At 44.0% G+C, this 60000-nt stretch overlaps 2 protein-coding genes and 1 long non-coding RNA gene across 7 annotated transcripts in view; all 3 read left to right on the forward strand.

Annotated features, from left to right (window-relative positions):
* tmem8b (transmembrane protein 8B) overlaps positions 1-3739 on the forward strand; it is a 22974-nt gene extending 19235 nt beyond the window's left edge. The window contains exons 12-13 of the mRNA XM_056592364.1: positions 488-604; positions 3398-3739. Coding sequence (XP_056448339.1) covers positions 488-604; positions 3398-3739 — 459 coding nt within the window. The remainder of the gene's footprint in view (positions 1-487; positions 605-3397) is intronic.
* Positions 3740-6593: 2854 nt separating this feature from the next.
* Positions 6594-9587, forward strand: LOC130384753 (uncharacterized). Its single transcript, XR_008895905.1, has 3 exons — positions 6594-6875; positions 8153-8208; positions 8356-9587. It is a non-coding gene; the product is annotated as an uncharacterized LOC130384753 (long non-coding RNA).
* Positions 9588-28338: 18751 nt separating this feature from the next.
* tars1 (threonyl-tRNA synthetase 1) lies at positions 28339-49531 on the forward strand. 5 transcript variants are annotated; one of them, XM_056591880.1, is made up of 21 exons: positions 28339-28513; positions 28844-28924; positions 29129-29319; positions 29622-29745; positions 30353-30477; positions 31926-32043; positions 32421-32485; positions 32971-33049; positions 33412-33558; positions 34336-34434; positions 34758-34924; positions 35232-35394; positions 37501-37638; positions 38168-38245; positions 38513-38613; positions 39147-39251; positions 39667-39739; positions 40440-40554; positions 40944-42637; positions 43476-43591; positions 44633-45105. In XM_056591880.1, the coding sequence occupies exons 1-19, from the start codon at positions 28454-28456 to the stop codon at positions 41090-41092; spliced, it is 2178 nt and encodes a 725-aa protein (XP_056447855.1). In that variant the 5' UTR covers positions 28339-28453; the 3' UTR covers positions 41093-42637; positions 43476-43591; positions 44633-45105. The 5 variants fall into 5 exon arrangements, with proteins under 5 accessions (XP_056447855.1, XP_056447857.1, XP_056447856.1 ...); XM_056591882.1 differs by lacking the exon at positions 44633-45105 and adding an exon at positions 49383-49531 and having other exon boundaries at positions 28357-28513; XM_056591881.1 differs by having other exon boundaries at positions 28357-28513; positions 43479-43591.
* The last annotated feature ends 10469 nt before the right edge of the window (positions 49532-60000 follow it).

A 60000-nucleotide genomic window follows, 5' to 3' on the forward strand; every position in this document is an offset into this window, starting at 1 on the left:
ATACACGCCCTGGTATTAAGAGTTCTTGAGCGAGGTTAGTACCATAAGTGCATTTGCTGGACCACTCTGTATGCATTATTCAAAATGAAAAAGTATTTTTATTTTTTATTCATAAATACATAAAGGTACAAAATGATGAATCCTTTTTACATATATTATACTGCAGTGTTTCATAAATTGTTGCATATATCGACTATAGAACATTTCCGTTCATTCTCGTTCCGTGTTCTTTCCTTCTCTCTAATACACTGGGATGCACCTGCACTCCTCACAGAGCTCCGTCCCTTCAACTCCCGCTCATCCCCCACTCAGCTCCATCCTCCCTCCGCTATGCTCACTCCTCATCTGAATAGACAGTGAGGAATCCCCCTTGCTTTTGTAATGATATTAACCTTTCTGTGAGAGCAGCCCGATCGGGATCCACCTGCCTGCGCGCTCTCCGGGGCCGCTGTCTGAGTGACCGTGTGTCTGTGTGTCGTTCCGCCAGGTGCTCTACTTGCTGGGAGCGATGTCTCTTTCCATGGCTCTTCAGCTGGACCGACACGGCCTGTGGAACCTGCTGGGACCCAGTCTGTTCGCCCTGGGGATCATGGCAGTAGCATGGGTAGGTGGAGTGGAGGATGCATTTACATACTTGCCTGGATTTTGTCCAAATGTACTCACAGCCTAGTGAGTGTGTGATATCATCGTTTTTTAATAGGTGTTTTTTTTTTTTTTTATCACAGACACAAATCAGGTATCTTTTGGGTTGTATTCAAAGGAATGTACCACTACGGGGTGTCTGGTTATCAGATAATAATGCACCAAGAAGTCCATTATTTTAATAATGTGAGACCCTGGAGAGGTACATTCCGGTTACCACGGATACCTACAATGATGAGGTATTAGTTACTTTAATCTATTATGTCATTTGGTTTTTATCGACTTAATTGGCTGAAATTGGAATCTCTTTCTGTGGCGTTTTGAGCATATTGTTTATGCATTATGGGCAGCTTAGGTTAATAGCTGCATTGGACCGTTGATTTAAATTCAGGATGTCTGTTAAAAGGCAGAGGCATCCCATTATTAAAAAATAATGCACAACCTTGGAACATTATCGACCAATCGTGGTCAAGTACTCACCAATTCTGACCACAGTTCCTTGTGATAAATCTTCTGCCAAAAAAACACTGCTCAATGGTAAACATGGATGGCTGTGTGGATACAGCTTTTAAAATACGTTGTGTAGGTTTTCCCCATATCTTCTCCTCTGAAGGGGAACAGGTTTCAAGTGATTTCCCCCTATGATTTAAAAAGGGGGGCTTCGACATGCATCCCAGAGAAGTCCAATTTGAGGGTCCACATGTGTCAGCCTCAGGCAGCCTTTGTCCTTCCAAGTGTTCCGTCTGCAGAACAGACACGAGCGGCTGGCTTAATCTGTCACTTAGGGTTACAGCGGAGTGGAACATGGAAGAAACGTCTGACTTTTCTGACCAATGGAGCCGCTCCTTATTAGCATGCAGGGAGATTTAAAAGTTTTGCGGCAGGCGGGTATTAGTCAAGGCTTGTAGTTCCATTATAAGTCAGCTTGTACTTTCACCGACTGTTCAGCGAGTCATAATGTACTCCCTGGATGGGTAAGATTAACACAATAGTCTTTATGGATGGATGTTGAGAAGAACAGAAAAAAGCAACCAGCCCAAAAAAAACCCTGGTTTAAGGACAGGGTTTTTGAGTTCTGCTAAAAGCTTTGCTTTTAGTGTAGAGTGGAGGTTACCGCCAGTCAGCTCCACTGGTCCGTCGAGGATTCTGCAGAAATTGTTGATGTTTAGATGATATTTAATTTAGCCTAGTGATTCCTTCAGCTCCCCTGACAACGCTGCCTAGGAGTACACATTTCACAGACATTGGCCACAATCCTTGACCGTCGTGACTTTCCATATTAAAATGGCCTCCCCTATCACATTATATACCCTTATCATCCCTTCCCCCTTCCCCAAACATGTGTCAATTGTTGTTGAAACAGAATTAGTTTCAGAACCAATCCAGGGAATATATTACGTCTCATATAATCAATGAAAGGCAGATTCTATTCTACAGAAATAGACAAGAAGGAACTGAGTGGACTGAAAGGGGACGTTATTAAAACGGCACAAAATAATGATTCATCACGCCGGCAAATTTAGAAACCGCTTCTTTCCCGTCATTTTTTTCCTGCCGTTATCGTGGAGATCAGTTTTCGAAGGGACACTGATGATGACTCTGTCAAGTACCCAGAAAACGTGCTGCCACCGTTTAACAGCGGCCCCGAGGACGAGCCCTGCCTGGGGCCGGTCCGGGGCCCCCCCCCGGCTGGTGGTTTCGGTGGCGCTGTAGCAGCAGGCCCCCGGTCTCCGGGAAGGCCTATTCATGTCAGGCTGTCACTGTTCTGCAGCGCTTGGCGTTCACAGTGATTGCAGACACAACCGAATTAGACCAGTGGAGCGCGGCGGTGCCGTGCCCGGGCCCGGGCCGTCTGTCTGTCTCCCCGCCCGGGGTGTCGCGTGGCCACAGTGTGACGCGGTACGCAGGGAGTTCAGCTCTTGTCAGATGGGGAGGATTGCTGGGTGCTTTCACTCTTTAAGTGGACTTGTTGCCTCGTGTGTTTCAATACTTTTTTGCAGACATACATTTATATGAATATATATATATCTATATGTTTAAAAAGTTCCACATTAGCCGGCAGGATTGTACTTACAGCGTGACCAGGGACTGAAACCGAGAATGTAAAGTATAAGAATATTTAAAAACGAGACAGACATGCAATAGTGTGCTGCTGGGTGTAGACAGGTGTATTTTTCCTTCGTGTTGCGTTTACAATACAATACAATTAATCACATTGATTAGTTATGATTATAATGGATAACGGATGTCATGTCTTTCATATGGCCTGAAGCTATTATTACATCGGCCTATGCCTCTTCTCGTTATTCTGAAAACGATACCCATCTGTGTGTTGTATGTGTGCGTGTGTCCGTGTGTTTGTGTATGTATATGTGCACATGCCTGTATGTGCATTCAATGTGTTTGTTATATATACGCACGCCTGTGATTATGCATATGCATACATGTTTGTGTGTATTTGTTTGTGCATGCGTGTGTGTTTCTCTGTGCATACGTGTGTATGTGTGCATACGCATGCGTGTGTGTACATACATGTGTTGATACATGCGTGCGTGTGTGTGTGTGTGCGTATGCATACGTGCGTGTTTATGTGTGCATACGTGTGGGTGTATGTGTGTGTTTATTTGTGCATATGCGTGTGTAGGTAAATACATGTGTGGATACATGTGTGCGTGTGTGTATACATTGGTGTTCACCGATGTGTGTGTGTGTGTGTGTGCGTGTGTGCGCGTGCGCGCGTGTGTTCCCCCCCCAGGCGGTGCGCACCGTCCGCCGCCGGCGCTGCTACCCGCCCACCTGGAAGCGCTGGGCCTTCTTCCTGTTCCCCGGCGCCATGATCGCCACGTCGGCCGTGGCGCTCTACGCCTTCGTGGAGACGGAGGAGAACTACTTCTACATCCACAGCATCTGGCACATGCTGATCGCCGGCAGCGTGGGCTTCCTGCTGCCGCCGCGCGCCAAGCCCGACGCCAGCGTCACGCCGCTGAAGCACCGCCGGCGCGGCTGCGGCTACCAGCTGTGTGTCAACGAGCACGAGGAGATGGGCCTGGTCGACCCCGCCGCCATCATCTCCATCAACAGCATCTGCACCAGCTGATGCCCTCCGCACTGGGCGCGGCCTCACCGTCTTCGTCGTCGTCGTCCTCCTCCTCTGTCACCGACCGACCGACCCCCCCCCCCCCCCCCCTCCCACACACACACAACCCCTACAACCACTTCCAAGCCTTCTACTGTACCTGAGAGACACACTTCATTGCCTTCTTTTACTTGGGGAGTTCACACAACGGGAAAACAAGCCACAGAACTTGAAACAAGCAATGTACATATTTTTCTGCGCAGATCGCGGCACACTGTATTTTTTTTTCTTTTCTTTTATTTTTATTTTTTTATTTTTTCTTTTCGGTGTTGTTGTTGCCATGGTAATTATTATTGACCCACTTGTAATTATTATATTTACTACGGGCGATGTTGAAATTGTTCTCATGAATTTTGTGGATGTACAGTGGCACACTGTGTTTGTGAATATGTATTTAAAGTCAGAGCTGGACCACTGCTGCTACTTGACGGTGACTGTACTACTGCTTATGTTGAGTATTTATTGAGGCCCACTAAAAAGGGCCGGTTACTTTAGTGTTTAGGGGGGGGGGGGGGCGTAGTGGTATGATTAATAAAGAACACAGCTTTTAACAACCTTCTTTTGGAATATATCTTTTGCACTGAGAAACAAAACAAACAAAAAAAGGATTCTGTAACTTTTCTAATATCTAGTATGTAATATTAAATATGGAACAATTGGCATCCCTGCGTTTCAAAAATGTAAAAAAATGTAGTTGTCATGTGGAATGTTAGAATGTCTTCTTTTTGGGGTTCTGTTGCCATTTCTATTTATCGCTTTGACACGAATGTGCTGATTGTTCTGTCGCGGGAACATTTCCAAAAATCCAGCTCCCGTCGGGAAGTGAGTGGGCGCCACACTGGATTCCCGCCACACTTTCTTCGAGACCTCATGCAAAAGAACTCACTGCACCCGTCCCTTTTTACCAGAACCTGTTTAACACTGGATTCATAAACAATAAAGGTGTCTTTTTTCTTTATCTTCCTCGTCAAGTCACTCCATTATATCCTTCCCCTCGCCTTCCATGTTAATGCAAAGAGTGGGAGTGAAACGTGACTCACGGCTTCAGTAGTCGATGCGTTGCCTTTCCTGTCTGGAAGCGTTATGACTGGGGCTCTCTTTGCATGAAGAGCTGCCAACCGCTCCTTTGCTCAGGAATAGCACAAGATAAAAACAAAGAGTACATGGAGTCTCTCATTGTTCGGAGATAGTACAAAGGCATCCATGAACCAGAAAAAACACATACACATTTGTGTGCATACATATATATATATATATATATATATATATAGTTAAAACTAGCCCACAGCTGCCAGTTTTCATGAAGAGTTTGGACTAAGATTATGTGTGTTGAGGGCGAAATTACCCAAAATGCATAAAATGGCAATGAATATAAATGGATATATTAACTTCAACCACAGGTTGTCTTAAAGAACAGTTGGCCTCATAAATAGAGCATGGGGTTAAGGAATTAATCAAACCCTTCACATTTTCAGCAACAGTATGTTTGTGTGTGTGTGGGTGTGTGTGCTTGCTGGCGCTTGCGAAAACCCAAGCCAGTCCGACAGCTAGAAAACCCAAGCCAGTCCAATACCTTGTAAATCCTAGGAAATACGATTGCTATAAAACCCCAGCCAATCAGATCGCTCGAAAACCCCAGCCACTCCGATCGCTCGAAAAAACCTGGCTAGTCTGATTGCGCGAAAACCCCAGCCAATCAGATCACTCGAAAACCCCAGCCAGTCCGATTGCTCGAAAACCTCAGCAAATCACATTGCTCGAATACCCCAGCTTCTTATCTCTGAAAAAACCCAGCCATTCAGATCACTTGAAAAAAACAGCTGATCAGATAATTCGAAAAACCAAGCCAAAAGGAACACTCGAAAACCCCAGCCAATCAGATCATTCTATAAAAACCGAGCCAATCAGATCGCTCGAAATATTAGCCAATGAGATTGCTCGAAAACCCCATCCAATCAGATTCTCGAAAATCCCAGTCAGTCCTACAGCTCAAAACCCCAAATCAGGCCATAATTTGTAAATCCCAGGAAATCTGATCGCTCAGAAGCCCAAAACTTCTCAGATCGCTCAAAAAATCCCAGTTAGTCCAATTGCTTGTAATCCCCCGCACCAGAAAAAAGTGTTATAATTTCATGTTAATTCTGAAAATAACTTAAAAATGTAGGCCTACTTAATGTAATCAAAAGAAATTTGATGTTGAACCATTTTTTTCCTTACAGTAGGCCTATAGGAATATATGAATGTTCAACTAACAGGTAAAAACATGTTTTATTCAGGAATGTTCTCTGTCAAGCAAGTTGGTTAGAGCTTATGGGATGTTAAAATGCTGATTAGAAAGACAGAATTAGAATTCAGCTGCGACACAAGATATAATTCCCTCCTCAAAAACATCCTTACTTCCAAAGCTCAGAAATGTCGTTCAGTATGACAACTTGAGCCAATGCAACTTAATCAGCGGTAGCTTATACTTTCCGTTCAAATAAATTATTGTGATTTATTTAAGGAGGCACACATTGATGTTGCATCATTGGGACAAATATATCAAGCCAAACTGAGAATTATAGTAAAAAAAGACTAATACAGGCTGTCAATGGCAGAAATTCAAAATAAGAACTGAATGGTAGTCGTGCAGCCACCGACTTTTGTGAAATCAGTGCCCATGTAAGGCGTGCCATCAACGGCCCACTCAAGAGCTCAGGTGCCATGCCGTAATTCCGACGCCTCATTGTTCCGACGTCTCAATGGTCCGAAATATTTCCCATTAGATCGACATGCCACTATGCCGACGGTTCAAAGTTCCGAAAACGGAACCCATTGGTCCGAAGGTCCGTTTGTCCGACTTTTCAAAAAGGAGGCGCATTAGGCCGACGGTTCAATATGCCGAATAGGCCAAGGCGCAATTCCACATGTGTGATTATGAAACCAAAAATAAAAGACGATGTAGGCAGTGCATCGTCTTTTAAGTTCCAGCAGTGCACTTCACCAAGCCAGACTGTTGCTGTGGGCTTCGGTCACAAGAGGTGAATTTATGAAGCGCACGTCATAGGCCTACAAGGACTAATAGGTACTTTTCCCGTAAAGAAGTCAAACGGCGTCGGTGAGTGAAAAACAAATAACATTTTTATCTTTAGTAGCTTTAGGGCCTATGTGTTGTTTACTGTGTTTACAGTGGGCTTTTAGCCTAAATAATTTCACTGGTTTTGATTTAGTCAAACTTATACCTCATTCCGTGTACTTAGTCAAGTGTGTGTGTGTGTGTGTGTGTGTGTGTGTGTGTGTGTGTGTGTGTGTGTGTGTGTGTGTGCCCGTGTTGAGAATTAGACCTATGCTCTCTGTCCATGGGGCTGAAACACCGTGTCGAAATTAAGTGAAGCATTGTCACTTTGCTCTCCAATAATCATCGTGAACGTGATATGCCTAGGTTGTATTTTGGAGAGAGAGTGGGAGAGAGTGAGAGAGAGCGAGAGAGAGCGCGAGCGAGGTATAAAACTCTTTATGTAGGCCTATTCGGCATATTGAACCGTCGGCCTAATGCGCCTCCTTTTTGAAAAGTCGGACAAACGGACCTTCGGACCAATGGGTTCCGTTTTCGGAACATTGAACCGTCGGTATAGTGGCACCATGTCGATCTAATGGGAAATATTTCGGACCATTGAGACGTCGGAACAACGAGGTGTCGGAATTACGGGCAGGCCCCAGAGCTCATACCAGGGGTCCATGCTACAGCTCAGTAATAAAGTCTAGGCTAGTCTTCACGGAAGCCTAGTTTTGCTTCACATTGTAGAAACCATGTTGACATGAAAGTACGTTGTGGCTGCAAATCGTTTGGCTATGCAACGCTTCGATTATGCCATGGAGCGACAGGGAAATGGCACTCGCTCGTCTTCCATAAGGAGTAACCGGCAGGGACGCCAAGTCTTCAGAAAACCTTGGAGTGAGGATTGAGCTGCACATGTTTGCCGCTAGTTCGGGTCGATACCACGCACTGAAAACATGTCTGCTTAGATCAATTTCCCAAGTTTCGTAACTTGTAGTCCAACTAAGAAATTAGGTGTGGTCAAATATCACTATTGACCACCGGGTATGGGACTTTTTGACGGTGGTCCCACAAAACCCCCGCCATTGCTTTTAAATTGGCAATAGGCCTAGTTGATCAACTTACTTTTTTTCTCTGCATGACAACTCGAAAAAAAACCTCGGTCACCTGAATGACGTGTTAAAATCATGACAATAGATTAAGAAGATCCCCTAACAGAAATATATATATTCTACCAATATATATATTTTATAATATGTAACGGACCTATTGTGTAGCTAATCACCTGTATTGTGCCCCGGAACCTTTTGTTTACGTTTCACCCGGTACCCTTTTAGAGGCGCCGAGCAGCAATCACGGCGATGCGTGTCTCGCACGTAGTTGCGTCGAAAACGTAAGTTGAATATGTCTTAAAGCCTGGCTGTAGATTATATAAATTATATAAATGTTGGGTTCATATTGAGCCATTTTGTATGTAAGTTTTATAGTTCATGTGTCTTACACCGGTCGTATTTCTATGCCGTTTTATGTCCGTGAATAGTGCAAGCTAACAGCTGACCCATGAATGTCCGGTGAAAGCAACTTTTCCCTCTCAATTTTCCCTCGTCTTGCACCCTTGGCAAGCGGAGCGAGGTATGTTGGTTTATTGTAAGCCTTTATTGTGATTATGTTTAATTTTGGTGTGCTTAACTATGATTATTGCAGTTATCCCTTGATGACCTACTTACGCCACTGTCAACTTGCCATATTTTATGACAATGAAAAGCAATTGACGTTGCCCTCGTTATTTAGGTAACTTCCAAAATTACTTTGAGCTGGCGTTAAATTAAACTTGGACAGCATAACTCAGTGTTTCAGCGGCGCTACTGCAGTCTGACTTTTGGCCAAGATCCCTGTGCTCTCCTCTGACAGTGTCCTGTTGCTGTCAGATTACAAAAAGCTCTGCAAGGTCCGAACCGAAGCTTGGGCGCGCATCGTATGATTATAGACAAAAGAGGTTTGTATAATAGCGAAATAGTGTGTAATTAAAGTGAGAAATAGGTGTGAGAACGTGTGAAGAGGGCCAGATGCGTTAATGCGTGACTGCGTGTTCACACCAAAAGTTTAGCGAATCTTATGCTCATGTACTCGAGTGTCCCGAACCGCAAAAAACATTTGCGTTTTTTACATTACCAAATATTCGAGGAGGATGAGCTTACCTCTTGTGAAAGCCATCGTTTCTTTCCACCAATTAATTCTCAACCATGGCCGAGATAACCATTGTATGGTTTATCAACCATTGTTCGTAGTAGAGTACAATTGATAGCTGGAATAAAGTATCAAAAACAAATTTTCAAAATTCAATACAATGTCTTAAAGCTCCAGGAGTCCGCAAACGTCTGCAATCAATCTGGACTTCAGGAAGTGAGCGTCAAGTGAAGTTTGTGGCAAACTTTAAATATTTAAACTTGAGCGAATGACGAATTTGAATCGTTCGTGTGAGTGGATTCACGCAAATCTGCGCTCTGCTGGCGTAAATATGCATCTATTTGTTTCCTTGCATTGTCTTGTATTTGCTCCACGCTTTTGTTTTTGTTGTGAACGCGCCATTGGCAGCTATATGAACTAGCCTGTTCTCGTTATGTGATAAAAACAGCGTTGATGTCAGTTTCACACTTCTCTATGTTATGCTCGGTTCTTGTCATCTAACGCTATACCCTATGAATATGCATTTCCATATGCCCTCTATCTTCCTTTCTTTAATATTTTTAGCCTAGAAGGGGAAAAAAAAGCCTACCTGGAAAAATACTGGCATAACACTACAATGCTGTAAAGTTGTGTGAACCAATGTCCTTTTATTTGGCCAATTCAAATGACCACACAGCTTTGTTTTTAATTACTTTTGATTCATTAGGTCATAAAGAGCATACATTGAAGTTTTTAACAGTTACCCCAAGATCTCTCTCAGTCTAACTTCAACTAGGCTACATGTTTCAATTGGTTCAAAAACACAAATACCTTTGAATCCCATGTCGTTTAATTTAACATAGCCCCTTGTAAAATAAGTTAGCAATTGTCTGAATTCCAATAGCAGCACGCAAACCTGATTTTCATCGTAATACATAATCTCGTTTGCACACTTAAAGATTTAACTGAAAGCTATAATCAGATGCTAATGTGTATAATCTCCGCCGTGCAAAGAGGGTGACGATAATCTCAGTTCTTATATTCTTCCAAAGCAGAAAACTAGACGAATACTTGTCCTCCAAATTAAGGGGGTAACTAAAAGGGATTTAATGACGCGTTAAAAGCAAAGCGCCATGCTCCAGGTTTTTTAAAATTTTAGCTATAATTCCCTGCGGTGCCGCTGAGAAGGCTGCGGGGCTCTGGAGACAAGTGCCTTCATGCTCACAACAAGGGGCAGAGTTTACTACGTGACGGGAACAAGGAGTCATTGACTGTAAGGCCCATTACAAGCTACCATCAATGACACCACGAGGTCCTGCGTGTTGAACCTTCCAAGCCACAGATACAGCTTGCCCTTCAACTGCGCATGGAGTCAAAGCGAGTACCTGTTTCCTATTCATAGATTCTGGGCTAACATATCTAACAGGATTATTACTCTGGCATAGCGTAGCCCTAGAGCACTCCAGCCCTTTCGACTTGTCTTATTTGCATGGCAATTTATCAGGGGATAATTCCTGCTTTCCGTGAGTGGCCTCCCGCTAATAGTGTAATGGGCTGAAACACGGTGCTCACATTTCACATCCACTTGCCAACTGGTGAACGGTGCCATTGTACCGCTCGCCCTGTTATGTCGACTTGGAGATACACAGCCCCGTCGCATGAAATCCAGGCGGCTTCAGAGAGTAAGCTAGCGCTAAGTCAAGGTCATGGCATCAAACAAGTATATGTTTCATAGGAGTATTATAATCCAAAACACCTGGACAGAGCATTTGATGCTAAAACTAACTTGGCCGAATACTGGTCAGACTTGCATTATTTTGAAAATAATGTGTGCGTTGCTGCGACCACGACCTGTCACAGATCACAGGAAACAGGTGTTTCAACAGCTAATGGTTTCAGACAACAGACATTTCACAGGAAATATCATGTCCTCTAATACACATTGAATAATGTGCGAATCAGAAGTAGCACTCAAATACCACAGTCATAAATGTTCTACTTTCAAAAGCATTGACAATGCTTATTTAGCAAATTCCCATATCAAATGAACACAAGGGATTCACAAATCAGCCACCAATCTAGACTTTTTTCCCAAACTCTCCCGAGACAGGCTTAAATTGAGACAAATCAAACAGGCATCAGAGAGCTTGAGTGATCATTTATTCCATTCACACAGGAAAGGAAAACAAAAGTCCAATTATGTGCTTCCTTTTTAAACACGAGTACTGGGAGAATACTGATTAGCAGACTGCCATGTCCCGCAGGGAAGTAGATTTAATAACAGTACAGAGCTGAACTAGACGCTGTGGCAGCCTGGGAGGAACTGTTGCCTCCTTTGATAGTTTCCACCACCAGGCTTGATTTGGACCATGCAGGGTCTTCCTATTAACGCTGGCCCCCTTGTTTCGGAAACCCTGCGTGTCATTTGTTATTGAAATAAAATATATAATAATACCAAAAAACTCATACCACTAAAATATGAATGAATAAACACCACTGGGTGCCTTTTTATAGCGATTGTAAAACCACAATGGTTTTATATTGTTTTTTATTATTATCACAATGAAGTATAAAGCTCAAAAATGTTTCATAAAATGAGAAAATATGTAGGCCTATTGTCTCCAGCTTGGCTCAGGCACCGGCTCTGCTGCTCTTTTACCCGCCACCCTGTCAGTGTCATCAGCCCACACCTCAGAACCCAGCCGCACTCACCCTCGTACCCGACTCCTCACCCAACTCCACGCATCAGGCAACCCGCCGTCCGCGGGCAGCATAAAGGTCACGCTGCATTCTGAGGAATTGGCTAATCCGTTTGGAGATGCTCTGCAGAGCGAGGGGCACGATGCTGCAGGGAGATTAAACACAGGCTGCGGTATCTGTTTCCCCCACCCTCTGGGCACCTGCCACGGCAGACAGGTTAATGACGGCCTAGCAAAGTCATGACGGCGATTTAGTTTAGTGAGAGTGGGAAAGACGCTGGCAAGGTTATGCTCCGTAAGTATACGGCTCAGATCCACTTAGCATCTCCAAGCATCGGCTCTGAAAGCCAACATTCATTTGGTCAATTGGAATATTTAGTGAAACCACTCTGGCGGTGGCTGTTGTATGTCGCTCCAGTGTTGAGGCATCGATGTAATGTTAACAAAGCACAGCGGTCGAGCAGTAATTTGCTGTGATGAGTTGGACGTGGTTTTCAGACCACATGGGTCAGGGCGCATGCTCGGAAGATAATACAGTAACCAATCCTTTTGCCGCTGTTTGAGATCAATATCATGCGGGCGATATTGTGTTATACAACTTTGACGACTTAGGATCAGAACTTCAAATTACCATACTATAAAAAAATATTTCCCAGCCTGACAACTAATATATCATGTGTATGAAAATATATTTTAATAAAAAGCTCACTAAGTCATTTTAATGTTGGGTAGTTTGTTGGTTAACAGATGCCCAAGAGAAGCTAATGGATCAGAAAATAAACCCATTTTGATTAAAAAAAATTCTTTTGGCATCTGGCATTTTAAATAGAGTGTCTAAATGGCATTATGCTGGGATTTCAAATTTATCAACCAAAGTTATTATATTGATTTAGAATATATTCTGAGAAGTAATTTGATTCAGAAGATGTAATTCCTTCGTTAATAATATTTTCGGAATAATGACCTGGCCCATTAACATAACTACCATAACCTATTTCTTCTATGCCTGAAAAATTGCATTTCCTCCTTCAGCACACACACTCTCAGCCTTTACTGCAATCCATGACTTCAATGGAACAGCACCAGACTGAGGTGCCATATGAATTTCTGCAATATCAGTATTGGTTTTTATTTATGAATCCCATGTTTGCTTTAAACACAACTGACATCACTTTGATCTGTAGATAGGATCACCACGGTAACAAAGCTCAAGAAAGGTGAGAGTGTTTTCATGTTAAAGCTGGGGTAGGCAAAGGAAGTCAAACCTATATTCAGTCATACTTTTTTTAATTTATCTTTGCACCCCAACAGCAATCAATAAATGCTCAAGACAAGATACAAATCTGTTATCTGTAGCTTGGACAGGCCTGGTATAAGCCTGAAGGTAATGATTGGATGGCATACCTATCAATCTACCCACCTACTCGCCCTTCTGCTGACGCTCTCCTGTGCACTCATTGCGAATGACCGGGGTCTTCTTAAGGTCAGGCCCACTGCCTTCAGAGGAAAGCCTTAAGGGAGGGGTGGGATTTCTTGGGTTCGATACTTAAAAAATCAAGCTTAATCTGCTGGTTTCTCCAAAGCGGCGTTCCCCAGCTTTAATTGCTCTTAAAGAGGAGATAATGAGGAGATAAAGGGGAGATAAACACATGGGTAGTACATCACACTCATTACAGGGTCTGCCCCATGGAGGGATTATACCTGGAATGGTAAAGTCAATGGGGAAGATAGCAGTGACACAGGCTGCAATCGCACGCATGAATATGGCATGGACCTAATGTTAATGTTATCAGTGTAGTTTACTCTGCTATGATCCCTCTGAGAAAAGAGTCCTGCATTTCACAATGAGATCAGTTCACCAGTAACAAATAATGGGTTAACTGGTACAACCATGTGTAATAAAACCATAGAGCGAAGAGGGCCATCTAGCTACAGGCTGGTACAGCAATTAGTGTAATTATTTATTTATCGCATATTCATCTGACATAAATCTAATGTATGGATTCTGTTGTTTGCCAATTGATGAAGGTTTAATTATAACATGATTTACGAATTAATGGACGATATTGTCTATAAATGTGATTTATGAAGTTTTACCGCAAACCATGCCTTGAGCATCTGCCCTTTCTCATTATGGAAGAAGGAAAACGGTTTTGCTGGTGATCTGACAAACGAACAAGATGAACAGTATCTCGGTTGAAAACCAAGTGGTTTGTGTGTGTGTGTGTGTGTGTGTGTGTGTGTGTGTGTGTGTGTGGTGTGTGTGTGTGTGTGTGTGTGTGTGTGTGTGTGTGTGTGTGTGTGTGTGTGTGTGTGTGTGTGTGTGTGTGTGTGTGTGTGTGTGTGTGTGTGTGTGTGTGTGTGTGTGTGTGTGTGTGCGTGTTTGTGACAGAGAGAGTGACAGAGAGAGGGGAAGATGCTCCCATGTTACTGCAACTTTCCATAAGTTGCTGTCTTAACAGGCTTCACAGCTGGCAAGCGGTTCCAGTCCTTTGGAGGGGAAGCATTTCTGATAGGCTCATCGCTTGCCATAAGCTCAGAGTGTTACCAATTAGGGCTTCAGGATCCAGTTCGGGGCGGTCTCAGGGCTCCGGGGACAGAGCTGGGTCACTGATCGCAACACACCATATGGGGTTCCGCTGTGGGTTTGCGCTTTCGGATAATACACTAAAAGGACGAATCGAACATCGGTGGAAATGTCTTTGGTAATGTGTCATCAAAGTTTGTCGATGTCGAGTGAAAATGTGTTTTGATCACCGTGCAATACTTTTTTTTTTTAATGTGTTTCTAGTGTCATCAAAAAAATCAGTCTGGCAAAACAACATGTTTTTTGTTAAAATACTCAATGATACGTGGTCCATGTGGATTTTTATTATAAAAATAATGTCAGTTTGAAGCCTTCCGAAGCCCTGACACTTTAGAAAGAGAAGAAAACTTTTCCTTTATATATGTGTGCCAAGATTGTTTACCATTTTAATGGAAGGTAAACAATTTTGTCACAAGGCTGTTAACAATAAATGGCATCCATTCCAAAATGTAAATATTATTTTACTGAATATATGCAACATAAGGAAGAACACATATCACACACATACACACAACACACAGAGCAACACAAATAACCTTAACAAAAGGTTATGTGTCTAGGTTATGTGTATTTCTCCTATATTTACTTCAATATTTCTCTCCAAAGCAATAACAGATTATTGTGTATAATGCATGAAAACATCACAAAAAAATTGCAGTACAAAATGTTCTAGTCATTCAAACAAGTGTATGCAGCTTTTGTTGTCATAATAAATGGATGTAGTCATATTTTCATGACCTCTTCTCCAAAGCTTTTGCTTCCAAGCTGACAAACAATATCATAGTATCAGGTTTTGCTGCATAAATCACATCCGTAATGGCCTATACACCAGCCAGTTAAAATCCATTTTGAGAACTTCTAATAGGCCAACACTATTCTTATTCATTCAATATATCCCCATTCAACATGGGAGAGATAACACATTGATCAATAAAGCTCAAATAATCAATGTAGCGTAACACTTTAAAATAGGGTACATTAAGAGTGCAGTAATAAGCAACATGTTAGTTTAAAGTGTTCATGTCAAGGTATTAATTTATACATTAGCTGTGTTCGAAATCGTTCCCTATTCACTCACTCACTATTCCCTATATAGTGTTTTTGATATAGTCCACTATATAGGGAACGAACAAACGAGAATTCAGACACTACACTGAACATTTCTAAACGTCACTAAATGCGTCGGGTATTTGTGTGACGCAGACAGATGCGCCCACATCATGTAAACAATCCGGGCACTCACGAGTAAAGCTGGAGGTTGCATTGATGTTGAATGTTATATTTCCTTGAGCAAGCTTTTTTTAAATAAATTTTGAATGTTACATTTTCTATGCTAATTCCCAAATAAATTGTTGACTCCATCATTAAATGTATTAGTTTTCGCGGTTATTCAGCCTCTTCTTCTCCTCCGGAAAAACACGGCTGCATTGTATTGTGGTACACGGGAGTAACATGTAGGGAACATTGTATGTTCACTCAAATTTTGAGTATTTTAAGTTCACTATATAGAGCATGAACTTAACCAATGAGAATAGAACACCACTCCAAAATGGCGAGCACCCTATATAGTGCGCTATATCCGTGATAGGGAACGATTTCGAGCACAGCTGTTGTTTAACTTTATTCCCTATGCTACTGCAAAATAATAACGCATATAACTGCATTAACTAATGTTAATTAAAGGTTAATCAATGTTCCAATATAGCAATAAGGCAAAACAGCTTTGCATCAGTTGAGAACTGCTTGTACCATATTGACATGTGCACCAACCACACGGCGCCATGTCGAAATCCTTGAATTCTCAGAGCTGTGAGTGACATTTCACGCCGATTTCCATCTACATCTCATACAGCTTCAAACACGCAAAAAGGTTGAGGCTTAACATTCTCGATCAATAAGGTATTACAGTTTATCACCTTGGCACTTTAAATCGCTAAATACGTACGGCTCCTGCCACGGCACAGACACCACCACGACGACGGCATGTGGAAATTCACAAATTCACTGAGTTGAGCGAGTGACATTTCATGCCGATTTCCATCTACATCTCAAACGGCTTCAAACAAGCAAAAGGTTAAGGCTCAACATGACACACCAACACCGATATTGTCCCCTCAAACATTGTCCCAGGTGGCCCAGATTGCTGTTGAGGCTGAGATACCCTTTACCATCTCAATGGCGTCTGAATTTAAGTGAGTTCATCATGGATGCCCTTCAGCAAACCATGTCGTGTTTTTGTTTTGAAATTTCGTCCAACAGATTCTCCCGCTCACCACGATAGCTATCTGTTTATGCTAATATCGTATTGGATGTCGATTTTTGGGATTGCATTCAATGCCCGAATTAGCTATCTGTGGATCCAAAACGAGTCTGTTACTGCTGTTATTGATTGGCGTGTTCATGTAATATTCTTGCCAAAGGCTTGACCTATTCCCCTCCTGCTATTTAGAATCACTGGCATTTTATTCACTAAAACCTGCTTAGCATTGAGATTTGACCACCTGCTTTTCACATTAAAACTGTTTTGAATGATGGCATTATAAAAGCTTTTTAGGAGATAGGCGACAAAAGGAACTTGAAAAATAAAATGTTACTGAAATGTTTGCATGCTTTCAACCTATGTATGTGTCAGTGTGTGTGTCAGTGTGTGTGTCAGCTGCGTGTCGTGTGTGTGTGTGTGTGTGTGTGTGTGTGTGTGTGTGTGTGTGTGTGTGTGTGTGTGTGTGTGTGTGTGTGTGTGTGTGTGTGTGTGTGTGTGTGTGTGTGTGTGTGTGTGTGTGTGCGTGCGTGCGTGCGTGCGTGCGTGCGTGCGTGCGTGCGTGCGTGCGTGCGTGCGTGCGTGCGTGCGTGCGTGCGTGCGTGCGTGCGTGCGCGCGCGCGCGCGCGCGTGTGTGTGCTGTGCGATCATGCACTTCTGTATGTGTACGACAAGAGATACTTTCTAGGTCGGAAAAAGTGAATCGCTTTCACTTACAGCAACATGATTTGCTATTCTTCTGCAGGCAAATCTCTAATCACATTTCTTCTTGACTATTTATTTTCTTCATTCCTTTCTCCACAAAACCCAACAGGGATCTCGAATGAAAAGACACCATCAACCAAAGCCATAAGCCAAACATGCACATTAACAATGTTACACTTCTTCTCAGGAAACCCATCGAGTGTTACCGTATCCACTTGCTAGAGTCCAGCAGAAGTTCCCATCGGCTTTAAAAATACTTGTCTACTTCTGGATTGAATTGGTTGAATGATGCAGCAGCCTTGAGTCTGAGTCCGAGCTTTGCATCCATCTGCATCCACCATGCTCATAATTGGCCTATACTAAACACCTGAATCTACATGCAGTGAAGGTGTTTATACTCGGGTCACCAGCGACGACTATCTTCTAGGAATCATTGACCGCGTTGGAACTATCACATTTACAATACTTGTTCCTATTTTTTCTTAACCCGTTTACTTGTGAAAATTATCTTCAGAGATTCATTAATCAGACATTTCTGAACTCATTACTGTGGTTAGATTCATAATAGCACTGTTTCTGCACAAAATAAAGCGGTCCTATTCATGGATACTGCACATATGCACTCAAGTCGAGGATATTTTCTTTTCAAATCGCAATTGAAAGGCAAGTTTGAGAGTTTTCAGTTGAAGGAAAGTTCCTCCGTTTTCTCTGTATTGGATAATCGTTAAGTCTGCTTACATAAAAATGGGAAAAAAACACCAACTACCCCAGCACAAGGTTATGTGTGTAGGTAACATGTAACCTATAAGAAGGAACCCAGATCAGATATGAGAGAGACTCATGTGTCATATGCTTTTGTGTGTGGCTTCTCTGTGCTCTGTCTCTGCGTCTCCGTCTCTGAGGCCTCCAATGACACTAATCAGAGTTTCCGTAATGGCAATTATTACTACATGCTACCACGGGAAGATGAAATCTGACAGAGGTGTCAAAACAGCCTGCAGTGTCACCTTGAGAGGAAGGAATTTGCATCGTTAGCAGGGCAATGCGGGGGAGAAAGATGCACAGTGAGTTTCAATGGCAGAAATTGAAGGCATCTCAGGAGTCGTGCCTGTTAAGATAATTGCAACCATGTGTTCACAACAAAAGCCAAAGGTGCGGCACATGTTCATACAAAGTCGATGCAAAGTCGCACATTTTTGTGGATTCGCGAAAAAGGCACGGAACCGCGTGACATGGTTTGTTCGGTATACAGGTGATTCTACCCCCGCCAACGACGCAAATTTGCGTGTTTGTTCGAACTTGGGCGCGAATTTCGATTGATATCGTGCGAGTAAAGTTTGCGGTTCACACAAGCAACCTTGCCCAAGTAACTTGAGTACAATATTCCTTTTGGTGTGAACATACCTTTGAAGAACAAGCATGGTAAGAATTTTCACTATCATGGAGCAAACGCTTTAGAGAGCAAACGCTCTCTAAAGTATTGGCCTAGAATTGTATGGAATTTCTGACTTAAGGACAGCGTTTGAGCGGCCTCCTGTCCAAACGCAATGTTTATGATTGATCATTTGTACAAAACCACAATTGTTTTTTTTAAATTAGATTTCATGAAATGCTGCAGTCAACTAAAACATGTATTTGATTTGTTTTATGTCTGTATGTTTTAACGTCTCCGGGGTGATGCCAAACATCTCCGGCCCGAGCCGGACAACAAAGTCATAATTCTATTGTAAAGTGAGAAATATGAGTACCACATTAATTATAAAATGTATTTATATAACACCACAGGATGGCTCTCTGGTGTGTGCTCTAGTCTCTGCTGGAGTGCTTTTGAACATCAGAGGCACGCTATAGAAGCCTGAGTATTCCTCTAGCTGCTCTTCTCGAGACAATGCTTGTTTATGTCTGGGGGGGGGGCAACATTGTGCTTGCGCTTGTGTTTTGGGTATTGCTGCCATGAAATAAATAGCAAACTTACACATCATAATTCACCCGACTTCAGGGTCGACGACGGCAACAATGAGGACAGTTTTATGAAAAGAGCTGCGAGTTGCCGAGCCCTTTGGTTGACCCGCGGTAAACCTGCGGTGCTGGCTCGCATGAAAATGCTCTTTGATCCGAGCAGTCCGTCTGATTCCCAGATCCGACAGCGGTGCGCCGACTACGGAAGGCTGAAAGGTAATCTTTGTTATTCTGCTAGAAGTCGTGTTGCCCCAGAGGGAGAGGGATGCCAGACTGTTTAATCAGCCATATTAACATTGCATTATTTATCACAATTACAGGAGTTGCTCTACACAACAGCAGTGGGTGAGTGTGGGAGGGCTGGATTTGACTGAGCCCAGGGCAGCTCTCAAAGAACATTATGTATCATGCAGAACCCTCTGAGAAGACATGTCTCCATCTGCCCTACATAGTGTCATTTCGGGAGGGGAAACAAAAGTGTGCTCACACTCAGAGCAGGGGGGCCCTCAAACACACATTCGACATCCAGATGATTGTCACACAGCAGCTCAGTTTTTTTCCAATCCTCACTTACTCATGTCCAAAAAAAAAATTGGGACATATAATCTAGGGAACTGGGTTTCGGTTTATCTTGTTTCCATTTCCGCGTATGCATCTCGCGCAAATTTATTATGAGCAAACAACAAACGAAACCAACGGAAAACACCCGCACGGGGAGAGCTGTGACAGATATATTGCATCTCCACAAATGAGCAACCCCCAAAAAAACGTTGTTTTCGGCTCAGAACAAACAATGTAGGGCACCCATCTCTGTATACTGGTTTTAGATTGCTGTTTATACACACCAGAAACAAATAACCCTTTTTTTTTTTTTTTTGCCCGGATGTTGTAAAGAATCTTTTGATGTCTTCTTTTTTCACCCCCCCCCCCCCCAACGCCCTCCCTCCCATATTCCATTTTCCGTGGTGGAGTCATCGTCCCGGCACAATTCTCCCGCTTGCTCTTTGAAACAAACAAGCGAGCTGCTCTCCTTTAACTCGACGTGCAGAAAGGGGAGGTGGCCATTTTACAGGTATCTCCCCGGGTCATCCATCACGCCGGCAGTACCGCGCCGGCACTGAGCCATGCTAAGGCGGGACTGATTAAAGCCAGAGAGGGCTCGCTGTGCACCACTCCCCAGGGGGACCGGAGGCCCTGGGACCCCATCCATCTCCGGGTTTGGCTGTATTCATGTGCGCTCTCTGGCTCACTGGCTTCTGTATAGTGGTCCTCCTCCATTACTCCCAGTGCTTGGGCCAGGGGACCTTGGCGAGGCAGACCCTGTCTCATTATTTGCTCTGCGATGCCTGCACCGGCCTTTGCTCTGCATGGCTCTCTCCGACCTGAATCGGGCTGATGTGGTTACGTGAGTTGTCGGCGGTGTTTGTGATGTGTGTGGTGTTTGAGGATGGTTTTATCTCAGAGAGATGCCCTTCTGTGCCGTCTGCTAGCTGAAATCAATAGGCGCTGGATTCCAGTGTCTTCTGCAATCTTCACACCATCTGTAATGCTCTTCAAAAAGCGTCTGGGGGCATTTCAAAATGTCTAATAACACAAACAATTTAGAAGTGGAAAATGGAAATTGGCTCCCAAATGTTTTCAAATTCTTAGAAATAATTCATAAACTATCTAAGATGTTGTCGCAAATAAATTCAGAAAATAAACCAGTAACTGTCATACACATATTGCATTTGAAGCAAAAGAGCTCAGTCTTGCCATTATTAATATTTTATTTGCTGTTCTATTCTATTTGTAGTTTAACTCACATATTTATGCTTTTACTTTGGAATGTGAAACATTTTTGATAGATACATCTTGGATTAGGGCCCCAAAAGTTTACTAAGCTGCTTTTTGGCCTCATTTGCTGCCCGTGCGAGTATCAAAGATCCAGTTTAAGTCTCTCTCTCTCTCTCTCTCTCTCTCTCTCTCTCTCTCTCTCTCTCTCTCTCTCTCTCTCTCTCTCTCTCTCTCTCTCTCTCTCTCTCTCTCTCTCTCTCTCTCTCTCTCTCTCTCTCTCTCTCTCTCTCTCTCTCTCTCTCTCTCTCTCTCTCTCTCTCTCTCTCTCTCTCTCTCTCTCTCTCTCTCTCTCTCTCTCTCTCTCTCTCTCTATTTCTCTCGCTGTAGAGCATGCATGACAGGATAATGTGGGATGTATATTCAATGAGAATTTGGATCAAGATGGAGACGGTTTAGTTTACCTGCATACATTTCAGAATAGAATCCATTCTAAAAGTTTCATTCATTTGGTTGTAATTACCAGAATCTTTTAATTCTCACAGCAGAGCCCCCTAGACCCGGTGGGTCTATGCGTGCTGTATAGCGGCAGTAGATCTTCTGTGTTTCAATCTCCTTTCCTGCTGAGCCAGCCGACTGAGCTCAACGATAAAAGACAAGAAAAGAGAGAGCCTAAATATTCATGGTAACTATCTCTCGCTGACAAGTACACACACACACACACACACACACACACACACACACACACACACACACACACACACACACACACACACACACACACACACACCCACACACAACCACACACACACACACACACACACAACCATACACACACACACACACACACACACACACACACACACACACACACACACACACACACAAACACACTGAAACACACACACTGACACGCACAGTCGCCTGAACCCACACGCACACACCCACAAACTCTCTCTCCCACTCTCTGCCTCTGTTGTAAATGGCCCATAAACTGTCGCCATTTACAGGGGAGATGGGATTTACAATTACATTTTGTCTTCTAGAGAGCTCATCATTTCACACAAATCTAGGCTTGAAATAACCCGGGCGCCTTCCCGGGATTTCTTGTTCCCTTCTACTCTACGCCACCATCCAAATACGAAGAAAGAGAGAAGGGAATCTAAAAAAGCCCTCCGGAAAACTATTTTATTGAACCCTGCACCTCACTGCCTTTATTATTTATTATCATTCACGTCATGTGATGAATTAACTGTCGTCTTGCCTTTTCGAACCTATATGCATTCAGCTGTCCTCCAAATCACTGATGTATAGAGATATGTTCAGTTGCATCTGCTTTTGCTTTTGAACAGGGTGCAGTGGGTGCGGATATAGTTGAGGGGGGGGGGGGGGGGGGGGGGACTCAAAGAGAAAAGGGTACATATTGAGTTCATGGTGAGGTGTGAGCTGACAGCACCCACACCAACACCACCAACACCATCGTTCCCAACCCAGCCAGACATTGCTGGTGTTCATCCAAGTATGGGGCGGAAAGTGCTGACCTCCTGAAGACATTCTATGCCCATCATCAATTTTAAATGCATATCACACAGGAAGAAAGCAAATACACCCCCAGTTAAGTAATTCAAGTTATTAATACATTTATTTTGGTTTTCAAAAAAGGTAAGGAAGTTCATTCTTCACCGGGAAATACACTTAGTTCAATGTTGGATTCCGTGATTGATATTGTAAGGATTGTGTTTCAGTACAATCGTATTTGCATTTTGAAAAACTACGAATTGTCTCCTTCACACCAAAGCATTGTCGGCACATTTTAATTGTAGCCTGTTCCTCTTGGTTTACGATTGATGCGTGATGAAACATAACTAATTGCACTAATAACACGTTTGACCCGATCCCTCCTTTTTTTCTGTTGTTTATTCTTCATCGTTAAATGCTGTTATGGATGTTTCTTCATCCTCATCATTGATGTTTTCTTTCAAGTGTTCCAACAAATCGTTTGGTTTAGCTCTGCAGTCAAGGGTCAAGGACCTGTGAATTGAGATAATTGAATCGCACAGCAGTTGTTTTTGCCTTTCACATTATCATATTTCTATAAGGAGCATTTTGCAAAAGGCTTTAGACACAGTAGTGCTTAAGGCAAAAGCACGAGCTTATGCACATAGCAAAAGAGGCCCTCTGAGAGCATATATCTGGAAGAAAAATATGCAAATATGAGCATTTGAATGGGTAAGTACTTCACTGTGGTTTTTACTACAAAACCAAAACCTCCTATAGATGTTTTTCAAATAACTTGTACGGCAAGCGACCAAAATAGAATAGAATGCATTAGCAAGAAGATTTTAAGTTATTAAAAAGACGCACAAATAAGGCAAGAATTTGCAATAATGGCAAAAATATACAAATAAAACACCATCTGCAGTTCAAGGGAAGGTATAAATGGGAAATATAGCATATGTATCCTGTTGGTCATAGACAAAAGGAGAGTATGAATGGACATATCATATATCCTCATCAACATTATTGTGTCTGGGCTTTCAGGTGGTTGGAGAGAGGCAAGGGCAAGTGAGAGCATTACAGCCATAGTCCTTTCACACCAGTTAGTGACTGGGGGTGTCTCGTTAACTAGACACTCCTGGGTTCAGTATGGCCTCTGACAGTCCCTCCCTTTCGCCCTTTTCCTTGACCGGGTTTCACCGATTTTTGGAGAGCATTAAAAAAGTCAATGCTCAGCAGTCCAGCTATAATCCAAACGTAGCATTAAACTGAACGGGCCTGCGATGGAGGTTGTGTGTTTTCGTGCGTGCATGTGTATGCGTGCATGTGTGTGTGTGTGTGTGTGTGTGGGAAGGGTTTCGTCGTTATTTACTGACCTGCGATATTGGATGGCTGGTGTGACACACATTACGCCGTCCTCATTTGCTGAGGAGAGAATGTCATCTTCAGACCATCTTGATTCGGCCACTGATAGTGGAGACAGCAATCCAAGGTTGATGAGGTCGCTCACACCTGAGGAGATCCTGTGTGTCAGGAAAAGGTTACTTTGCAGACCTCTGCTTTACTTCAACAGCCATCTACGCCACAAAACATCGATTTTTGTCAACATTCAATTCAGGGTATGTATTTGACATATATAGATAATATCCATACATCTATGCATACTTTATTTACTAAACTACTTCAACCACCACCAAATCTAACATTTAGCAATGTCTCCAAACTGTAAGCACCGCTAATGCACAAAGACTATAATTAATATATGGATAAATAGAACCAAGTGAATTTGGTATGGATGCAGAATAAAACATTGAGAAGGCATTTGGAGGGAAGATGGTTTTCTTTGCGTGCGGAGCAGGGAGTCAGTGGAGGCAGGAGTCGCTGCTATCCATATGAAAACTTCAGTGAACAAGGTGACAGTAGCCCCTGTGTTGAAGGGTGTCGGGTGTCATTGTGGGTGCGTGGGTGTGGGTGCTTGCATGTGTGTGCTCTTATAAGTGTGTGTGTGGGGGTGCTTGCATGTGTGTGTGCTTATTGGTGTGCGTGTCTGTGTGCGTTTATGTATGCGTGTGTGTGGTTCTTATGTGTGTGTGTGCGTTGATGTGTGTGTGTGTGTGTGTGTGTGTGTGTGTGTGTGTGTGTGTGTGTGTATGTGTGCTCGTGTATGTGTGTCTGTGTGTGTGTGTGTTTTTTTTTTGTGTATGTGTGGTGTGTGTGTGTGTGTGTGTGTGTGTGTCTGTGTGGGTGGGTATTGCAGACTAGCTGGGGGTCAGCTGCATAAAACCTTGCTGTATTGTAGACGCAGCCTTGGATGTACTGGTGAAGGAGATCTCTCTACTGACACCCAATGGCTGGCGGTGTAAAACATGTAAGGTATTCAAATAATGTAGGAAGTGGATGATTCAACCAGAATTCACCCATCTCTTGGCAAGGCTTCCTTTGGATCGCATAGTCAAGCACTCACAAAGCATTACTTCTCAAACACCCTGCACAGAATCTATAAGCGGAATCTGCAACCATTCAGCCCCTATTGAAGGCATAAATCTGGGAATCAGACCAATTTATCTGCATTCATTGCCTATTTAGACTCATGGAGGATCTGACTATTGTTATTTCCATCTTTGTAATCTGTATAATTTGTCAGTGCTCCATCCGTCACTCTGTTCCGCAGTCTCATTTGTCCTTTTTAATCCTTTAGATGTATTACACTGTTTACAGGATTAGAAAGGTAACTTCCTAGATGGATTTGATTATCATTTGCATACAACCTGCTTAACTAGCGTAAAGTCTAACATAATCCAATTTATAGCTTTTTTTCTAATCATAATTGATCTATTTTATCCAATTACTCGGAAATTGCTTCTGGATGCCCTTGCCACCAAGAACTAAAATGAGGGAATTAGAAGCTGATTTAGAAAAATTACCTGCATCTTACTCAATGGGGTGAAGAAATCAAATACAAACACAAACAGAAGTGACCTTTTTAGTTTGAGTTCCTTTGGCAACAGATTTAGCTTTTGTCTTTTTTTTTTGCGTTCATTAATTAAACAAACCATACTGAATCCCTAATTTTCCAAACGTTGTGCATGCCCTTCTGGCACTCCAACAATGTTCAGGTTTTTTTATGCGGTGCCAAGAAATAGAACATGGTGCCGCTGACTTTTCAAGTGCTTGGAGGTTAATTATTCATCAGCCTGCTCAGCTCACACACAGCCAATGAACAGCACGTGAGCAGGATTTGCCAGAGCCTCTGCTTTATTCCCTAGGAGAGGGTCAGAAGTTTACAAACCACATCCAGGCAGTAATTGAAATGCACATGCTTTCCGGGCAAATTGTGTCGGGAAGAAACTGGACGAAAACAATAAGAAAATCCAGACATTCTCTCCCCAGCAGTCAGGAAACAGATTGCTCCTTCATAGTTTGTCAAACTAATGGTCACCACCACTTAGATAATAAGGAAAACACTGTATGCAATTAAATGAGTGGTTTGTGAACATGATGAATGCATCATCTCCTTCGAAGGTAGGCAATCAATAAAGATGTCTCCCCTTACAATCACATAAAATACTTTGGGATAGGATTATAAGTAGGGGCTGGCAGTGGTTGCTCTATATTTATCATTTTGAGTACAAAACGTCGTACAATATTTTGAGATGCGCATGCGGATAACAATCCTTCCAGTTGCCAGAACTGCTCTGGGTAGGTGTTGAGGATGCGCAAGTCCCATGTATTTTGCTACCAGGTCCACTGAATTCCAGTGGAGCTCTGTGCCTTCATTAGCTTACTTGACTATTTTCTAGTATTCTGCAGTCTACGAACCTACCAAAACCAAAAGGCCTACATCCAGGATCACAACTCGGTTTTTACTCAATGTCATTCACATGGCTGTAATTAAAAAATATATATTTAAAAATAGTCAATTTCTTAATCAAGCTACTATCAATAACAGTGGCATAAGGGGTTTTCTTTTATTTATAACATACTTTCTTTGAAGGTTTATGGATTTAGTTTGGTGCTCCACTGTAAACCTATTCCTCAGATCTCACTGTGAATTCAATTATTCATATGCTATTACATAATATTGTGCTTATTAGTTCTGGGTGATTCACTCCACTCTCACAGAATATATAGATTATTTAACTGTAGAATCCTTATTTTTTTATAATATTCTTGCAACTTAGTAACTTAGTATAGCAATATAATTGAAGCAATAACTATAATAAATATATATAATAATAAACAAACACTGAAAGTTCTGGACAAAAAACCAAGGCAATTCCATCACTGTGCAATTTTAAGAAAATACATTCTACTGAGCTGGGAAAATATGAATTTACAATTACAATTAGGGCATTTAGCAGACGCTTTTATCCAAAGCGACTTACATCGTTTAATACACACATTGACGGCAGAGTCAACCATGCAAGGCGACAGCCAGCTCGTCAGGAGCAGTTAGGGTTAAGTGTCTTGCTCAGGGACACATCAACACTCAGCTAGGAGGAGCTGGGGATTGAACTAGCAACCTTTCGGTTACAAAAATGCTTGTCTCTTTTACAAAATCATACATGGCATGGCCCCTCCTCCACTCAGAGAATTTGTTAACATCAACATCGGATCACAAGAGGTGTCACGAGAGGGGACTGCATTATTCCATTTAGGAATAGTGCCTTCAGTCAGTCAGCCTTCTCTGTTGCAGCCTCACGTGAATGGAATAACATCCAAACATGTATCAGACACCTAAACACATATCAGTCCTTTAGTTCCAATCTGAAACAGTGGTTCATTGATAATATGACCTGCCAGCACTAAACTTGACCTGCCTGCTCTTGCCTCCTTGTGTTAGTGTGTCTGTGAATTTGTTCTGCGTCTTGCAACTTACTTTCTTTGCTTGCTTTGTTGCATGCCGACCGTTTGTTTGTTGTGTGTCAAATGTACTGTCTGCTTTGGGGGGCTATACTGCCTCGATGTCTAACACATCTGATGTTGCTATAGGTCCTAGTCTACCTTTTTTATTTTGTATTTGTCTGATGCTGACTCTTGTTTGTCCTGCATGCTTTATGTATTTTAATGCTTGAACTACTGAATACTTGTGTGTGGTTATAATTAATGTTTTATCTGTTGCTTTTATATGTTCTCTTTTTTCTTCTTCCTGTTATTTACTTGTATTTGCTTTTTAGGGAGCCTATTGTTACATCTGGCCAAGGACTGCAGATGGAAACTAGCCTTCTGTCTAAATCTGGCATATTTACAGAAATGTTTATTAATATGCACTGTCCCTGTCAAATAAACAAATGAAATAAACAACCTAACATTTCCCAATGGTATTCCACTAATTAATACAACTGATGTCTGACCTTACATGAAAATATTTTGATAGTTATTCATGGTCCATTCCTCTACTCACAGCAAATATGATTTTGATTATTAAATATAGATTATTATTATTCGATTTTACTGAAAAGTTATGAAGTAATGCAACTTAAATGTATTGTAGGCCTTAATTATCTTTTCTAATTGGTCAACCTTACAGGAATTTACCTTCATAGGTTTGCTTATGAAACACGGTCCTATGACATTAAATCTTTTTAAGTAATAGCAACTAAATTATGTATATTTTTTTAGGTTTGCTTGTGAAACCAATATAATATAGATCTATCAAATCAAATATGGGTAGATTTGATTGTAGATCAAGTTGAATAATTCCTATATTGTTTATATTCCTTGCTCTGATGCGTTGCTCTCTTTCATAAAAAGAGGATAGAAGAAAAAAGTATTTACACTGCTATCACAATAAATATGCGGAGACTTTTTGGAAGAAATATTATAAGTAATATCTATCGAATGAATAGTTATTTGGCCACGCCCCTCTAAACCAACGTTGCATCAGATTTCCGCAATTTCCGGGCACGTCACTAGCCAGCCGGCTCCTGAGAATTCACAATAGCAGACACGTTTACCTTGAAGTTATCTCTGCCGAGAATCGTTTTGGGTTGGAATGGCCGATGATAGTGTGGTGGACAAAATGAGCGAAATGCAAGTAGACGAAGGGAAAAAGGTGATTATTCAAATGGGCATTATAAAGACCTAACTTTTTTAGCAGCTAGCCTAACTATTAGCAATCTGTCAGCTTCATGCTGTCACAGCCTTGCGTTAGCTACTGTAGCTAGCTCGAATATTAAGCTAAATTCTCTATTTTACACTTCAGAAACCACAAGATAGCTTCCGATGAATCCCCATATGAAAGGACCTGTATGGACCGCTTTCGTTTCTGAAATCTAACAGATTTTGCAGCTACATAATGGCTCGAAACGTTTGCAAGTTATCGTTGCATTCACATTATGTGAATACATATTCTGTGTTAATCGATTTATTTTTACCTTGCCAGAAAGGAGCTGGTGGTGGCAAAGACGGATCGAAGAAGAAGGCTAAAGGTGGTGCAGGAGGAGACTCGGCTGCAAAGGGGGAGGTGAGTTTCATCCATAATTTCTAATCACTTTTGTCATTCATGTATGATGACAAAAGTGTAGCATACAGAAGGGCAGTATAGGAGGATATTGTCATACAATGAGACACACACACACAGCCACAATTACACGGTCATGCACACGGGCACACTGATGTTCAACCATGTCTTCCTCATCATCATGCTGCATGTGTTGTTGTGTTTCAGCTCTCCCCTCCACCAACGTACATTGAGGAGCGTCTCTCTCTCTACACAACGCTTAAAGCTGAGCACGACGCGCTGCAGGCCCAGAGGGCTGAGAGTGACAGCAAGCCCATCAAGGTGACCCTGCCCGATGGTAAAGTGGTGGATGGTGAATCCTGGAAGACCACCCCCTATCAAGTGGCCGCTGGTATTAGGTCAGTTTGGGACATGTTTTGCAAGTTTGAACCTTATTCACTGTTATTCTTTCTTCATGGCTCACTTAGTATAACTTGAGGGCTCCAATGCTATCTTTGGGATCAATGTTCTTCCCCATCAGACAATGAGCAGACACACACACACACACACACACACACACACACACACACACACACACACACACACACACACACACACACACACACAACTTTCTTTTGAGTTGGTTATTCGAAAGGAAAAGTCCTTACAAATGCATTACACTCAAGGTCATTTTTTATTTACGTTTATTTTTTTCCTTCAGTCAAGGTCTTGCTGACAACACTGTAATTGCTAAAGTGAACAACAGCGTCTGGGATCTGGATAGACCACTGGAGGAGGATTGCAGCCTACAGCTGCTAAAGTTTGATGATGACGAGGCCCAGGCGGTGAGAATCTTTGACAATATTATTCATATTATTATTAGTATTCAATAGCAGACGCAGTATGAAGATACAAAAGAAGTTAAGGCTTAAATATTGGGTTCATTTGCAGTTCATCCAATTCTCAGAAGCAATGTTGCATCAGCATCGCATTACCGGGTAACGTTGCCGGAGATAGTGTCGTAGACAGGGTCGACAGTTCATCCTTATCACTAGCACAGTTGTTCATTAATGATGGGATGCAGGTACAGCTGTGCCCTGAGACCAGAGTAGACCCCATTTAATAATAAACAACAATAATGTGCAAACGCTCACTCCTTGATGAGGGCATTCTAATCGTGGGATGTGGTCGCCAGCATTCTTGACAACCAAACCCAGAATGTGGTTTGTTTTTCTCTCTCAACAACTAGGGTGGTGTGAGATTTGAATGTGGTCTTGGGCATGAGAAAACACTTTCACACCAACTGTCTAGCTTCCGGGAATAAAAAACAGCATATAAATCATTGTTTTCTATATCAGTAAGGCCATGAAATTAAAAACGCAATGAATAAATAATGGAACAGATGCTTCTTTGCTCTTGGACATCCGTGTTTTTTTTCTCACCTTCCCGCAGGTCTACTGGCATTCCAGTGCCCACATCATGGGAGAAGCCATGGAGAGGGTTTACGGGGGCTGCCTTTGCTACGGGCCTCCCATTGAAAGTGGCTTCTACTATGACATGTTCCTTGAAAACAGCGAGTAAGTCCTAGAAGGTTGCCTTGGGATTGGCTGTTTTGCTGCTTGATCAGTTTTTTTTTTTTAAATGTGATTGTTTTAATTTTTCTGTGTATTACGCTAATGGTGCCGGTCGTCAAGGCGTGGATATTGTACGTAACACTCGCGTTGTCAAACTGGATTTTTTTTTTTTTAATTGCCATGATCATCCAGTCAAAAGGCTTGGCCATGATGCTTGAAACGAGGGGATTATTATTGCACTTTATTGAAGCATATTACTAGAATACAAATGTTCCAGAGAAAATCTAAACAATATTCACAGAAAAAAATGTAATTTGTTTGACCTTGAGGGGATGCGTTTCCACTCCGCGGCACGCTTAAGTTTGCTGTCTAATTAATTCCTAAATCCCGTTATTGGGTCATTTTATGCTAATGCAACCGGGGGCCGCTTTTAGCTAGCGATGTACAGTGTCATTTTGACTTTGCAAAAGACTTGCGCAATGTCATTTTGAAATTGCATAAGCCCTCAACTCGGAAATCAGATATTTTTTAATTAATTATTATTTCAATAAATATAACTACTGGATGGAGGCTGCTAAGAATCTGTGGCAGAAACAGATACACCCTCTGAGACGGATTTGGCCGTTTTTTCCTTCCCAGTCAGTGGATAGTCAGACTTCATAAACTCACGTTTGCAAAGTTCTTGGACGGAGTTCCAACTATTCGCACATGAAAGACTCTTTCAAACTCGTTTGAGATTGGCTTTTCTTTTCATCATTTCCCTTGAATGTAGATCACAACCTTTCACTCTTTCCATTGGTGAAGTTCTGCAAGCTTGCAGACTTTGCCTTTGTGACAAAGCTTATGACTGTATGTTATCAGTTCCTGAAACTGCTGCAGACTCAATTAATGTAGCTGGACTAGGCATGCTATTAGGACTTGTACATCAGAATGCATCATGGGATGTTTTCATGGCGATACTCCACCACTTTGGGACGACCCAAGAGTGTTGTTGTACAGTAAAATCCTAAATAAACCTAAACGTACCGTAACCTAAGCTACAGCTGTCCGATATAGACTACCTTTCTCGTTTGAGCTTTGCTTTTCTTTTCATCACTTCCATTGAACGTGGATTGCATCCTTTGACTCTTGATCCGTCTCGGACTGTTGAGGAGGGTCGATTTTCGTTTCCTGTTGTACTCCTGTGTTTGTTTTTGTAATCGTCCAGCATGTACAGTGAACGTAAAGCAAGGTCCAACTGACTTAAAATACTGCCGTGAGGTAAAACAGCGATAGGACGATAGAGGGACATATCCATTTACAGAGATTTCTCTCTCCATCAAGAGGGATTTCTCTCTTCTGCCGAGAGGTGAAAGGGAAATCTCTATCAAGAGCGATTTCTCGTTTTTTTTCTCTCGCCCTTTTGTTACTTGTTTGAATGCAGAAGCTCATCTAAACTGTTCCCCTTGCAGAGGAGTTTCAAGCAATGACTTTCCGGGGCTGGAGAACCTGTGCAAGAAGATCATCAAGGAGAAGCAGCCGTTTGAGAGACTGGAGATAAAGAAGGAGACCCTGCTGGATATGTTTAAGGTTAGTGTGCACGTTTGACGAAGCAAGAGTACGCTATTTCCGCAATCTGGGCTTGGCACAAGTAAGCACCAAGGAAAGGCAAGTTTATTTATATTATTTATTTACAACATTGATGGCTATGCAATGTGCTTTACCACAGAATATGCATACATAAGAATAAAAACCAACATAATTTACATTCCATTTGTTCAAGTATAAATTAATTATTAGTCTATAAAGATGAATGAGATGAATAAATACGTTACATATTTTTTATGTTTATTTATTGATTCTACCGGCATACAAGCACTCTTCTGCAAACATCCTCTCTGTGCACAGCGACTTTTACTTTGCTTTCTCAAACCACTTTCTGTTTCCACCACACCCTCGTTCAACAGTACAACAAGTTCAAGTGTCGTATCCTCAACGAAAAAGTCACCACTCCAACCACCACTGTTTATAGGTTAGTCCACAGCCTAGCCTTTTTGAATATGTACATGCTTCGTGAAATTGAAGTGCTTTCTCCATCGTCCTTCATTTATTCATGCTTAGGAAATAATTGGGTTTTACTTCTAGAATAGCCCTTGTTCGAAATATAGTTTTAAGTAGGATATTATTGACCTGACATGAACTCCGGTTCGCTTATTTTCTTTTTGCATTTACCAGCCCTTTTTCGCAGTTCAGGGATTATTATGTGAAGATTCGTTTTTGTAAGGTTTAATTAGTATAATAATAATTACTGACACTCACCCAACCCTGCACTCTTCAATGATCCCCCTGAACCAGTTCCATTCCAGTACACCTTGTTAAGCGGGTATCCTGTGTGTGTGTGTGTGTGTGTGTGTGTGTGTGTGTGTGTGTGTGTGTGTGTGTGTGTGTGTGTGTGTGTGTGTGTGTGTGTGTGTGTGTGTGTGTGTGTGTGTGTGTGTGTGTGTGTGTGTGTTGTAGGTGTGGTCCTCTCATCGACCTTTGCCGAGGTCCGCATGTGCGACACACTGGCAAGATTAAAGCCCTGAAAATCCACAAGGTAAACGCAACGTTTATCGCCTTCCGATGTGTTAAAGGTGTAGCACCATGCCATTGATTACACACCAGATGTAAACTAAATGTATTATACAGTTGAAGGTGCTGCAGGTAAGAGGTAAATCCATCTTGCCTGTCAATAACGGGTGAACGAAATGCGACACCTTCTCACTGGTGGAGGAACACGGGCAGAGAGGATGGGGACATATTGTTGGCGTTCCACGTTCAAAATATTAATCTTTTCCGCTCCACTCTCTCTTCCCATCTCTCAAATCGTACCTACAGTACCTTTTTTAATATGCAGGATAAAAGTTGGTATTTCTGTCCCGAGAATGGCCGCTATAAACGTGTACCCTGCTCCTCCAGAGCTCCTCCACATACTGGGAGGGGAAGGCGGACATGGAGACCCTGCAGAGGATCTACGGGATCTCCTTCCCGGACACCAAGCTGCTCAAGGAGTGGGAGCAGTTCCAGGAGGAGGCCAAGAACCGGGACCACCGCAAACTTGGCCGGGTATGAGCGCACCGTTTCTCTCGTTCCCTTTCACCGTTGTGTGTGTAGGCGCTGTACCGCGGTGCTACGGACGATATGCGATATTAATATCGATATCCATATTAATCACGATATATGATTTGATACTGCTGCAGCCTGAAGAAACTAGAGTGTTTATTAGTTAAACCATACTTTTTTGTTTATAACCATATTTGTGATAAGGGAAACATTTAATCACATTTAAATATAAACATTTAACTTCACAAACGTGTTTTATCTGCTTCCAACAGAACAATATAAGGTAGCTTGCCTTGTAACCTATTGAAAATAATGTAAATAAAAAAAATATATATATATATTTTTTTTTTACTTTATTTCTATTTATTTTTAATATCGAGCATTTATGTCTGATGCTTATCGTCGTAATCGAACGTGAGTTTACGAGAAGGTAATTTCACACTCCGATCACAGGGCGGCGTGGTGAGATTCCCGCCGGGACGTTGTAACCGCAGCAACCGTGTTTCCTAACCGCCATGTAAACATCAAACCCCAATTATACCGCCGTGCTTTTCCCCCAGAGTGCGCAACCAGGTTACAACACCTAGTGATGTACTGTTGATCCATGTTAGCGCATGTTAGTTCACTGCTTCAACCCACCCTGGTTGTGTTAACTCGTGCATGGTTATGTTCACGTGGTTACTCTGCCCAAACAGTCTCTCTGTGCCAGTCGACCTACTAATGGATGCAAGTTGCAAAAGTGGAAATGAAGGGGTCTTGTCCCGCATGCCTTCTCTTTAGGAGCAGGACCTCTTCTTCTTCCACGACCTGAGCCCGGGGAGCTGCTTCTTCCTGCCCAAAGGGGCCTTCATCTACAACACCCTGGTCCAGTTCATCCGAGTGAGTCCCAGCTCGCCGCAAGCAAGCGGAGAAACATTGGTTCTATTGACATCGGCGCTCTCCTTTGAAAACCGGTGTGACTTTTCTTATTCTTTATTCAGCAACGGGTATGATGAAAGATCATGCACTACTGTTGTCAGTTCACTTTGCATTTCACTCTGCAAGAGAGGTCTTGACAAGTTCCTTAAATGTACTCGGTTATATTTTAATGTAGTCCAAGTAAAGTCGGGACCTGGGCATGATGTCAAAAATATTTCATAGAAAACCTGAACATCTCTCCCATTTATCTTTTTGAATAACACGCCCTTTTCCACCATTGGCAGAGTGAGTACAAGAAGAGGGGATTCCAGGAAGTAGTCACGCCCAACATTTACAACAGCAAGCTGTGGCAGACCTCCGGCCACTGGCAGCACTACAGCGAGAACATGTTCTCCTTCGAGGTGGAGAAGGAAACCTACGCCCTCAAGCCCATGAATTGCCCCGGACACTGGTAAAGCACGGCAGCCAGACGAATCTCTAACAGCCACGTGGCGATCGACACATCGCCAGGGAAATGTATTTGAATCTTTTTCTCAAAATGTTATGAATGCGTTTTTTGGGGGATATGTTCTCTAGCACGTCAAGTTAATTGTAAAATAGTTATGATACATTTTATAATACATGCACAATGACAATTATACTAACGATGATGATGAGGATGTTGATAATCATTTCGAGTTATATTCGGGTCGGTTCGGTGTTGTTCTGTTTTTGAAGGATTTAATTTTAACCGCTTGTTGTCCCCCCCCCCCCCCCAGTCTGATGTTCGACCACCGGCCGCGCTCCTGGAGGGAGCTGCCCCTCCGCCTAGCCGACTTCGGGGTGCTGCACCGGAACGAGCTGTCGGGAGCGCTGACCGGCCTGACCCGTGTGCGCCGCTTCCAGCAGGACGACGCCCATATCTTCTGCACCATGGACCAGGTAAGACCTCTGCACTAGCGCTCAGCGGTTTGGGGAAATAATCCAATCGTGATTGCTTCGACCAATTGCATGATGCTGCATTGAACTAGATTGCAATTTAGTATGCACATTTTTCTTTTTGAAGTTCCTTATGTTTTGAATTATTCACTAAACACAAGCAAAAAATCATTCTGTGGTATGACCAACACGACATTGCCAGCAGTCGACATATAAACTGCTCTTTCCTTTAGGCCAGGCCTATGTGTTTAGTTGAATTGATCCATGAATTGATTATTATAACATCTTTATATATCGTAACTATTGAATTGTATTGAATATAAAAAAAAAAAAGTTAATTTGTCAATCGCGTTCTATTGCATCGTGATGTCGGTTTGAAATCGATTAATCGTTCAGGTAGACTCGGCCCGGTTCAGGGGCAAAGACAATGCTTTGTTGCCTCGTTTCCATTTGGTGCGGTTGGCGTTGATGGGGCTGTGCTTTGTCAGGCAAACCGCTTGATGTAAACTCATGTCAGGATGTCGAAGGGTTCCATCGTTTGTTGGAGCGAAACTCCAAGGGGTACTCGCGCCTCTTTGTTGTGGACAATAATAGCGCAGCAACAACAACTTTGTACTGTCTTGTTTTTTTTTTTCATTTTTGCTTTGTTTGTCCCTTCAAATAAAAATAACCCCATTTCCCCTATTCAGTCACTGAATAATTTAGAAACCTCAGTGTTATTGTGAGAGAGCACAACATTGCTTTATATAGACGTGCAACCATATTTCGATGAGTGCTTTCAACTCCTGATTGCACCACATCAGACGTCTCTCATTTGAACATGAAAGTTCCCGTATACACTGCCCCAGTTTGTAGGAAAAGTGTATATTCAACCCACAATGCATCGTTGTTTGATGCGCTTCCTATAGTTGTGTCGGATCACGTTCACACCTCAAGCCACCTCAGCCAGAGTTAAATTTATAGCATAACAAGACCCCAGTTTTCAAGTTGTGAGTAGAGTTTGTTTGACCGTACCGGAGCTCAAGTGAGAGTTCGCACCATCGTAAACAAACGGTACTATGGGGGGAAACGCTCCAGGGTTGGAATCACATGGCAGAGGTGTGAAAGCACCCTCATTTTTCAGGTCCTTTAGATTTTTCACCTCTGCTTGAAGGAAACGCTTCAAACAAATACCAACATGTTTTAATTATAAACGGCTCATAAAGATGAATCAATATCACAGGGGAGAAGTACATAACAAAAATATGGCAAGGAAATGTATTAAATAAGATTAACAAAGATATTGCAGGGTTGTTACTCTAGGTTATCTCAAAATATCCTTTCTACTGTGTGGTCTTATCTTTTTCTGGAAATGATGTCCAACAATAATTGTAATTAGGCTCGTCTGACAGTCAATGCAAAAAAAGAAATCCATTTTGGATTTGTCACCTTCGTAAATTGCTGCTGTCTTTTCACTGGCATACAAACGTGAAGAGTTGTCTTTCCAATTGGAGGCAGCGCAAATGCACAGACAATCACACCCCCACACACACACACACACACACACATGCACACACTGTGTCAGTTATGTCAGCAGTTAGACGGTACAATTACTCGTCTGTTCCGAATTAAAGTTGCGCATGCTGCCTCTAAATGACATGCAGTTCACGGTCTGCGAGGGTTTGAAAAGGTTACAGCAATGACAATTGTCTTCTTAATGATGTGTTTAGAGTCGGATGACAGACACATTATGTCCCTAGATGGAAACGTGGGTTCAGCACCGCATGTGTACGAAGAGTATGAAAAGTTGGAGCCTAATGGCTTGCAGCCCTTGAGACCGATGTAGCGGCGACATCTAGTTTAAACGCAGAAAGTTTTTCGAGTGTTTACCGTCACTTCTTCTCTTCCGAGCTTATTTAGCAGAAGCTTTTATCCAGAGAGACTAACGGTGAAAATAATGCACATTATAATGAGCAGATATGTGTAAGTGCGTCTTCCTCAAGGATGCCTACAGGTACACTGTGGACATGGCGGGAATTGAACGCAGAACCCTTTCTCGCTGGGAGTAGGAGCACCCCGCCCTCCACCGAGCCACATGAAGGGTGACGTCTCGGTGTGATTCGTCCTCAGATCGAGGAGGAGATCGTGGGCTGCCTGGACTTCTTGCGCACCGTGTACCAAGTGTTTGGCTTCACCTTCAAGCTGAAGCTCAGCACTCGGCCCGAGAAGTTCCTGGGGGAGCCCGAGGTGTGGGACAAGGCAGAGAAGGTGAGCAGGGGAACCATATGAAGGTCGTTCTCATTTTGATTCGGTTTGCGGGGTCTGTCTCTAGCTTCGCCTCGCTAGGCTTTTGCAAGGCGACGAGGCAGTTTTGAAGTCTCGTGGGTGGAATTACGACACATATTTATAGGCAAGTATTAATTTAGCTCGACTTTAATTATTCAAAGGTAAACGCAAGCCAAGCTTGACTAACTACCGCTGTGTAGCATTGTAGACATGCTCTGACTGATGCTACTAATGGAAAACATAATAATGATAGAATGCGCATTGTATTGTTAATTAGTCCCCAGGTGCTTTTTCAATCGGCTGCATGCGATTTTCCGTGCAAACATATCGATTTTCTGCAGATTTATGTCAATTATAACATTGAGAATAAACACTATTATTGCAATTTATATTTTATCTTTCCTAGAAATGCAAATGTGTACTTTGAACAGTGTTGAAGAAGTACGAAGAAATCGTAATGCATTGCAAAGAGTTTGGTCACGTGTCGATAACGATGGTTAAACCATTGCAGCAACTGGAGAACAGCCTGATCGAGTTTGGTGAGAAGTGGATCCTCAACCCAGGCGACGGTGCCTTCTACGGTCCAAAGGTACGCCCAAACAGCCACGCCACTTACGCCTCAAACACAGAAACCCCAATTATGTCTCAGAAACCACCACCCGCTGAGGCCCCAAAAACAGAAGCTCTACGAACGCCTCAAAAATCAGCAGTGCCAATTATGTCCAAAAAAAAAAAAAAAGCAACCCCACCAAAGCCTCAAAAACCGCAACCCTTTTAAAGCCTCAAAAGACGAAGCATATGGAAGGATCCAAACTGTCATTTTCCTCCTCTTTTCTCCTTTCTATTTCACTCGCAGATCGACATCGAGATCAAAGACGCGATCGGCCGCTACCACCAGTGCGCCACCATCCAGCTGGACTTCCAGCTGCCGATCCGCTTCAACCTGAGCTTCGTCAGGTACAACGCTGCATATCTTCTCTGCCCCCCCCACCCCCCCCCTCCCTCTGAGGATGCCAGCCGCCTCACACTCTGGGGGGGGGACGGTTTTTCGATAGAGATGAATAAAGATAGCCTTGATGATTCAGTGTGAGGTGTTGATGGTGTCGCAGTGGCCATGAATTAGATTGGCATGCTGCAGTGTGACACGTGACACGCACGCACACACACACACACACACACACACACACACACACACACACACACACACACCACACACACACACACACACACACACACACACACACACACACACACACACACACACACACACACACACACACACACACACACACACACACACAGCCCCCTGCGGTAAACCGTGACAGTCGGTATTACCCGGAGTAACTGTGCCTGTGATTTATTTATGGTACTTATTGTGTTACGGGTCCCGTGTGTTGTACATATTGTGCAACTCACTTGTTTGTATCCCTCTCGTATTCTGCCCCTTTTCCCCCCATTCTCCGCGGCCTCTGTTCCTGTTTGTCGTGCAGCCACGACGGCGATGACAAGAAGAGGCCGGTCATCATCCACCGAGCGATCCTGGGGTCCGTCGAGAGGATGATTGCTATTCTGACGGAGAACTACGGCGGCAAATGGTTCGCATCGCTAATCACCGCCATTGTGTTTTTTTTTTCTAGGTTTTTTTATGCAGATTTGTGTATCAGGTTGACACCAACGCTCGCTTATTATTCATGCGGGGGGGGGGGGGGGGGGGGGGGGCGCGCGCTACGGGAGGACCTCAAAGCGCTCTTGTTGACTTTATAACAAATTCCACCCTGGGAATGTACTGTTTGTTTCGTTGCAGCGGGTTAAAACCCGTTTTTGTTTTTTCCTTAAACGACAATGAAAAAACGCCTCGTTATAATCTCCATATTTAAGCGGCATAAACAAATCAGAGGGCTGCTCTATTGTTGCCGGCGTAAACACTTGAGCTCCCCGCGGACGCCATCTTGTCTGGGCCGCGGCGCCCGAGTCGCTGAATGTAAATGTGGCCTTTGTCTCCCATCACAGGCCTCTGTGGCTCTCTCCCCGCCAAGTCATGGTCGTACCGGTGGGACCCACCTGCGAGGAGTACGCCCAGAAGGTAAACCTGGCCGCCCCCAATGTCACGGCTCAACCATTAAAAACACCCCGCACGAGTTGGAATTAGTTGGGTCATTTCTCTGTACCGTTTTGTGTAACAAATGCGCTCCGGATGAATTCAAATGAATAGCACTCAAAAGGGGAAAGAACAATCAAACAAGAGCCACGACCACAAGGTTAGAATGCACACGGGGGTGGGGGTGCCGGGTGGGGGGATTGGGAAGAGGGGGTCGGGTTGGTGGGTGGGGGGGTGGGAAGAGTGTTCCGTTTGGGGGAGTTAGGTGCGTTTGGTGCGGGAGGGTATTGGGATTGAATCAAGGCTGCTGCTGCTGCGGCGGCGGCGGCGCCTGGATATAAGGTCGCGCTGCCAAACGGAACAGCCTTTCAAAGGGAGCCGACGATGAGGGCCGCGTGAAGAGCATGTCTCTTTAAGATGCAGCGCGGTCGCCGTCTCCAGTCCTCAGGGACGGCGCTCCAGACGCAAGGTGCCCCGATATTCCACGCGTCGGATCGCCTCGGCTCTCGAGACGAGGAGAAGGACGCGCTTACAAAAAAACAAGAGCGAACACGTCTGCTCTAATAGCGCCGGAGACGTCTTCCTCTACGCCTCCTTCTTTTTATAGTCATCGGTGCGTTGTTGTAGTTTAGCATGCGTGGGCTTATGTATAATGTGTGTGTGTGTGTGTGTGTGTGCGTGGCAGGTCCAGAAGGAGTTCCACGCCGCGGGGCTCATGACTGACGTGGATGTGGACCCCGGCTGCACGCTCAACAAAAAGATACGCAACGCTCAGCTGGCCCAGTACAACTTCATCCTGGGTCAGTCACGACATCACTCCGTCTCCGGTTTACCCCTCGTCTGCTTCTGTCCACGCTCGCTCACTCGCACTCTCTGTTCTACTTTCATCGTCTCCCCTCCCCTTCAATCTGTCTCTGTATCTCTCTTGCTCCCTCTCTTGTCTTTCTCTCCCCCCCTCACTCATCCCCTCGCTCTCTCCCCTCTGTGTCTCTCTCCCCCCCCCCCCCCCTATTTATCTGTCTCCGTCTACAGCTCTCGCTCTCTCTCCCTGTCTGCCACTCTCTCTCTATCTCTCACTTTTTCTGTATGGTGTGTCTGCACCATCACAACCGCTAACCAATTACCTTTTCTTTTTTTTCCCCCCCCCCCCATCCTCCCTCGCATCGCCGCCCTACTTGTGGGGCTGAAGTGGTGGGAGAGAAGGAGAGGACCAGCGACACGGTGAACGTGCGCACCCGCGACAACAAGGTCCATGGCGAACGCAGCGTGAAGGACTGCCTGGACCGCCTTCTGCAGCTCAAATCTTCCCGGAGTCGGAACGCCGAGGAGGAATTCTGAGGAGCCTTTTTTTTTTCTTTTTTTCTTTTTTTTTTTGCTTAATCCTAAACTTCAGCTTTTTGGGGTCATTTAGGTCTGTCGGGGAGCGGGGTTAAAGGAACAAACAGTTGCCTGGTCTTGAATGATTCAATCACATTTTCTATGGAAAACATCTGTGATCAAATTTCAGTTTCTTCCTGTCTGTATGCCACGTGAACGTCAATGTCACTCCAATGTCATCGCCTTCATGCAATGAAATTCCCGCTCTGCTCGCAAAGACAAACACATTTAGCAGCTTTACACAATCGTTCTGTACAATGAAGATATAATTCATCTTGTGCTCGTCTAACTGTTTCATAAAGCTCCTAGCTGTTAGGAGCTAACGGTTTCATAAAGCTCTTAACTGTTGCATAAATCAGGAATATGAATATGATGATGTGTCATGTGGACTTAATGACCGTTTATATGTCTCCTCTTCAGGGAATTGTACACGAGTTATACTTTTGATACAATTAAACCATTTCACCTTTAGTGAGTGTTGGCTGGCTCAATGCTGTCTGCACATTTTTTCTGCTGGACGAATCGAATCTATGAAATTAGTTGGAGATTGAGCCTGTAACTTAAAGAATCATATGGTGCAGGGTCTCCCCTATGTGTGTCAGCGTTGCCTTTATATCAGTGTTTCAAACCATTTGTTTTCATTAAGTCCAAATAGAACCAATGTATATCAAATTATTTGCAGTTATTAGGCCTGTGGGCCTATATAGAAGATGGATGGTCTTTGTTGGACATCTCTGGAAATGTGGCTTTGCCTTCACAGTCCATAAAAATGTATTAGGCTACACAATAGACAAATATGTATCAAACTTCATACGACGATGAATCAAAGAATATATAATGAAATATAGTTGAATAATAGGCTTCTGGGTTGACAATGATTATGGTTCTTCATTCATGGAGATAATCAGCAGACATTTACCGACAAGGAGATGGATGGAGATCACCAAATACCAATGGGGAATAATTTTTCATAATGATTAATATATGTTCATCAGTCAAAAATAAATAGGCTAACATTCAGACTGAATAGCTTAATCAAAGATGTGTATTACTTTATGCTTAGAGCGTAAAGATGCAGCCCTTCGAAACGCACATATTTGGGTTGGTTTGATTTTAAAGGTTAATCCTATAGCAAATCCGGTTATTAATTAATTAAATTAATTCATTTATTATACACGACTCGATCTTCTAGCTCACAGCCAATCATAGCGTCGTCGTTGTAATTAGCTCATTTCGACGCACACCTATGTCAGCCGCACGCACCTCTATCAAATAAGGCAAGTTGGTATTTTTTATTGTTATAAGACTGAAATATATTGTGATTTTGTTTTTTGTTGAGCGAAGCCACCGATTTATAAAAAATACCCGCCGTTGCTTGGTTCTGTTTTTGAGTAATCTTTTCAAACGTGGCCTGCAACTGGGGAGCAGCGAGCAGCCCAATTGGTTTTAGGCCTATTGTAGGAGCTGGTTGAAGTGGTTGCAATGTGTTTGGGCTGTTGGCTTCAGGTGAGCCTCGTTATGGATTAATGCACCGCACATACTACTCTCCTTATCTCCTCCCAAACAGACTCTTGCTATCGAAGTCCGGGTTTTTTCCCCTCAAACTCTACATGCGTTCCACCGGTGTTGCCAACACGGATTTACTGATGTTCACTGCACTGAAGAGTTTGCCCATGCAGTCCTTTGATGTGGTGGTTCTGGTGCTCCGGTTCCTTGCCTGTTGTCGTACAGCTCTACTCAAATGTCGGTTCCATGATACTCAGCCACACTTTGGCACGCTCTGCCTGTACCAACAGTAACACAACTCGGTCTACTAAGATGATTCCCTTTCGGTAGAACCCCCCCCCTTGTAGTTCACATCATGAACACCATGATGCTCTTATGTTCCAACAAATCACCCAGCTATCATGCAGCCCATCTAGCTAGTTCAAGAGTACTAGGAGGCTCGCTTAATCGGTCGATAACCCCCCAATGTTCTCTCAGTGATCAAGTATGTTGCCATCTTTCGAGTGAAGAGGGACGTTTAGACGAGTGGGCCATGGTGCAGAGAATGAGATGAGAACTGATAAACATTTTGTCCTTTAAAGGGAGGCCACCAATCAAACAACCACCGACTAGCACCCGTCTTCGTGGAAGGTTGGCCGACGTCAGAGTCTCTTTTGGGCATTTTGTAGTTGTAGCACTTCATTGCTTCAATAGAACTCATCCTCGCATTTAAATCTACACAATAATCTGCTAAATCTAAGTGCAATGACCTGAGTCTCGTCCCAGATGTAACGGAATTTTGGGGTATTTGAATGCCCTTCAAATTCATATTTATAAGGAAAAAGCCCTCTCTTTCCAGCAGTGGTTCAACATTGAGGTCTGTCCTGGGCTGAAGGGAGAGGTGCCATAGAGATTCCCTGACTGGCCTGGCCTGGTACGCCTGGAGCAATGGGGGCTGTAGACTTGTTACCCAAGGTAAGCAGCACGCATCGCTCCATTATAACCAGGGTGGCAGCTAATCAGCTCTAATGGCCGTATTCTGATCGATGTGTGGCCGTGGATCTGCAGCTTTATAGTCTGTCGATGGAACTGGAAATAACTAGACTTGGTACTGACAATTTAATGTATTGCCACATGCATGTTATTTAACATCGGTGTTTATAAGCAGACTGGGCCGTAATCGTGGTGTAGTCACCAGATGTCGACATTTGGTGATCAAAATGTCATCTAAATCTTCCAGCAACATTATTTATATCCAACATCCACTAGAGATGGTGGATGGTGCATGAAGACGGAACAAGTGAATCCCACTTGTGTGGCTTGGGTCGCATGTCGAACAGAAAGTGACCTACACCCCATACACTGGTTCCAACTGATGACCTTAGCTGGAAGCCTTCCTTTAAAGAGTTTCCTTTACCCCACTGGTGTTTTTGAGTTTCAAACTCTATAGGTCAATGCATCAGAGATGAGGACATTTAACATTGTTGCGCCATAAATAAACCTGCCTTTCTTTTTCAAATTGTTGTGTGTATTTATGTTTCACAAATCCTTGGGGAAACAAGCATTATTGGAAGCACAAGAAGCGTAGTGGATTGTTCTAAAAGCTAGCCAACCATGCAATCTGTATTGAATTTTGAACAATTCCAGGGGTTTTGGGGAGAACAAGTAAGCAAAGTGTAACAATTGACTGGCCAGCACAGTGTTAAACGGTTACCTTGGTCACAGGGGGACCAGTCCAGCTCCACACCTTTTGATCCTGATTCAACCTTCCTAGATAATCTTTCACTGGTCATGCATCTTGAGCATAAGCCCCTATGTTTTCGGGCTCCAGATTATGAAGTTTGATAGCAGCTCCTGGTATAACTCAACGTTTCCACATTTCTTATCCGATTTTGGGGCGCTTCGGCGCGTTGTGGCACATTTGAGAGTTTCATTTAATTAAAAGTTTGGCTTGTTCCCAGGTTCTGTGCTCAGTGTATCCCAACTAATGAGGCCTTGATTTCAATTTAATTCAAGTCGCCTGGAAGCCTCGGTAACCCCAGTGGTCCTCCCCACATCAGCCTCCAATTGAGAGCCAACCCTGCTGCTCCTGTAGCACTGGAGCTCCATGAACTTTTGGCAACAACATCGAGCCCACGTCTAAAAGGAACAAGGTCATTCTGTTTGTGGTCATGTGTTGGGGGAATTGTGCCCACGTATTTGTTGAGCATGTGTAACATGCAAGTTGTTAAATGGCGAGACAATAATTAAGGCTGATTGTTCCTTTGAGATTTTTGTTATGGTAAAAAGAAAATTGCCCCATGACTCGCCTCATCAAGCCATTAAGGAGGCATATAACTAAATTATGAAATGGTCATTTGTAAATGATTGTTATTTTTCCATGACTACTGAATACTCACTAATTACAAGAATGCCAGAATTACTGTTATCATAACCTGTCAATACAATCCAAATACAACTTGTCATGTAAATGATTCAATGATTCATAGATTTATTCTGGATTTTATCAACACATTTCCTTTTACTCAATTTGCTTTTAAACAATAGGTGTTATCGGATGAAAAGGTGCAGAATATCCCCCACAGAATTAATGCTGTTTTCTTTAGCTGCGGCAAATCAAAGTGTGATTCCTTTTATTCTTTACCAAGTACGGTAATTGTTTTAATGTGCTGGAAAATTGCTTCAGTCAATCCATTTAAAGGCTGCCTGCATACATCTGCACAAAGTTAATCATATCATGGATTCTGTTATACTTGACATGTTTGTTGGTTTCACATTTACGATCATATATTGCTTGTATACAATTTCCACGTGTTGAAATATGGTTTACTTTTAAGTAGTGAGCTGTAAGGGGTAAAACAGTAATCCAAGTTTTAGTCATTCTAAAGTGAATCCGCATTAACATGGCCAGTAGGTGGCATACCTGTGCCAAAAAACAAATGCCACGGTTCCATTTCGATGGAGAGTGTCGGAGGAAAACATTTTGATTAGGGGTTATTGAAGAAGTCAATAGAGGACGGAAAGGGTCAACATTGGTGTGAGGCTTGCAGGAAGCGGCCGCCGTTAACTCCTGCTTCCCCAGTCTCTGCCAGAGGAATCCTTAACCCCTCTCTCTCTCTCTGTATGCCTCACTGGCAGCCTGGCCATGAGGGGTCACAACGCTTCGCTGAACTGAGCAAACTTCTCGCTCGCTCTCGCTCTCTGACTCTCTCTCTCTCTCTCTCTCTCTCTCTCTCTCTGTTCACACACACGTGCACGCTCCCACACGCTCTCACAGACAGACGTGCACACAGACGTACACTGGCGCACACACGTCGCACATGGGCGCGCAGTGTTTTTGGGGGGAGACGATTCAAAACTTTAGAACACGGACCCGACTTCTATGAAGTCTCTTGTTGACTTTAGAGTTCAACTAAGAACTATTTTTGTAGACAAAAGAACTACAGCCACGGCTATTTTTAGCAGATGAACTAGTTAAGCATGTGCACATTTAAGCATGTAGAAAATATTTTTGGGGAGTGGAGAAAAAGGTAACTTCTTTTCAAACTAAAGACAAAGGAATAATTGATGACGTACATTAATATATTCTGAATCATTGTCTTTATGGTTTGTTTTATTTTTATAAGCTGGATATGTTGTTCCAGCAAGTCACGTGAAGAACGTACAATACATTGGTCATCAACAAAGTTAAATAAACTTTGTTGAGAGCATATTTAATTTGTACACATTAACAGACGTTATACACTTTTTGTGCATGTCTGAGAGAGATGTAAGTCAGAGACATGGGGAGAGAGAGAACAGTGCTTGACAAACGGGACTTTTAGAGACCCCTGTTTTTAGAAGCAGCAGACTTAACTGGCGCTCCAAGGTATGTCCCCAGACAAATGCCTGCGACTTTTTCTTTTAAAATCTGTTTTTCTATTTAATGCATTTTCCGCTTGGTTAGAGCCAAGTTCAAGTTAGAGATATTTCATTTTGTCGAGTCGTGCCGTATGATGTAGTCCACAGAGAGAGAGGCCTTTTTTTTTTCCCTGGCTCTTTCCAACACTTCCAGCCAAAACCTCCCCTATGACACACTTCCAGTATTCCTCCCCCCGAATCTCCGCCCTTTCTCCCCTGACTAATGTTGCCTGAGGTCCTGAGAAATGTATATCTGAATTCTTACCAGCCATTTTTCTTCTCTTTTTATTGTTTCTGAGCTCCCTCCCTACAAACACACAGCAACACACGCACGCACAGCAACACACACACACACACACACACACACACACACACACACACACACACACACACACACTCTTCTACCACCGCTACCCCTCTGGATAAATGCAACAGAACCCCAAATTATGGTCAGCCGCTCGTGAAGTTAGTTTTGCTTGGGAAACCAGGCTGCCATCTTTAATATCGTAATGTTCCCAAATTATATGGTTCTAATTGGGAACCGTTTGATCACACGTTCTGGCATCGGGAACGTTCACTCGGGACCCTCAAATGCTAAAGAACGACCTTTGACGCTGACCTGGTGTATATTAAAGAAACCACTTCACACCGAGTTGCAGGCTTGGCTTCCCCCAGCGCCTCCCTGACTGTGTGTTTAACCCACGCTCACATTTACATGTGAATCTCCATGATGGAGGTCTGGTCCTTCATACCCCGTTTCATCACATCCATCCTGAGGAGACATCAATATCATCCGGACAAAAAGACAGGATGATGAATGTTTGGGGAATATTTCATGCGAACTGAAAGCAAACGTGTTGGAGCTCATTAGCATAACAATCATGGGAGTTCAATAAATCACACCGGTGAAACGCACCTTCCTTCCATCTCTGGATTAGCCCTGGGAGCGCATCGGGCATGAATAGATCAACCTCATTATAACCAAGGAGCAGAAGTTCATTATGCCCTTCTTGCAAGAAGGAACACCTACTCTTTCAAGTTCCCTGATGGATTATTGAGTAGTTGTTGAACTCAAAGCATCAAAGTCAGTTGTGACACAAAGTTATCGTACACTTGGATGTGGAAACAGCTACAGTCAGGGTTAGACAAAATGATGTAGTGTGATCACAAAAGTGATACTTTTAACGGTGCATGAGCCTGACTCATGTTTTTTCAGGGCAATATGTTGTGGTGAATCGGACCAATCCAAAGCCGTTTTATTTGCAACAAAGCTGTAATGTTAATCGTACAAATTCCTTTACACTTCCCCTAATGAATGCAGTGTCTCTTGCCTTTTAGTCCCTGCCATATATGCAAGGGCCTGCAGTCTTTGTGCTGGAGAGCGATTTCACCCCTCTCTATTCCTTCCCCTTTAAAAGCTGTTGTTCTTTCCACTACCTTCGTCCATTCGGTCCACGGGGGTAGTTTACTTTAGCCGTAAAGAAAAGAGGGGGGGGGGGGGGGGGGGGGTTGTGTGTACAGAAAAGGAAAGGGTTCCACCAGAATACCCACAATGCACCGGTGGTTGACGCTGCTGATGAAGTTGAAGTTGACAGCTGCATAAATCACCGACCCATGGTGCTAATAGGTGGTGGTATAAAAATCAAACGGAGACCACCCATGCTGAGGGAACGGGAGCTTCAGGTTATATCTAGCGTGCAGCATTGTACAGCCATCTGAAACCTTTATGCCGCCAACACACGCACACACACACACACACACACGTACCGAGGTATGCACATGTACATTGCATGTGTCCAATCACACACAAACACAAAGACTCACCCATACACACACACAGACGCATGCACTCGGAGGCTTGCACACATTCATGCATGCCTAACCCCACACACACACACACACACACACACACACACACACACACAAACGTGGTCTTTTTCAATCCGAGGGGCTCTCTTAGCAACACAGGAAAGAGTCGTCTGGCATCCGTGGTGCAGTGATTCATATTTGGCACTTTCATAAAGGTTTCAAGCTGCTGGAGTTTTACGTCCATTGTTGCACGCCTCACTCCCCCCCCCCCTCCCCCCCCCCGCTCTTCTCCAGGACAAACCTATAAACATTTCAAGGGCAATATTCAAACAGAAGTGAGTCCTTTTTCCCCCCCCCCCTCGCTCATCTGGAGCACTAAACTCACTGTTGGGATACGTTTATTTTTCTCCCGCCTCCGAGTTGTTTGTTCATTTCCAGAGTGAAAGCAGCGCTTGTGTATGGTTCACTTTATCTCCCGTAGAGGATGGATCACGGAGGGAGACGGTGTGTGGAGAGTGTGTGTGGGTGAGGACGTTGGAGCTGTCCCCCACCTTTCCACTGCGTGGCTGTTTGTGAGATGGCTCTTTCTCTCTTTGTGGAGGAACGGGGAGAGGAAAACAAGAGCACCTCATGACACGTAGCAGAGCGGCCATTCAATAACAACGGGGGGAGGTTTCGCACACAGCCAGGCTCCACTATATCTTGGGAGATGGGCCCGTTGTCCGTGGGCTCGACCATGCATGTGAAGAGGAGATACAGACCCCCCCCCCAGCCTGCTCCTGGTCTCCCAGCCGGGCCCTGTTGTCACTGCTCATGGGGGAAAAACGAAACGAGTAACCATTTTAAATCGGAGCATTTATTTCACATTGAAAGCATTTTCAAGCTAAAGTCCGGCTATTTCTGTTTCTCCCTCTCGTTCTCTCTTTCTCCGGATTCCTGGAATATACCCTTCCAGTGTATGCATGTATGCATATATATATATGTGCGTATACACCCCGTGTCTGACTATTTAGCATGTTCTCGGCTCATTATTTCCTCCTGCCCCGGGTTCATTTAGGTGCCAGGAATGCAGAAGCTTTGCCAAAACACGCAGCGCAATAAAACGTGAGCGGAGCGACGGGCCATTGGAACCGAGGAGGAGGACAAAGAGGTGCCCGTAACACCTGGCCTCGGGCCCCGTGAGAGGCACCATGAGAGGCTCCAGGAGAGGCTCCTGAGCCACCCCCCCCCCCCCAACACACACACTTCCTCGGCCACTGTTGAGCCCGCTCCCCTTTGGCACCTGGTCCCCCCCTCCGAATACCCCCACGGTCCCATCCCCCCCCCCCCCCGAAATCAGCTTTTAATGACCGAACCCCTTGCGTCCCGAGCTCTGTTGCACTAAAAGCTGCTACAGGGGTGTTCTTTATTGCCTATAAATAGCTCCAGGTCATCTCTCATTAAAAGCGAGTGTGTGATGAAATGAGTGCTGGTGGCGTTGGCCGCGGCAGACGATAAAGCCCAAGTGTTTATGATGACCGCTCCACGTTCACTCGCGGGGACCAGCCGGGCTGTTTGGGAGGAAGGGGGAGAATTGCAGGGCAAACATGTGATTATTAAGATAAACAAGCTGCCTCACTTTACAGGTGGGAAAGCTGCGTTTGTCGCTGTAATGGTGTCATTAAGCGGCAGGGAGAATTTATCGGTTTGTTTGGGTGCTGAAAGTTTTAACCTGGGGAATAGTTTTGTTGTGGTTTTGACTGTTACTCTGGGGTTTGGTTGTGAGAATGATGTATCAGGTTATTTTAAGTTGTGTTTGTATGCACTGTTGTTTCTGTTCATGCGGCCGACTGTATACATCACTGGCAAGCGGGTCGCTGTTAAATATTGGATTTCTATTTAACAAGAGTCTGGTCAAGGGGGTGACATGCAATCCATCAGCGGCTTTACAATGATTGGTTTTCATTGGAAATCCATAAAAGCCAGTCATTGCAAAACTCAAACCACTCTGACAAATCATGTAAACACCTCTACCTCAGAACGAACTGTGTACCACAACAACGCTGACATATCCAGATCAAACCATACCCCAACCCAACAAAATGACGGATTACCGCTAAGGTGGTCGACGGCTGACGTACTCCAAAAGAACCCGTGAGTTCGTTCTTCTCCGACGTTATACAGCCCCCAGGGCTGTATAACGGTACGACCCACCCACCTCTGTTGTGACAGCCAGCTCACAGGGTGCGGGGGGGGCTGTGGTTCTGCAGTATTGACTTAGAGTGGTTTGTTTTAACGCTAGACATAGTAACAGTCACAGGTCCCTGCGCAGAATAACTAGCAACCTCTATCATTTACACACAAGATGACGGACGGTTGTTCCACACTTGTTGTTATTCTCTGCCACCGCGATAGCACTAACCAGACCCCTGTATCCGGGTAGGCCTAACCCTTTCCATCCATGTGTGTACAGTTGGGGGGGGCGATGCGTCTGTGGTATAGTTCCAGAGCTGGAATCCAGGTTTCTTCCTGCAAAACGAACACGCTCACGGCCTCAAGCCGCGATCTTCACGAGGCTCGTCACAAGGTTTTTAGTGTTAGCGCTGCTGCTTCAAAACAACATATCTTCTGCCCACGACACTTGACATCATGTTGGGACTTTCTCACCCGTTTCCCCTTTGACCCCCGGAGCTCAGTCCAAGGCTGACATCATCTCGCATGGGGGAAGCGAGACGTTGTTCAGCTGGCTGAGGAGTGAGACGGCCTGCCCAGCAGTGATTTAGGGACTGTTTTTCAAATGTTGTCACGGAGGAGGTGACTGCATTCCCTGCTAAGAAACAAAAGGCCCCTTTGTCGCCCCTCCCCCCCCCCCCCCCCCTCCCCCCGTCCACATCTGTCCGGAATCACCTCCCCTAATTACCCAGGTTAGTCTTTAGAATTGACAGCGTAAATATTAAACTGTCAGACTGTGTCTGTTGGCAACACGTCGTGGCTTGAGTCATTGCATTTGGAGCGTTGAACAAAACGCCCTTTCTCCGTAGCGTTGGACGAAGTGGAGGTGACTGGGGGGAAAGAGCGCGTTAGCAGCTCGTCGCAGAGCGGTTCCTTATTCAAACGTACGCCAGACCAAAGGGAATGTAGGTTTTGTTTTTTTATTACCGTTTATTCAGTTGGTTATTTTTTTTCTTCCAGTCTATTTGAATTATTGATACGTCGCTTCCTTGCATTGAGGTTGACTGTTTAATGCAGGCAGTATTTTCATCATACTATGGCTGAGCAAATAAGGATTAATGAAATATATATATATATATATATATATATATATATATATATATAAAAACATTTAAATAAAAGATTTCACCTCATGATCAAGAATTTGAATTGCTGTAATGGATCAATGTTTATTATTTTAATGGATTTTGGTTTGTTCATACAGAGTATTCAATTATATGTCAACTGAACACAAATCAAAGAGGCGTTGCAGCAGCTTGCCACCGCAACATTAGCTTATACGGAATCATCTGGAAATCCAGTCACCGCTCACAGAGGTTGCTGTTCTTTCAATAACCTAATCCAGGTGTTGAAAACCAGAGGGACACGCAGTGGCATTTCTGGGCTGCCTTTTACAGACTGTTTTAATGTAGCCATCGTGGACACACTACGCATAAAGCAAAAGGTGAAATGCAGGAATCATTTAGCTTATGGATCTCTCAGCGCGGATGTCTCATAAGCTCGGGGATGCCTGGATCTGCAGGAGTGCTTCAGTCGTATTTGACAGGCACACAACCTAAATAAACTACACTGACAAGATGGAGAGCTGTGTAAACAGGAGATTAGGGCCGAGATGAAAGAAGTAGGAAGCGACCTCAGTCATTCACTGGGGTGCGGCCGTCTGCCTCGTACAACTGTTGGGTGCTACTTCACACGGGGCCTTTTCACACTCCTCAGGACAGAACCGCCGCTGCTTTTGAAGTGAATTAACAATTCTTTGTTGAACCTTTTTTTTGTCTGTTTCTCTTTTTTTTTTTCGTGTCATTTATTCGTAACGGGCTTACTGTAAACGGACCTACCAGGTTTTAGACGAGCTACTTTTAGACTAAAAGGGACTTACGAACTCACTGTACTTGGCGGTAAACTCAACTGGTGACAATTAAACATATATAAGCTTAGTGTTATGATATTGTAGAATCGACGGGATTAGGTGTAACCCCAAAGTCAGCTCAGGGGTCAACACCAAACTGGATTCATACCCGCTTCCTCGTCAGTAATCCACCCTGATTATGTGTGTTGTATGCAGACCTTGTAGCAAAGTGCTTTGTCCACATCACAGATGATTTGTATGTTTTTGTCTAAGCTTGACTGCTGTTTCGCTACGTATACCCCTACAAATCTTGCGGTGGCAGGTGAGGTTAGAAAGACTTTATCGTGTTGTCGGGTTGGTTTTGTTTTTTAAACCCCCACGGCCAATTCAATCAAAGCTGCAGCCGCATAAACACGAACAAACGCTGACAGGAGAGTGTGGTTGCTAAACAACCAAGCGTGGCATTCCGGGAGAGGAGTAGCGCTCGGGGGTCTTTAGGACCCCTGACTGTGCTGTGGGCTGGCCGTGTCTCGCCTGCAGAGAAGTGTGACAGAGAGACCTGACAGCTCCGGTGCCTTGCCCAAGGACACGCTGTCACAGAGGCATAATGCGATAGGGCTGAGCGGGCCCCGGCGCGACAACAACAGCCAGTCCCCTGCTGGAAGATTAGAAAGGGCCTCTCACCAAAGGGAGGGCCAACAAAGGGCCCATGTTAAATTAGGCATTTGATTCAGCGGTCGGTCGAAGGGGCAAAGTAATCAGAGGGGAATTCGTGAAACATGGTGAAGGGACAGGAATAAACCCCGGCAAAGAACCGTCCCATGGATTACTGTTATGCACAGGTCACCGTTTTGTAAGCGGAAGCTTACTGGAAAATATTCCGCTCTGCTGATATTGTTGGCGGTTCGAATAGGAGCGTTAAATGGTCTATATCTCAAACTGTAATAAAATTTGACTTTTAATAATATATGTTGGGCTTCTTGTATATTGTTTACATTTAGTTTTGCACTTGTGCTTACACTTGCACAAAATATATATATATATATATATATATTTGTCAATGAAATTCAAAGCATTACAAAGCATAGTAAAGATCACTCTTAATCACTCTTTGCCTTAAAGAAAAAAAAGCTGGCGGTTGTTTTTGTTGAGGCTATAAAATCCCTCTCTGTCCACAATAGCATTAGGACCATAAACACTATCATCACTAGTCCAGCAGAAGGATTGGAGAACCAGGGCACCTAAACCTACAGCCCGGTGCACTCGCGTCATAAGAATCCTCTCGATTGGATCACGGGCCTCAAGGCTGTCCAAAAGTGTTTTTGCAGAGCTGCAAGACACCGTTAAATTTAAAGTGTCTCTTCCACTGCCAGCCGCCCAAAAAGGTTTTCTCTAAAAAAAGGATTACTGGTCTTCTACAGCATTTACAACATTACTAAACATGAGTTTCCTAGGCGTTAAGAGTGTTGGAAGTTTTAAGATAGTCTACCAAACTTCACATGGGCCCTGGCCCAAATAAATACAGGGCCAAATAGGCTGCAGCTTTACCTGAATTACCGCACATGTGTGGCTATGTGGACGTGTTTAGGAATGTAAATCCCCCCACAGCTTGGCATCAACCCGCACCACAGCGCACCACCTGCTAGGAGATCACTTTCACACATTGACCCCAGACCAATACAGAGCGTATTAGAAAGGATTTTGTGATGTTGAAGTATATATACAATATAGTCACAGTTATGATAAATGTAGAAACTCCCTCTCATCGCTCCCAGGCAAAGAAAATAATTACTACAAAACAAACCCAAAACCTGGAAAGGCATACACCATGGTTTATAGTCATGAATAGTTATGTAAAGGCATTAAAGGAAGCACAGAGGGGAAGACAGTTGACATAGCTATCTAGCTATCATGTTGGACACGGGGAATGGGTTAACCTAGCAATTGTAAATGCTTAGCACTTGTTTCTATGAATATCTTCGGGGTACCGACAGCGATATATTGTTTCTCTTTACTCTGACAAACGTGGAACTGTAAACATGGCATAAGTCCTATCGTATTGAAACGTAGGCACTCTAGCGGAGGCCCTGACCTCGTCCCGGGCGCCACGGCGCGTCTGGTTCATGTGAAGCCCTACACACCACGCACACTGAGCTATGTGTTGTTGGTTAGCATGTACAGGTGGCGCCGCGTGCGCTACGGCGAGCAGACGCCCGCTCCCCACGGTCACAGGGGCGAAGCGCCGGCACCATCCCGTCGGGCCGGGGGGGCAGATGTGGCGGGGGTGGAGGAGGGTGATGTCACTGCCTGTCTGTACCCATAATCCCCCTCCGTCGTAGTCGCTGAGTGGGCTGCTGCTGGCGGCCTCGAGACGTGGCTGATTCGCAGTTGTTTGTTGTTGTTTTATGATTTAATTACATGGGCTGCAGTGACGGGTAGAAGGCATTCCCAAGTGGAAGGAGTTGGGGGGGTTGTGTGTGTGTGTGTGTGGAGGGGAGGGGAGGGGGTTACTGGGGCCCCCCCAGCGCGGGAAGGATAATTATAGTGAGGCTGGCCCTCGGAATTCACTCTCATTTATTCAATAGTGAAAGGATTCCTTGTAAGATCTAAATAAATTTTAATTGCGGTAAGCTGTCCTTTCCTCCCACCCTTCCCCCAACACACACACACACACACACACACACACACACACACACACACACACACACACACACACACACACACACACACACACACACACACACACACACACACACACACACACACACACACACACACACCAAGACAGAACTTTTAACACACCCATCACCCCGGAACTGGGAATTTTGATTAGATTACAAAAAGGCTTGAACTGGGGGGATATGAGGGAGTCACAGGGGTCTCAGTAGTCCCACAGAACAGTGACCTGTGGTTAAATGGTTTTGTTCTACAGCAAGATAGAGAGACCACTTAAAAATCATGGCTGCGCTGCCAGGATTATATCCCATTATTACAGGCTAATTCGACCAAACAATACATGGGCAATATTTTCCCATAAGGTCACACACGTTTGATTTTCACTGCCCAAAATCACAAAAGCATAAAAAATTAATCGGTGGGCGTTTTAGATACGCAAGGTCCAAACAAGCAGTCCCGATTATAGCCCTATTGTTGAATACTCGAATAATTATATCTTCGATGCGTGCACAGGTTTTGTTAATTTGAAAGTTTGAGAACCAAAAGTTGCGTTTTTTCCTAAATGTGAATATTAACAACTGTTCCACTGAAAAAAGTTCAAATAAAAATAAAAGTGAGAATGAAATCATATGTAATTGCAATGGGTATGTTCCATATAAACTCTGGCAGCATTCTCAGCCTGCATGTCATACTTGTTCGGTCTTGTTGTGGTATTTATGGGTTTGGTACTCCACTCCATTGCTGTTTATTTCCTTCGAACCTGAGTGTGTTTTTGTGTGTGTGTGTGTGTGTGTGCGCGCATTTACAAAAATACGCCTAAAAAGGGTATGCATTTGGGTAAGCAGCTGTTGCAGTATTATGAACACAGCATGATGTTGCAGGTGGAATAGTCTCGTCTGTTCAATGAGAGCAAATGCAGGTGTCGGCAGCCTGTCATGAAGGATAGATCCATCCCTGTCAGACAACACTTTCCCTGCAGGACGGAAGGCTTGGTCGGTATGTTTGGGCGGACAGAGACGTAGATGGAGATGGATGGCCAGAGTCAGCTGCATGGTCTCCCTGTCTAATATGCTCTCTATCGCTTTCTCGCTCTCTCTCTCTCTCTTTCACTGACACACACACGCACGCATTCTCTCTCCGGCACTCTCTCTCTCTCTGTCACTCAGTCACACGCACTTTCTCTCTAACACACATACACATGATCACTCTCTGTCACACGCGCACACACCATTTCCTCGCACTCTTTTTGTCTCTCTACGGGCACAGGCACACACACAGACCACAAGGAATTACAAGAGAATATTCGTAATGAGAACGATATGAGATATAATGTGATTATATCGCTCATGAATGTAATGTGCATATAACTACACATCCTTAGGGCAGAGCTGGAACTAGGATATACGTTATCATCCTCGTTAAACAAGGACATTCATGCAAAGGTGTACTTTATAATAAAAAGGGCTGCAGAGTGGAACTTTACAACTATCGACATTCTCAGAAATTGTGGCTTGACAGGATCACAGCTGATAATCCAGTAAATCACAGTTGGTTTAGTTTAGGACGCTTCCCACCCTCTGGGAGCGTCCAGAAACCCTAGAACACTAGAGGATCAGAGTCCATGTGTTCCTGAGACGTATTTGCAGTTGCACTATGGAGCATGAGACCCTCCACGCATGTTGCAGCCTGCTCCATTGGCCCAGGGGAGGAGAAAATGGCCCAATTATTAAGACGGAATGAAGGGAGGGAAGGAGTCACATTTCTCACACAAGAGTCCAAAATACACCCTTTACCTGATCCGGTTCACTGGCTCTATCCCTGCCGTTTGGTCATCCTGGAAAAAGGGGAAGAACCTGCTTTTTAAAGAAAAACTTGGGTTCATGACGAAGCCTTCAAAGTTTCCTTTAAAAAGTTTTGAAAGAAAAATAAAAAAATATTGATAAAATCCCTTTTGACTTCTTCTTTCATAAGCCTTTTTTCTATGTCCCACAGCAGCCTAACAACGTTTTTTAATAATGCCTACGTTTTTCCTTTTACTTATTTGCCATTCATTTCAATATTTGGCTTTCTTCTGAAGTAATGCCTTCAACATGCTGATCTCCTCCCTGGCTCCCAGGCAGCCCTTTTCCTCGTGGAATATGTTGTTTTGTGTTGCCGTTAGCAGTTTGACGTTGGACTGTGTAGTTTTGTGATTTCCTGTGCATTTGTTTGTTGTGTGTAGTTTTGTGTTTCTGTGTGTCGTAATGAGTTCCTGGGTCTAGTCGTGTCTGGGTGTTTGTCTTTTGGTGCTGTCGTTTGTACTTTTTTGTGTTGTCGTGTGTACTTTTTGTGTTGTCGTGTGTTCTTTTTGTGTGGGTGCGTTTGTAGTTTTGTTTTGGAATGTGTAATTTTGTGTTGTTTTTGTGTAGTTTCGTTTTTTCTTGTGTAGTTATGTGTTCCTTGGTCCAGTCTTGTGTCGGTGTGTGTCTTTTTGTGTTGTGGATAGTTTTTGTGTGGCTGTGTGCAGTTATTTTGTTTTATCGTGCGTAGTATTGTGTTGCTGTGTGTAGTTTTATGTTGGAGTGGGTCATTCTGTGTTGTGTGTAGTTTGATAGTATTGTGTAGGAGTGTGTAGTTGTGTGTTAGAGTGTGTGGTTGTGTGTTGGAGTGTGAAGTTGTGTGCTAGAGTGTGACGTTTTGTGTCTTTTGGCTGATTGATCCGCGTCTGTCAGAAGTCCTGGGGTGGAGGTTGTGATCCTATTGGCTCAGCATTTCTCCCCCAACTCCCTCCCTCACACACCAGCTGCCTCCCCCCTCTCCCTCCCTGCAGGGTCACAACCTGCAATGGGGGAGGAGGTGGAGGAGGTGGAGGAGGAGAGACAGAACCCAACAGGTCACTGACTTAACTGTTTCAGGCCGTCTTCGTCTCAAACTGGATCTTCTTCGGCCTTGTCATTTACCTTCATCTTCATCATTCTGTCTCACTGGTCCATGACTGGTCACCAGTGACGGACTCAAGAGTGTTTGAAGGGCAGGGGCGGAAAAATAAAAAGGGCACATTCTTGCTCTAGAGGGCACATTAATCATTTATTGTATGAAGGGGCACCAGAGGGCACCCAATAATTTTTTGGGTTAGGGCAGCCGATAAGACACTTTGTCTCGTATTCACCACTCAAGGCACTTTTTCAACCATGGAGGCACTGTAAGGGCATTAAGAGGGCACTCATTGAGGCACGTTATCGAATTTTCTTATCTAGAGGGCTCATCATCATAATTTATTGTATGAAGGGCACCAGAGGGCACCCAATAATTTTTTTCACATGTAAAGGGCAGCCAATAAGGCACTTTCTCTCGTATTCGCCACTCTTGAGGGGCACTTTTTCAACCATGGAGGCACAAGGGGGGGGCGCCCCTGCCCCCCCCCCCCCCCCCCTGAGTCCGCCACTGCTGGTCCCTGTATATCAAAGGTGTGTGTGTATGCATGTGTTCTGTTTGTGTGAGCAAACGAGATTGTTGAGCATCCTGATCCAAATCTCCCATTGCAGCAGTTCAGTAGTAAGTATGTGCAGTAACGATCCGTCGTCCGCACATCCTACAGCACCTCGTCAGCGCACCGGTACTGCCGACCGTCATGAAGTTGTCAAAATAACACGGGGGGACTTGTTCTTTTTTTCTCTTCTCTTTTACCTTTCTCATCAAACCCCCCCCTGACTACCGTTGTTCAGCCGTCGTGTCGGCTTACCAAGAAAGGGGAGCAACTTCTTCTGTAGTACTGCGACAACAACAACAGAGCTCAGCACAAAGTTCACTTTAGTTTCAAAGCGAGGAACTCTGCGTACACCCTCCCTGAGGGAGACGGAGCCTCTCAGAGTGGTGGAAGGAAGAGGAGGAAGGTGGAGGAGAGGGAGGAGCAGGAGGGAGGAAAAGGAAAAACCACAGGCTTCTATTTGGGAAGCTTTACCCTGCCTCTGGCTTGATCCCCCCCCCCCATCCCCTCCCTCCCTCCCTCCCCTCCCTCCCTCCCTCCCTCCCTCCACAAAGGAGAGCTTTGATGGGGCTGATGCACTGGCTTGTAATGAACTCCGGCGACAATGGATTCACACGTCGTCCCAAGCACCGCCGCAAGAAGACAGTCACTGTGTCAAGGCTTTCATCAGCCCCCGGATACACAAACAGAGTGCATGTGACGCCGTCCCATTGCCTTGGTGCATGTTTTTTCTTATTCTTTGGCACTTCTGAGTATGGCAAAAAATGTTTTGCGTTATGGTCTGCGTTTTGTTTTTCGTATTCCACCGCATGGCGTGCTTCCCCCTCGCCGACCAGGTCGCCCGTGGACTGTGTTGTGAATGAAACACGACGCGCGCTGTGGACGTGTACCGTACGTATTTGCGAATGCAAACCCGTTCAGCACGGCCCCGTTCAGATAACACGATCTTCTTGGTTTTTTTTTGTGTTAATCACATTAGCTTGGATGATGCAGGAAAAATAAATCGTTGAGTTAAATCAATTCATCATTTTAAATCCATCCAAAATTAAGGTTCCGTGGAATGGCTTAGTAGAATTTTCCCTTTCTCAACCATTCTTGGAATATATTTTATATTATATTTAGGGGATGCTCGCTTGAAGTCAGGATTTGACATCAGTCTTTCATATCCTAACCCACCGCATCCTCTGCCTTTTTCTTCCTCTTCCTCTCGTAAGACATTGGGCTCAGGAGGGGGGGGGGGGGGGCTATATGTTTTTGCCAGCCATACGCTCAGCATGGCACTGGCCCCATCATTTATCATCCATGGCAGCTGTTGTACAGGGATCACGTCTCCTCCAGCCACAGGCCGTCACTACTGAGGTCTTCATCCTGGTCTTCAGGCAGGTAGTGGCAGTGGTCCGCTCGCCTTCATGAGTTATCAATGCGCACGCGAACGCACGAGTTCGCAATGGATTGCGTTATTCTCGTTTCTAC

Source organism: Gadus chalcogrammus, chromosome 6, assembly GCF_026213295.1.
Source record: "Gadus chalcogrammus isolate NIFS_2021 chromosome 6, NIFS_Gcha_1.0, whole genome shotgun sequence".
Lineage (NCBI taxonomy): Eukaryota > Metazoa > Chordata > Actinopteri > Gadiformes > Gadidae > Gadus > Gadus chalcogrammus.

Coding starts and splice junctions, on each gene's coding strand:
- tars1 (XM_056591880.1), top strand. CDS start 28,454: ATGGCCGATGATAGTGTGGTGGACAAAATGAGCGAAATGCAAGTAGAC. Junction 28,925..29,128: donor ACTCGGCTGCAAAGGGGGAG/GTGAGTTTCATC, acceptor GTTGTGTTTCAG/CTCTCCCCTCCACCAACGTA. Junction 29,746..30,352: donor ATGATGACGAGGCCCAGGCG/GTGAGAATCTTT, acceptor ACCTTCCCGCAG/GTCTACTGGCATTCCAGTGC.